Raw genomic sequence first — 72089 nt, 5'->3', positions numbered from 1 at the left:
TCATTTTTATGATTTTTCAGATCATCAATAACATGTCTCATGTTCATCATTCTTTCAAGAGCCAACATATTTAACAGTCTTAAACAACAAATTCAAAAGACATATGCACTGTTCAAGCATTCATTCAGAAGACAGAAAGCATTGCCACCACATTTAACTAATTAGAATTTCTCTTATTAAAACTCGAAATTTTATTGCCTCTTATTCAAAAGATCTACTACTTTATTCATGTTTAATGATGATGAGAAAAATAAACTATAGCTTAATTGGAGATAAAATCAAAATAGATACTAATTACTACTATATGACTTCTAAGGTACTTTTATAAGGACACTGTCACAGAGTTAAGGCAGAAATTGGAAATTAACAACCTTTATTCTGGGGGTATGGGGGTTCCTCTGATCCTTGGGAGGCTTGGTATTACAGAAGACTTTTGGCGCTTCAGTTCCCTTAAGTCACGTCCCTGCTCTTCTTGTTCTTTAAGTATATGAGTCAGCATTTGACTGTGTTCCTTCTGTTGTTTTATTATTTGCTCCATAGCTTCCTGTATCTTGGTGACAGACGTCTCAAGATATTTCCAATATTCCACTTGAGGAATCTCTGGGAGGAATTCCTGTGCTCTCTTCTTGATATGCTCCTCCTGTGCTTGTTGTCTCTCCATTGATGCTTTGGTGATTGACTTTTCAATTAGGATATATTCAGTTATTCCCATCTTGACTCCAGCGTCCTTGCAGAGCAGAGAAATCACGCTTGGATAAGCCAACCTGGCCTCTCTTGAATTTTTGTTAGCAATCTTATAGAGCTCTGTTGAAATCAGCTGATGAACCTCCACTTCCTTTCCCATCATGATGCAATGAATCATCACTGCTCTTTTAACTGTGACTTCAGAACGGTTGCTGGTGGGCAACAGAGAATGCCCAATGAAGTCCAGCCATCCTCTGGCAACTGGTTTGAGATCCTCCCTCTTGAGTTGATTTGGGACGCCCTTTGTGTTGGTGGTCCACCTGGCTCCAGGGATACATATGTCCTCTAGAATCTTATCCAGGCCAATGTCTGCTTTCATCATCCTCCTGTTGAAGGAGTATGGATCATCCTTTAGCTGAGGTAGCTTTAATATCTCTCTGATCTTGTCAGGGGTGGTATGAACAATTTTTCCCCTGACCATGGTCCGAAATTCGTAGCAGGCAGTTCCAGATAGTCTTTACTTGTCAGTCTGCCACATATTAGCATAGAACTCCTGGACCATGTTCCTTCCTACTTTCGTTTCAGGATTAGCTAAGACTTCCCAGTTCCTGGTTCGAATTTGCCCCTGGATCTCCGGATATTCATCTTCTTTCAGATCGAATCTCACTTCCGGGATCACTGATCTCAGACCCATTACTTTAAGATAATGGTCTGAATGTTCTTTAGATAAGAACTTCCCTTGATTCCAAAGTGATTTTGGAACGCTCTCTTTCTTGCCTCTTGGAGTGGATTGTTTTCCTTTGAGAGCCATAATCTTAGTAGTGATCTCGGATAAACACACCAAACTTAGAGGTTTGCTTGTCCTCAAGCAAAAGAAAAGAAAGGAGAGGGATAGAAGGAGATTGAGTAGCACTTGTTGATGAAGGAGGGGGGAGGCCGAACCCAATTTAAAGGGGTGGGGGGTGGGTTTTCGAAAAATTGGAAGAGATAAGATAAAAAGATTGAGTTGAAAAAGATAAGATAGAAGATAGAGTTTAATTTTGAAAAGATATGATAGATTTTTGAAAAAGATAACTCTGAATTTTGTAAAAGATAATATGGATATTTGAAAAAGATATGAATTAGTTGAAAAGATTTTTGAGTGAAAAAGATAGATTTGTTTTCAGGAAAGATTTTGAAAAGAGTTGGATTGAATTTGGAAAGATGGATTTTTAGAAATTAAGGATTTTAGAAATCAGGGTTCTTGATATGTTCATGTAAAAATCATGCATTGAAGCATAAAATTTGAAATTAAAATGGAAATACGTGTGGGATTACTGGATTTGGCTCCTCACTGTCCTCCTGGCGTTTGAACGCCCAAACACTGCCTGTTTTGGGCGTTCAGCGCCCAAATGCTGATCTCCTGGGCGTTCAGCGCCCAGTTGCTGCCATTCCTGGCGTTCAACGCCCAGTGGGTGGCCATTTCTGGCGTTGAACGCCCAATTGCTGCCATTACTGGCGTTCAGCGCCCAGTGGATGCCCATTTTGGGCGCTGAACGCCCAAAATGCCCCTTTACTGGCGTTTTCTTGCCATTGAGCTTCCAATCTCTGTTTTGTGTGCAAATTCCTTCTGTAACCCTGTAAACTTATGCAATTGATCTTTTACCTTAGTGTCAGTAAACTTTATATAAACAAATAAAAAAGAAAAATAGGGCAAAATGCTTAGAGGATTAGTGCCCCATGGCTGGGTTGCCTCCCAGAAAGCGCTTCTTTATTGTCTTTAGCTGGACCTTGCTGAGCTTTTAATCTAGCTTCAGCCTTGAGCATTCTTGCTCAATGTTGCCTTCAAGATAATGCTTGATTCTTTGTCCATTGACAATGAACTTCTTATCAGAATCAATATCTTGAAGCTCCACGTAACCATATGGTGACACACTTGTAATCACGTATGGTCCCCTCCACCGGGATTTCAGTTTCCCGGGGAATAGCCTGAGTCTAGAGTTAAACAACAGGACCTTCTGTCCTGGTTCAAAGATTCTAGATGACAGCTTTCTGTCATGCCATTTTTTTATTTTTCTTTATAAAGCTTGGCATTTTCGAAAGCTGTGGATCTGAATTCCTCTAGCTCATTTAGCTGGAGCAATCGTTTTTCTCCTGCTAATTTGGCATCAAAGTTTAGGAATCTGGTTGCCCAGTAGGCCTTATGTTCCAGTTCCACGGGCAAGTGGCATGCCTTACCATACACGAGTTGGTATGGAGAGGTCCCTATAGGGGTCTTGAATGCTGTTCTGTAAGCCCACAAAGCATCATCCAAGCTCCTTGCCCAATCCTTTCTACGGGTATTTACTGTCCATTCCAGGATTCTCTTTAATTCTCTGTTAGAGACTTCAGCTTGCCCATTGGTTTGTGGATGATATGGTGTGGCCACTTTGTGGCGAATTCCATACCTAACCATGGCAGAGTAAAGCTGTTTATTGCAGAAGTGAGTGCCCCCATCACTGATTAACACTCTAGGGACACCAAACCTGCTAAAGATATGTTTCTGGAGGAACTTCAGCACTGTTTTAGTATCATTAGTGGGCGTGGCAATAGCCTCAACCCATTTTGATACATAGTCAACTGCCACCAGAATATAAGTGTTTGAATATGATGGCGGAAAAGGTCCCATGAAGTCAATTCCCCATACGTCAAACAACTCAATTTCCAAGATTCCTTGTTGAGGCATGGCGTAACCATGAGGCAGATTACCAGCTCTTTGGCAACTGTCACAATTACGTACAAACTCTCGGGAATCTTTATAGAGTGTGGGCCAATAGAAGCCACATTGGAGGACCTTGGTGGCTGTTCGCTCACCTCCGAAATGGCCTCCATATTGAGATCCGTGGCAATGCCATAGGATCCTCTGTGCTTCCTCTCTGGGGACACACCTACGGATAATTCCGTCTGCACATCTCTTAAAGAGATAGGGTTCATCCCACAAGTAGTACTTTGCATCAGTGACTAATTTCTTCTTTTGTATTCTATTGTACTCCTTGGGTATGAACCGTGCAGCTTTATAGTTTGCAATATCGGCAAACCATGGTGCTTCCTGAATGGCAAATAGATGCTCATCAGGGAACGTCTCAGAGATCTCAAGAAAGGGGAGGGACGTCCCTTCCACTGGCTCTATCCGGGACAGATGATCAGCCACTTGGTTCTCTGTCCCTTTTCTGTCTCTTATTTCTATATCAAACTCTTGCAGAAGCAATACCCATCTGATGAGCCTGGGTTTTGAATCCTGCTTTGTGAGTAGATATTTAAGAGCAGCATGGTCAGTATACACAATCACTTTTGATCCTACTAAGTATGATCTGAACTTGTCAATGGCGTAAACCACTGCAAGTAGTTCTTTTTCTGTGGTTGTGTAATTTTTCTGGGCATCATTTAGAACGCGACTGGCATAATAAATGACATGCAGAAGCTTGTCATGCCTCTGTCCCAATACTGCACCAATGGCATGATCACTGGCATCACACATTAACTCAAATGGCAATGTCCAGTCTGGTGCAGAAATGACTGGTGCTGTGACCAGCTTAGCTTTCAGCATTTCAAACGCCTGCAGGCATGCTGTGTCAAACACAAATGGCGTGTCAGCAGCTAGCAGATTGCTTAGAGGTTTTGCGATTTTTGAAAAATCCTTTATAAACCTCCTATAGAATCCTGCATGCCCCAGAAAGCTTCTGATTGCCTTAACATTGGCAGGTGGTGGTAATTTTTCAATTACCTCTATTTTTGCTTGATCCACCTCTATTCCCTTGTTTGAGATTTTATGCCCAAGAACAATTCCTTCAATCACCATGAAGTGACACTTTTCCCAGTTTAAAACTAGGTTGGTTTCTTGGCATCTTTTCAGAACAAGTTTCAGGTGATCAAGACAGGAGCTGAATGAGTCTCCATATACTGAGAAGTCATCCATGAAGACTTCCAGAAAATTTTCCACCATGTCAGAGAAAATAGAGAGCATGCATCTCTGGAAGGTTGCAGGCGCATTACATAGCCCAAATGGCATCCTTCTATAAGCAAACACTCCAGATGGACATGTGAATGCTGTTTTCTCTTGATCCTGGGGATCCACTGCAATCTGGTTATAGCATGAATAGCCATCCAAAAAGCAGTAATAATCATGACCTGCTAGTCTCTCTAGCATCTGGTCTATGAATGGTAAAGGAAAATGATCCTTTCTGGTGGCTGTATTGAGCCTTCTGTAGTCAATACACATGCGCCACCCTGTAACTGTTCTTGTAGGAACCAGTTCATTTTTTTCATTATGAATCACTGTCATGCCTCCCTTTTTTGGGACGACTTGAACAGGGCTCACCCAGGGGCTATCAGAAATGGGATAAATAATCCCAGCCTCTAGTAATTTGGTGACCTCTTTCTGCACCACTTCCTTCATGGCTGGATTTAGCCGCCTCTGTGGTTGAACCACTGGTTTGGCATTATCCTCCAATAGGATTTTGTGCATGCATCTAGCTGGGCTTATGCCCTTAAGGTCACCTATGGACCACCCAAGAGCTGTCTTGTGTGTCCTTAGCACTTGAATAAGGGATTCCTCTTCCTGTGAATTTAAAGCAGAGCTTATGATCACTGGAAAAGTGTCACCTTCTCCCAGAAATGCATATTTCAAGGATGGTGGTAGTGGCTTGAGCTCGGGTTTAGGAGGTTTTTCCTCTTTCAGAAGAAAGTTCAGAGGCTCTTTCATGTCCTCTGAATCCTCCAAATCAGGCTGAACATCTTTAAAGATGTCTTCCAACTCTGATTCGAGACTCTCAGCCATGTTGATCTCTTCTACCAAAGAGTCAATGAGATCAACTTTCATGCAGTCTGTTGATGTGTCTGGATGCTGCATGGCTTTGACAGCGTTCAACTTGAACTCATCATCGTTGACTCTCAGGGTTATTTCCCCCTGTTGGACGTCAATGAGGGATCGTCCAGTTGCTAGGAAGGGTCTTCCTAGAATGAGAGTAGCACTCTTGTGCTCCTCCATTTCCAGCACAACAAAGTCAGTGGGAAAGGCAAATGGCCCAACTCTGACAATCATGTCCTCAATCACGCCTGATGGGTATTTAGTGGAACCATCAGCAAGTTGGAGACATATCCGGGTTGGTTTAACTTCTTCAGTTAAGCCAAGCTTCCTGATAGTGGATGCAGGTATCAGGTTGATGCTTGCCCCAAGATCGCATAAAGCTGTCTTGGTGCAATCACCTTCTAATATGCATGGTATCAGAAAACTCCTAGGGTCTTTAAGCTTTTCAGGAAAGCTTTTCAGAATGACTGCACTGCATTCTTCAGTGAGGAGAACTCTTTCTGTTTCTCTCCACTCCTTTTTATGACTCAAGATCTCTTTCATGAACTTGGCATAAGAAGGTATTTGCTCAAGTGCCTCTGCAAATGGAATCTTTATTTCAAGAGTCCTTAGATAATCTGCAAAGCGAGCAAATTGCTTATCCTGCTCCTCTTTCCGGAGTTTTTGAGAATAAGGTATCTTGGCTTTATATTCCTCAACCTTAGTGGTTAAAGAAGCCCTTTTAGAGGGGTTGTTGTCAGCACCTGTGTGTGTCTGATCCCTCACTGGCAATTGAATGCCAGAGTCAGAAGCTGGAGTGACGTTAGATGCCAGCTCACTATCTGTTCCTGGCGCCTGAACGCCAGAAATGTGCCCCTGTTGGGCGTTCAACGCTGGATTCTGCCCCATTTGGGCGTTCAACGCCAGATTCTTGCCCATTTCTGGCGTTGAACGCCAATCCTGCCTTGTTTCTGGCGCTGAACGCCAGTTTTGGGCATGGTCTGGGCGTTCAGCGCCAGCCTTCCACCCATTTTCTGGCGTTTTAGTGCCAGAATTATTTTTCCCTGGGCTCTTACTGTCCTCAGGTGAATCTTTAGTGGGTCGCTCATTTCTTGAATTTTTAATGCCTTGAGGTGGGGTATTTAATGTTTTCCCACTTCTTAATTGAACTGCTTGGTATTCTTCTGCTATTTGCCTTGATAGCTGCTGCTTTGTTTGCTTAAACTGTTCGTCCATATGTATATTAGCTATCCTTGTCTCCTGTAGCCTGTCCTTGAATTCAGCTAGCTGCTTTGTTAGAAAATCCAATTGCTGATTGAATTCAGCAGCTTGTTTTAGAGTACTGAATTCAGCAGTTACTGTTTTAACCTCTTCATTCATGGAAGGGTTGCTGCTTAGATACAGATGCTGATTCCTGGCAACTGTATCAATGAGCTCTTGAGCCTCTTCAATTGTCTTTCTCATATGGATAGATCCACCAGCTGAGTAATCTAAGGACATCTGAGCTCCTTCTGCAAGCCCATAGTAGAAGATGTCTAACTGAACCCACTCTGAAAACATTTCAGAGGGGCATTTTCGTAGCATCTCTCTGTATCTCTCCCAGGCATCATAAAGAGATTCATTATCTCCTTGTTTAAAGCCTTGGATGTCCAGCCTTAGCTGTGTCATCCTTTTTGGAGGAAAATACTGATTCAGAAATTTTTCTGTCAGCTGTTTCCATGTTCTTATGCTGGCCTTAGGTTGGTTATTTAACCACCTCTTAGCTTGATCTTTTACAGCAAATGGAAACAGTAATAGTCTGTAGACATCCTGATCTATTTCCTTATCATGTACTGTGTCAGCAATTTGTAAAAATTGTGCCAGAAACTCTGTAGGTTCTTCCTGTGGAAGACCGGAATACTGGCAACTTTGCTGCACCATGATAATGAGCTGAGGATTCAACTCAAAGCTACTAACTCCAATGGAGGGTATGCATATGCTACTCCCATATGAAGCAGTAGAGGGGTTAGAATATGACCCCAAAGTCCTCCTGGACTGTCCATCTCCACTTATGTCCATGATGGATATATGGATATAACTTGGACTGATTTATCTTTTTATTTATTTTATTTTATAAGAAGTAAATACTTAAATAAAATAAAATAACTAAAAAGAATTTGAATTTTGAAATAAAAAAAAATTTTATTTTTTTTTATTTTTTATTTTTTATTTTTTTTTTTCGTAAAAGAAAATAAAAATTAATTAGTTAAAAAAAATTTTTGAAAAAGAGGGGAGATATTTTCGAAAATTAGAGAGAGAGAGTTAGTTAGGTGGTTTTGAAAAAGTTAAGAAACAAACAAAAAGTTAGTTGGTTAGTTAAAACAAATTTTGAAAAGATAAGAAGTTAGGAAGTTAGAAGAGATATTTTGAAAAGATATTTTTGAATTTAGTGATGAGAGAGAAAAACAATAAGATAGTACAAGATTTAAAATTTTTAGATCTAATGCTCCTTATTTTTGAAAATCTTGGAGGGAGAACACCAAGGAACATCAAACTTAAAAATTTTAAGATCAAGACACAAGGAAACTCAAGAACACTTTGAAGACTCACAAGAACACAAGAACATGAAGAAAGAACACCCAACTTAAAAATTTTTAGAAAACCAAATCAAAATTTTCGAAAACCAAGGGGAAATCAACAAGAAAACACCAAACTTAAAGTTTGGCACAAGATTTAATAGAAAAATATTATTTATGAAAAAGAAGGTTCTGAAAAGAATATAAAAGACTCTAACCCAATTACCAAGAACACAGATTCACGCTCTAGCCAAATGAGTTATGAAAATTTTCGAAAATTTTAAGAAAGATTATTTTTGAAAACACCAAACTTAAAGTTTGGCACAGGATTTAGCAGAAAAATTATTTTTGAAAAAGGTTTTAAAAAATATGATAGCCAATTACCATGAACATAAACACCACGTTCTAATTAACTGAGCTATAAATTTAAAGTGTTTTAACAAGGGATAAATAATAAAAGACTCTAAACCAAAAAGAGAAAATTTTTCCTAATCTAAGCAACAAAATAAACCGTTAGTTGTCCAAACACGAACAATCCCCGGCAACGGCGCCAAAAACATGGTGCACGAATTGTGAATCACACTTTTCACAACTCGTACCACTAACCAGCAAGTGCACTGGGTCGTCCAAGTAATACCTTACGTGAGTAAGGGTCGAATCCCACGGAGATTGTTGGTTTGAAGCAATCTATGGTTATCTTGTAAATCTTAGTCAGGAAGTCAATTATGTTTATCAATTGAATTGTGAGTAACCAGTAGAGCATAAATTAAAAGTTACTTGTTGTGCAGTAATGGAGAATATGTTGGAGTTTTGGAGATGCTTTGTCTTCTGAATCTCTGCTTTCCTCTGTCTTCTTGTTCACGCACGCACGTCCCCCTATGGCAAGCTGTGTGTTGGTGGATCACCATTGTCAATGGCTACCTTCCATCCTTCCAGTGAAAACTACGCTCACGTGCTCTGTCACAGCACGGCTAATCACCGGTTGGTTCTCGATCCGGTTGGAATAGGATTTTCTATCCTTTTGCATCTGTCACTAACGCCCAGCCTTCAGGAGTTTGAAGCTCGTCACAGTCATTCAATCCTTGAATCCTACTCGGAATACCACAGACAAGGTTTAGACTTTCCGGATTCTCATGAATGCTGCCATCAGTTCTAGCTTATACCACGAAGATTCTGATTAAGGAATCTAAGAGATACTCATTCAATCGTATATAGAACGGAGGTGGTTGTCAGGCACGCGTTCATGGTTTGAGGAAGGTGATGAATGTCACGGATCATCACCTCCATCACAGTTAAGCGCGAATGAACATCTTAGATAGGAACAAGCGTGTTTGAATGGAAAACAGAAATACTTGCATTAATTCATCGAGACACAGCAGAGCTCCTCACCCCCAACAATGGGGTTTAGAGACTCATGCCGTCAGAGAATACAAAGTTTAGATCTGAAATGTCATGAGATACAAAATAAGTCTCTAAAAGTTGTTTAAATACTAAACTAGTAGCCTAGGGTTACAAAATATGAGTGGACTATGATGAATGATGCAGAGGTCCACTTCTGGGGCCCACTTGGTGTGTGCTGGGGCTGAGATTTAAGTGAGTCACGTGCAGAGGCCATTTGTGGAGTTGAACGCCAGTTTTTATGCCAGTTTGGGCGTTCAACTCCAGTTTTTGATCCTTTTCTGGCGCTGGACGCCAGAATTAGGCAGAGAACTGGCGTTGAATGCCAGTTTACGTCGTCTATCCTTGTTCAAAGTATGGACTATTATATATTGCTGGAAAGCCCTGGATGTCTACTTTCCAACGCAATTGGAAGCATGCCATTTCGAGTTCTGTAGCTCCAGAAAATCCAATTTGAGTGCAGGGAGGTCAGAATCCAACAGCATTAGCAGTCCTTTTTCAGCCTGAATCAGATTTTTGCTCAGCTCCTTCAATTTCAGCCAGAAAAATACCTGAAATTACAGAAAAACACACAACTCATAGTAAAGTCCAGAAATATGAATTTTTCCTAAAAACTACTAGAAATAGACTAAAAACTAACTAAAACATACTCTAAACTATATGAAATTATCCCCAAAAAGCGTATAAAATATCCGCTCATCAGCTAGCCACTGCTACTACCCAGGGAAACCCTCATCTCCGATGGTGGAAGTGCAAACATTCACAATTCAATCAACAGCATATATGCATTTATACTTAGCCATAAACATGGCTCCGCCATCACACGGTATAATCCAGCCATCCGGCTCACGGTTAAATCCATAACCAGCCAATTCATTAACAATTATGGCCCTTCGGCCCATGGCATAACAAGCACTTCCACCGCCATCCTCCGCATCTCACATAATCATCTTTGATCCTCAATGATCATTCATTTTTCCCCTTGCTTCACTCGCAAGTTACTACATTCACTAGCCCTTTTCCTCATGCTAGGCATATCATAATGATTCAAGACATAAGTGGTGAGATCGGAGGCTTAGAAGTATGAAATTTAGCTTTTAAAACTCAAAAATCAACTTTGGGATGAAAACAGGTCCACGCGTACGCGCACTCCACGCGCACGCGTGGATGGCCTTAAAACTCATCGACGCGCAAGCGTCATACGTGCGAACGCGTGGGTTGAAAATTAGCCAAACGGCGCGCACGCGTCAGCCACGCGTACGCGTGGGTACTCTTGCGCCCCAGGCACAAAACTGGCACAACTTTGGCACAACTCTCGAGAAAATGGCTGGGCATTGGGTGCAGCACATTCGACGTGCCCGCGCACATCACGCGCACGCGTGGATGGCGCTTTCTGGAAGAACGGCGCGTACGCGCCAAGTGCGCCTACGCGTGGAGGGTTATTCTGCTAAAAATTTGCTAAGTTAAAAACTGCAGAATTCACAGATTCAACCCCCAATCTTCCGACGGTCATAACTCTCTCATTTTAAATCATTTTTCACCCGTTCTTCAAACGGCATGGACATCCCGGATCCAATTTTATTTCTAAACAGATTTGGCACAAATCAGAGATTCGTAGTCCAAGTTATGTCCCGTCAAAGTATGCCCAAAAACCATGTTTTCATACAAAACCACAAAGCGCCATTTTCAAAATAAGCCATTTTCAACTCTTTTCAAAATCAATCAAAAATGCCAATTTCAACCCTTCTCTTTGAAATCAATCAAAATGTACCAAAATTAACAACAAGCCATCCTCAACTCACAATTGACATTTTACCAAAATTCCCAAAATCACATCCAACCATTTTAATACTTCTCCATCAAATGGCTAAAGGACAAACACAATATCATGTCATACATCCTTCCTCATCCCAATTTTCAATAATACCATTTCCAATCAACTATCATTATACATGATCAACATCATACTCACCATCAACATGGTACCACCCATCAATTCAACCTCAATCATCCATCAAGCATATATCACAACATGCACTTCTCATATATCACACAATCAAGGCATCAATATTCATAATCACATATATGAACACATCATATATCTCAACCATTCAACAACATCATCAATTCAATGCCTATCTTAGGGCCTCTAACCTAAGTATTTCCTACCACATTACATATTAGATACGGGAAACCGAAACCATACCTTAGCCGATTTCCCAAGCTCAATCGGAGCACTTCCAAACCACTTTTCCTCAAGCTCTCAAGGTCTCAACACCTCCAAGAATAGATTTTGTCACACAAAACCCTCTCCCAAGCTTTCCAAAATCACCAATCAAGCTCCAATATTCACATATACACAACCTAAGCCATAATCATCATATCCATACACAACATCTCAATACCCAAACATCATAGAATCAACAAATTACACTAGGGTTGAGAATCTTACCACACCCAAGGTCCAAGGAGACAAGATTAACCTTCTCCTTCAAGAGAGTTGGGTCCTATAACATCAAAGAACCCAAAATCTCAACATTTTTGCTCATGAAACTCGAAATCAAGGGCTGGAATTTCGAAAATTAGAACATGGCTTACCTCAAGATTAATTGTATGGCTTTTGTAGAGCTCTCCGCAGTGAACGCGTGGCCCCAAACGGAGTGGCAATCGGAGCTCTAGATCAAAAGTTATGGTGGTTTGAAGATCAACCAAGGGAGAGAACTTGAGAGAGTGTTCTTCCCCCCTCCATAGCAATTTCAGGGTGTTTGAGTGTGTTGTGAGGAGACAGAATGCTGAAAACTAGGGTTTTGGTTTAGTTTAGTTGGGCCAAGGGCCCACTTTGGGTCCAGTTGGTCCGGTTTGGCCCGTTCGGTCCAATCTTGGTCCGATTTCTATAAAATTGGTACCGAAATTCTCGTCTCAATCTCCTCTATCACATTTAGCCATAAAAATAACATTTTTGGCTTTCTAGAATAAATTCTCATTTATGGGTTAATTAGCCGTTAATTAACCGGGTCCTACATTCTACCCACCTAATTGGGAATTTTGCCCACAAAATTCAAATGCAATTACCTGAGAATAAGTGCGGATAATCCGTTCGCATCTCCGACTCATGTTCCCAAGTGTGTTCCTCAACACCGCCTCGACTCCAAGCCACTTTGACTAATGAAACCTCTTTTTCACGCAATCGTTTGATACTAGTATCATCAATTCTGACTGGAGCCACTGGAAGCGTCAAATCTTCCCTTAACTGAACCGATTCGGGTTCTAACACATGGCTAGCATCAGGAGTGTACTTCTGAAGCTGCGACACGTGAAATACGTCGTGCAGGTTCGAAAGATGAGGTGGTAGAGCCATCCGATACGCCACCGGTCCAATCCTCTCCAGGATCTGAAATGGACCAATGTATCGAGGATTCAACTTATTTGCTTTAATCGCCCTACCTACTCCCGTGGTCGGAGTAACCTTCAGGAAAACATGATCTCCTTCCTTAAATTCCAAGGGCTTCCGCCTCTGATCGGTGTAACTCTTTTGGCGACTCTGCGCCATAAGCATCCTATCTCGGATTTTCTTCACTTGTTCAGTGGTCTCAGCTATCATCTCCGGCCCCAACAAGCCTTTCTCTCCAGCTTCATACCAACATAGCAAAGATTGACATTTCCTCCCATACAACGCCTCATACGGAGCCATTCCGATGCTCGCATGGTAACTATTATTGTATGCAAACTCCACTAACGGTATATACCGATCCCAACTCGCCGGTTGGTCCAAAACACAAGCTCTCAACATATTCTCTAGTGTTTGGATCATCCTCTCGGATTGACCATCTGTTTGAGGATGGTAAGCTGTACTTAAGCTTAATCGGGTTCCAAAAGCTTTCTGAAATGCACCCCAGAACCTCGAAGTGAAACGAGGATCTCTATCAGAGATTATAGTAGCAGGTACACCATGAAGTCTCACAATCTCCTTTATGTATAACCGTGCTAGCTCCTTAAGGGTGTAAGTCATCCGAATGGGCAAAAAGTGAGCTGACTTCGTCAGTCGGTCCACGATCACCCAGATAGCATCAAAACCAGTCCTAGTCCTTGGCAATCCCGACACAAAGTCCATTGCAATACTTTCCCACTTCCATTGCGGAACCTCTAAGGGTTGCAACATCCCGGAAGGTCTTTGATGTTCAATCTTTACCTTTTGACAAGTTAAGCACTTTGAAACATATTTTGCCACATCTTTCTTCATACCCGGCCACCAAAACATCGCCTTTAAATCATGGTACATCTTAGTACTTCCCGGGTGAATGGAGAATCCGCTTTTGTGTGCCTCCTTTAAGATATCTTGCCTCAAAGTGCCAACATCCGGCACAATGATCCTACCCTTGAATCTCCATAACTCGTCTTTTTCTTCCGACACTCTCCACTGTTTTCCTTGCTCAATAGCCGGTAACACCTTCCATAACGCTTCATCGTTTTCATGAGCCTTTAGGAGTTCGGACTTAAAGTCACTTGAGATTTCTAATCGGCTCAAACACAAGGTTCTAGATACTTCTCGAGCACCAATTTTTAGACTCTCGAATCCCTTGAGCAACTTCTCCTCTTGAAGCATCATCCAAGCCGCATATAACGACTTCCGACTTAACGCATCCGCCACTATATTCGCCTTTCCCGGATTGTAATTCAACTCAAAGTCGTAGTCCTTCAATAATTCCACCCACCTCCTTTGCCTCATATTAAGCTCTTTCTGATCAAAGAGATATTTCAAGCTCTTGTGATCAGAGAAGACTTGGAACTTAATCCCATAGAGATAATGTCTCCACACCTTCAAGGCAAACACAACCGCAGCGAGTTCTAAATCGTGCGTAGGGTAACTAACTTCGTGAGGTCTCAACTGTCGTGAGGCATACGCCACCACATTATGATGCTGCATCAGCACGCATCCTAAACCCTTTAGTAAGGCATCACAGTACACCTCAAATGGTTCGATCGGCTCAGGTAACACCAACACAGGTGCAGTGGTCAACTTTTTCTTCAATGTCTGAAAGCTGTCCTCGCACTCAGGAGTCCAAACAAACGGAGTGTCCTTGCAGGTTAACTTTGTCAACGGCAAGGCTAATTGCGAAAAGCCTTTGATAAACCTTCGGTAATAGCCAGCTAAACCCAGAAAACTCCTTATCTCAGTTACTGTGGTTGGTTGCCTCCAATCCATCACAGCTTCCACCTTAGTTGGATCTACGGCTATTCCCTGCTTACTCACCACGTGACCCAAAAACTTCACCTCACTCTTCCAAAACTCACACTTAGACAGTTTCGCATAGAGTTTCTTCTCCTTTAGAATCTGCAACACGGTCCTCAGGTGTTCCGCATGCTCTTCTTCAGTCTTGGAGTAAATCAGTATGTCGTCAATGAAGACAACAACGAATTTATCGAAAAACGGACGGAACACTCTATTCATGTAATCCATGAATACTGCAGGAGCGTTCGTCAACCCAAAGGACATTACAGTATACTCGTAATGACCATAACGAGTCCTGAAAGCGGTCTTAGGGATATCCTCACCCCTCACCCTTATCTGGTGATAACCGGATCGCAAATCGATCTTAGAGAAAACCCCAGCTCCTTGTAACTGATCCATGAGATCATTAATCCTCGGCAATGGGTACTTATTCTTTATGGTGACCTTGTTCAGCTACCTGTAATCCACACAGAGCCGCATACTTCCATCTTTCTTCTTTACCAGTAACATTGGAGCACCCCACGGGGAAACACTTGGTCGGATAAAGTTCTTACCCAACAATTGCTCTAACTGAGACTTTAGCTCGGCCATCTCTAACGGTGACATCCTATAAGGAGCACTTGAGATTGGTCCCGCCCCAGGCACCAACTCAATAGCAAACTCGACCTCTCGGTTAGGTGGAAATTCTTCAATATCATCGAGAAACACTTCCGGAAACTCACACACTACCGGAATCTGATCCAACTTTTGATCATCACCCGAAACACCAGCGGTTAACAACAGGATACCTTGACATTCGATTCCAGAACAGTTCACCATCATCGAATTCAAGTAATAATTATTCACCACGACCGGCCCTTCTGTATCCTCCGGCATAAAGTACACCGACTTTGTAGAACAATCAAGCAGGACATGGTTCTCAGATAACCAGTCCAATCCCAAGATAAGATCAAGACCGATCATCGGTAAGCAGATTAAATTATGGACAAAATCACGCTGCTTGAACCTAAACAAAACTTTCGGGCATCCTAGCCTAGTTACCATGGCTTCATGGGTAGCATTATATACATTTAGGTCATAACCTAAGGTTACGATCTTCAATCCTAACTCATGGGCTTTCTCAAATGCAATGAATGAATGCGATGCTCACGAATCAAATAAAGCATTTAAAGTTTGACCAGCCATTTCACAGTTACCTCGAATGAGTGTCTCAGATCCTTCTGCACCCACAGCTGAGGTGGTGAACACCCGACTAGTCTGTTGTGCTTTCCCAGCACCTTGCTTTTGCTTCTCCGGACAACTTGCGGCTTTATGCCCCGTCTTTCCATAATTGTAGCACAAACCCCATCCGGCCTTGCATGGTACTCCCGGATGGTGACTCCCACACCTAGTACAAGCTTGATCATTCTGAGGCTGCTTCCCAAACCTTTTCCCTTGGGAGTAGTTGTTGTTGGGCCTCCTAAAAGAACCTCCCCTCTTAAAAGGTGGACCTTTAGGTGCAAAGCTCTTCCTTCGGTTCTGTGGAAATGATCCTTTGTGACTTCCTTTCTCAACGGCTGCCCTCTTCACGCACTCTTCAGCAACCCTACACTTGTTCACCAATTCGGAGAAAGTCCTAATCTCCATTGGTCCCATTGAATTGAAAATATCACTCTGGAGTCCTCCTTCGTACTTAACACACTTCCATTCCTCATATTCCACCGGAGTCCCTTGACACATATGAGAGAATCTGAACAGCTCCTCAAACTTGTCAGTATACTCAGATACGGACATTGTACCCTGCTTCAGCTGCAACAATTCAAGCTCCTTGGCCGTCCTAGCAGAAGTCGGAAAGTACTTCTTATAGAACTCCTCTTGGAAGACATCCTAGGTGATATAATCATCACCCTGCTGTAGAAGGCGTCGGATACCCTGCCACCAATGCGACGCTTCACCAGTGAGCAAATAGGTAGCGAACTCGACACGCTGTCCTTCAGGCACCACCTGCGCTTGCAGTGCTCGTTCCATAGCCTGAAACCACGTATTGGCTTCAGTCAGGCTAGTAGTTCCCTTGAACTTCGGTGGATTAACCTTCAAAAAGTTTGCCAGTGTCATCGGGCCCTGAACTCCACCTCCGTCATTATCATGGTTGTTCATCTGTTGACCAAGAGCCTCAGCAGTGGCTTGCATAGCAGCAGTCATGTTCTCCAACGCAGTCATAAAGTTCACCGGATCATTAGGGTTAGTCTCTGGTGCACGAGCATTATTACGACTCCTCCCACGACCTCTACCGCGTCCACGAGGCGCCATCTGGTTCCTATACGCACCAAACAATCGATATTAAGTTGATCAGTCTCAATATCGGAAGTCTAGTGCTTCAAAGTCCCAAATGCATGCTCATGAACGTTTATGCCAATTATATCAAGCAGATATACTAACAGCACATAACACACACAAAGAGAATGCACAGAAGCATAGTCAGTCCATTCCTCAGGCTCTACAGGAACGAACTGCTCTGATACCATAATGTAACACCCTACCATACAGAGTCTTATGCTTAAGTCATAATTCAGAGATGGCAAGGTATTACGACCTCTAAAACAAAAATTTAGTACGTATAGTAGTATGAATGATTGATTATAACTAGGAGCCTTATAGAAAAAGGGGTAAACAAAAACCGTAACTCGAAACGCAATACTCCGATCGATAACGTAACGAGCAAAGGATAAGCTAGTGCAAGATCATATATATAAAGAGTGTCAAAAACAGGAATATCAAGACTCAAAACCCGGTTACGAAGATAACCGGTCCGAGCATAGCAATATATACATATAATAAAATAAGGAAAACCCCAAAGAAAACCCAAAGGGACACAAATACAGAAATCCAATCTCCAAAATCCCCTCTAGAAGGAGTCATCACAGTTGTATTATTTAATAGAGATAAAAATATCTAAACAAGATATATAACCCAAAACAGAGTCCTGAGAACAAAGGATCTTCGCTAAATCCAGAAGTCTCCAGCATGCCTCAACGAGAAGCATCGCGTCCTGCATCTGAAAACCACAAAATCCGCATGGGTGAGAACCAGAGGTCCCCAGCATGGTAACAGCTTCCACATATATAATACATAATAATAGAGGAAAGCCGAAGGCAATCCTAGAACTTCCTCCAGATAATATCAAAGCTTATAAACAAGCTAAACCGTAAGTGGCAACTGACTAAAGATCCTTCAGTCTAACTAATACTTCCCTTTCCAATTCCTTCAGACCTCCCAACCACCAGCAGAAGTATAATATAGCAAACACAGTTATATCAGACAAGAGATTTACAAATAGGAACAGATAGGGCATTTAGACAATTAGCAGTCAAATAGGCAATCTCAAACAATTCATGTAGTATGCTTATGATGCATGCCTGTCCCTAGTGGCTGATGATATCATCTGTCGGTTATAGAGCCAACCCGACAAGTCCTGGTAGCTAACCATTGAACTGTCCCTCTGTCGTGCATCCCCAACTCGAGTTATACTCGTCATAAACTTGATCATAATCATGATCCATATCCATCACCCTCACTGGTGAATATTTATCCATCACCATCACAGGTGAATATTTACGGGGGCGAGCTCATCCGGGCCTTTCACAGTGCCCGGCCACACTTACGACATAGGATCAAAAGAGCTTCGAGTCTCAACCTGGAGCACGTGGTGGCTAGCCACTGCTACTACCCAGGGAAACCCTCATCTCCGATGGTGGAAGTGCAAACATTCACAATTCAATCAACAGCATATATGCATTTTTACTTAGCCATAAACATGGCTCCGCCATCACACGGTATAATCCAGCCATCCGGCTCACGGTTAAATCCATAACCAGCCAATTCATTAACAATTATGGCCCTTCGGCCCATGGCATAACAAGCACTTCCACCGCCATCCTCCGCATCTCACATAATCATCTTTGATCCTCAATGATCATTCATTTTTCCCCTTGCTTCACTCGCAAGTTACTACATTCACTAGCCCTTTTCCTCATGCTAGGCATATCATAATGATTCAAGACATAAGTGGTGAGATCGGAGGCTTAGAAGTATGAAATTTAGCTTTTAAAACTCAAAAATCAACTTTGGGATGAAAACAGGTCCACGCGTACGCGCACTCCACGCGCACGCGTGGATGGCCTTAAAACTCATCGACGCGCAAGCGTCATACGTGCGAACGCGTGGGTTGAAAATTAGCCAAACGGCGCGCACGCGTCAGCCACGCGTACGCGTGGGTACTCTTGCGCCCCAGGCACAAAACTGGCACAACTTTGGCACAACTCTCGAGAAAATGGCTGGGCATTGGGTGCAGCACATTCGACGCGCCCGCGCACATCACGCGCACGCGTGGATGGCGCTTTCTGGAAGAACGGCGCGTACGCGCCAAGAGCGCCTACGCGCGGGGGGTTATTCTGCTAAAAATTTTCTAAGTTAAAAATTGCAGAATTCACAGATTCAACCCCCAATCTTCTGACGGTCATAACTCTCTCATTTTAAATCATTTTTCACCCGTTCTTTAAACGGCATGGACATCCCGGATCCAATTTTATTTCTAAACAGATTTGGCACAAATCAGAGATCCGTAGTCCAAGTTATGTCCCGTCAAAGTATGCCCAAAAACCATGTTTTCATACAAAACCACAAAGCGCCATTTTCAAAATAAGCCACTTTCAACTCTTTTCAAAATCAATCAAAAATTCCAATTTCAACCCTTCTCTTTGAAATCAATCAAAATGTACCAAAATTAACAACAAGCCATCCTCAACTCACAATTGACATTTTACCAAAATTCCCAAAATCACATCCAACCATTTTAATACTTCTCCACCAAATGGCTAAAGGACAAACACAATATCATGTCATACATCCTTCCTCATCCCAATTTCCAATAATACCATTTCCAATCAACTATCATTATACATGATCAACATCATACTCACCATCAACATGGTACCACCCATCAATTCAACCTCAATCATCCATCAAGCATATATCACAACATGCACTTCTCATATATCACACAATCAAGGCATCAATATTCATAATCACATATATAAACACATCATATATCTCAACCATTCAACAACAACATCAATTCAATGCCTATCTTAGGGCCTCTAGCCTAAGTATTTCCTACGACATTACATATTAGATACTGGAAACCGAAACCATACCTTAGCCGATTTCCCAAGCTCAATCGGAGCACTTCCAAACCACTTTTCCTCAAGCTCTCAAGGTCTCAACACCTCCAAGAACAGATTTTGTCACACAAAACCCTCTCCCAAGCTTTCCAAAATCACCAATCAAGCTCCAATATTCACATATACACAACCTAAGCCACAATCATCATATCCATACACAACATCTCAATACCCAAACATCATAGAATCAACAAATTACACTAGGGTTGAGAATCTTACCACACCCAAGGTCCAAGGAGACAAGATTAACCTTCTCCTTCAAGAGAGTTGGGTCCTATAACATCAAAGAACCCAAAATCTCAACATTTTTGCTCATGAAACTCGAAATCAAGGGCTAGAATTTCGAACAGTAGAACATGGCTTACCTCAAGATTAATTGTATGGGTTTTTTAGAGCTCTCCGCGGTGAACGCGTGGCCGCAAACGGAGTGGCAATCGGAGCTCTAGATCAAAAGTTATGGTGGTTTGAAGATCAACCAAGGGAGAGAACTTGAGAGAGTGTTCTTCCCCCCCTCCATACCAATTTCAGCGTGTTTGAGTGTGTTGTGAGGAGAGAGAGTGCTGAAAACTAGGGTTTTGGTTTAGTTTAGTTGGGCCAAGGGCCCACTTTGGGTCCAGTTGGTCCGGTTTGGCCCGTTCGGTCCAATCTTGGTCCGATTTCTATAAAATTGGTACCGAAATTCTCGTCTCAATCTCCTCTATCACATTTAGCCATAAAAATAACATTTTTGGCTTTCTAGAATAAATTCTCATTTATGGGTTAATTAGCCGTTAATTAACCGGGTCCTACAAAAAGAGTGTGCTTAAGAGCTCTGGACACCTCTAATTGGGGACTCTAGCAAAGCTGAGTCACAATCTGAAAAGGTTCACCCAGTTATGTGTCTGTGGCATTTATGTATCCGGTGGTAATACTGAAAAACAAAATGCTTAGGGTCACGGCCAAGACTCATAAAGTAGCTGTGTTCAAGAATCAACATACTGAACTAGGAGAATCAATAACACTATCTGAATTCTGAGTTCCTATAGATGCTAATCATTCTGAACTTCAAAGGATAAAGTGAGATGCCAAAACTCTTCAGAAGCGAAAAGCTAATAGCCCCGGTCATCTAATTAAGAATGATCTTCATAGATGTTTTTGGAATTCATTGTATATTCTCTTCTTTTTATCCTACTTTGTTTTTAGTTGCTTGGGGACAAGCAACAATTTAAGTTTGGTGTTGTGATGAGAGGATAATTTATATGCTTTTTGGCATTATTTTTAGTATGTTTTTAGTATATTTTAGTTAGTTTTTATTATGTTTTTATTAGTTTTTATTCAAAAATCATATTTCTAGACTTTACTATGAGTTTGTGTGTTTTTCTATGATTTCAGGTATTTTCTGGCTGAAATTGAGGGACCTGAGCAAAAATCTGATTCAGAGGCTGAAAAAGGACTGCAGATGCTGTTGGATTCTGACCTCCCTGCACTCGAAATGGATTTTCTAGAGCTACAGAAGCCCAATTGGCGCACTCTTAATTGCGTTGAAAAGAAGACATCCTGGGCTTTCTAGCAATATATAATAGTTCATACTTTTCTCGAGATTTGATCGCCCAAACCAGTGTTTCAATTCGGCATAAAAATTCTGGCGTCAAAACGCCAGAACTGGCATAAAAGCTGGAGTTAAACGCCCAAACTGGCACAAAAGCTGGCTTTAACTCCAAGAAAAGTCTCTACACGTGAAAGCTTCAATGGTCAGCCCAAGCACACACCAAGTGGGCCCCGAAAATGGATTTTTACACTAACTATTCTAGCTTACTCATTTTTTGTAGCCCTAGGTCACTAGTTTATTATAAAAACTACTTTTAGTGATTCATCTTGGACCTCATGACACTTTTACACGTTTCATATTGTCTTTCTAATAGCATGAGTCTTTAAACCCCATGGTTTGGGGTGAGGAACTCTGCTGTGTTTTGATGAATTAATGCAATTACTACTGTTTTCCATTCAATCACACTTGCTTTTATTCTAAGATATTCATTCGCACTTCAACCTGATGAATGTGTTGATCCGTGACACTCATCATCATTCTCACCTATGAATGTGTGCCTGACAACCACCTCCGTTCTATATGCAATCAAGCTTGAATGTGTATCTCTTGGGTTTCTAATCTAAGATTGGAACCTTCGTGGTATAGGCTAGAATTATTGACGGCCATTCCTGAGATCCGGAAAGTCTAAACCTTGTCTGTGGTATTTCGAGTAGGATCGGGGAAGGGATGACTGTGACGAGCTTCAAACTCACGAGTGCTGGGCGTAGTGACAGACGCAAAAGGATCAATGGATCCTATTCCAACATGAGTGAGAATCGACAGATGATTAGCCGTGTGGTGACAGCGCATTTGAAACATTTTCACTGAGTGGATGGATGGTAGCCATTGACAACGGTGATCTACCAACCTACAGCTTGCCATGGAAGGAGCCTAGCGTGTGTGAAGAAGAAGATAGTAGGAAAGCAGAGATTCAGAGGACAGAGCATCTCTAAAACCTCAACCTATTCTCCATTACTGCATAACAAGTATTTATTTCATGTTCTTCTACTTTTTACAATTAAATCTGAGAATTATTGATATCCTTACTAAGAGTTACAAGATAACCATAGCTTGCTTCAAGCCGACAATCTCCGTGGGATCGACCCTTACTCACGTAAGGTATTACTTGGACAACCCAGTGCACTTGCTGGTTAGTTGTGCGGAGTTACAAAAGTGTGATTGTAATTTCGTGCACCAATTCGCAGGAGGAGGGATCTCTAAGTAATCTCGTAAAAGACACCTCAAAGAGGTGTACCATGTTGGAGGAGGGGATAGGTCACTGATGAGTGGATAATTTATATGCTTTTTGGCATTGTTTTTAGGTAGTTTTTAATATATTTTAGTTACTTTTTATTATATTTTTATTACTTTTTCAATAAAAATCATACTTCTGGACTTCACTATGAGTTTGTGTATTTTTTGTGATTTCAGGTATTTTCTGGCTGAAATTGAGGGACCTGAGCAAAAATCTGATTCAGAGGCTGAAAAAGGATTGTAGATGCTGTTGGATTCTGACCTCCCTGCACTCGAAATGGGTTTTCTGGAGCTACAGAAGCCCAATTGGCACACTCTCAATTGCGTTGGAAAGTAGACATCCTGGAATTTCGAACAATATATAATAGTTCATACTTTTTGTCGAGTTTTGATAATGCAAACTGGCATTTAAACGCCAGTTTTCTACCCTATTCTGGCATTAAATGCCAGAACTGGTATAAAAGCTGGAGTTAAACGCCCAAACTGGCACCAGAGCTGGCGTTTAACTCCAAGAAATGTCTCTATATGTGAAAGCTTCAATGCTCAGCCCAAGCACACACCAAGTGGGCCCGGAAGTGGATTTCTGCATCATTTACTTATTTCTGTAAACCCTTGGTCACTAGTTCATTATAAATAGGACCTCTTGCTATTGTATTTTCATCTTTAGATCATTTTTTAGACTATCTTTTATCACTTTTGATCTCTTGATCACGTTTAGGGGGCTGGCCATTCGGCCATGCCTGGACCTTGTTCTTATATATTTTCAATGGTAGAGTTTCTACACCCCTTAGATTAAGGTGTGGAGCTCTGCTGTTCTTCATGAATTAATGCAATTACTTCTGTTTTTCTATTCAATTCAAACTTATTCTTGTTCTAAGATATTCATTTTCACACTAGAACATGATGAATGTGATGATTATGTGACACTCATCACCATTCTCACCTATGAACGTGTGCCTGACAACCACTTCCGTTCTACATGAAAACGAGCTTGAATGCATATCTCTTAGCCTCGAGATCAGAGTCTTCGTAGTATAAGCTAGAATCAATTGGCAGTATTCTTGAGATCTGGAAAGTCTAAACCTTGTCTGTGGTATTCCGAGTAGGATCTAAGATGGGATGACTGTGACGAGCTTCAAACTCGTGAGTGTTGGGCATAGTGACAGATGCAAAAGGATCAATGGATCCTATTCCAACATGAGTGAGAATCGACAGATGATTAGCCGTGTGGTGACAGCGCATTTGGACCATTTTCACTGAGAGAACGGACGGTAGCCGTTGACAACGGTGATCCCCCAACATACAGCTTGCCATGGAAAGGAGAACGCATGATTGGATGAAGGCAATAGGAAAGCAGAGGTTCAGAAGCAACAAGCATCTCCATACACTTATCTGAAATCCTACCAATGAGTTACATAAGTAATTCTATCTTATTTTCTGTTTTTATTATATTTTAATTATCAAAATCCCATAACCATTTGAATCCGCCTGACTGAGATTCATAAGGATGACCATAGCTTGCTTCAAGCCGACAATCTCCGTGGGATCGACCCTTACTCACGTAAGGTATTTCTTGGACGACCCAGTGCACTTTCTAGTCAACTGCACGGAGTTGTGTGGAAAGTGTGTGATAAACCATTATTTTATGGTTCACATTGTGTTTAATTATGTGGTTTTATCAAATCTTTACCCACTTATTTATTAAATAAGCATGCATTTATAATTCCTTCCTAAAAATACTTTATGGTTTAAAACTTGCTTCCTAGAGACTTTTAATTTTGTATTTTAATTCTCCTTTATTCCATTCGATGCCGTGATCTGTGTGTTGAGTGTTTCAGGCTTTATAGGGCATGAATGACTTGGAGATTAGAAAGGAAGCTTGCAAAAATGGAAGGAACACAAGAAAGTAAAGAGATAACCAGCGAGAAGTGACGCGGACACATGGCTCACGCGACCGCGCGACATAGAGGAAATTGCAGTGACGCAGACACATGGCTCACACGACCGCACGGATTGGAAACTGCACAAGTGACGCGAAGGCGTGGACGACATGCACGCGTGGTAAGGCAAAACGCTGGATGACGCGAACGCCTGGATGATGCGATCGCGTGACATGCGCGATCTGCAGAATCTACAGAATTCGCTGGGGGCAATTTTGTGCCCTGTTTTGACCCAGTTTTTGGCCCAGAAAAGCAGATTAGAGACAGGGAACATGCAGAGACAGAACACAATATTCATTCTGCATAATTTTAGTTTTAGATCTGATTTTACCTCTCCTCTAAGTTTTCTCTCTACACATTGATAGTTCTTAGGATTTCATTTTTATTGCTTTTTGGATTGGGATATTAAGAAGAGTTATTACCTTCGTCAAGACTTCATTATTCTAGTTTGTTTTCCTTACTTGTCTCTTACTCTTCCATGTCTTCAATTTATTCAGAATTACTATTGGATTATTTTTAGAATTTATTAATACATGAACCACTTTTATTTTCAATTGATCTTTTTGATTATTATTTATCATGTCTTTCTTTATTTTCCTTTCTTATGTTATGAAGTTTACATTCATAATGAGCGAGTAGTTCCATAACTTGATTGGGAGTTGATTGAAAGGAGGACCTTGAGTTGGAATGCTCAAGAGAAAAATTGTAATTGGGTTTCTTGTTGGATTGTCCTCTAGTCACTGACACTAATCCTTTCCAAGGGAGAGGATTGGAACTTGTGAATAGAAATAGCTTTCCAACTTGCTTGACTTTCCTCTACCTAGTAAGGGATAACTAAGCAGAACAACCTTCAATTATCAATTAATCTCGAGAGTACTCCAACAAGAATAGGGCTTCCAACTAATCTACTCCCAGTCAAGGTTTTTATTAAATTACATACATTCTCTAATTTAATTTCCTGTTCACCAACTCAAACTATTTTTGAAAATATCTGATTAATAAAATAGCATATCTTTCTGCAACTCGTTGGGAGACGTCCTGGGATTCATACTCCCAGTATTTTAATTTTAATTTTGTGACAACCCTTCTAAATTGATAAGTGGATTTTTGGTTGGTTAAGAACTGTACTTGCAATGTATCTCTTATAACAATTTCTTAACTCGCCAATTTCTGTCACGTCAATTTTTGGCGCAGTTGCCGGGGAGTTGCAATAGAGTGCTAAGTTATTGATTGGAATTTATTTATTTGCATTTTATTTTATTTTGCTACTATGAGCTACATGTTTCTTTCGTTAAATGACGCGTTCACTTCCTGATCCAAGCTTGCCAGTATTTGATCCTGAGATTGAAAGAAGTATCTCACGAATAAGGCAAGCTCGGCATCGGTTAGTCCTCTCTGAGGGCGAATCTGAAACATCACTTGAGGAAGAAACAAGCTCCCTTTCTGCTGATTCAGTTGATTTACGTGTAGGTGACATGGCAGCACCTAGGAGAATTACTATCCAGGAGGCTGGAGCCCCTGATTTTACAATGCAACCGTTTCAAGCGCATCACCCAGCAGTGGCTACAGACTTTGAAATAAAGACTGCACTGCTCAATTTGATGCCTAAGTTTCATGGCTTACCTGCTCAAGAGCCTAACAAGAACCTGAGGGATTTCCAAGCAGCCTGTTCTATTGTCAGGCGTGATGGTGCAGATAAAACTTCTATTCTGTTGAAAGCTTTCCCGTTCTCTCTTGAGGGAAAAGCAAGAGAGTGGTACTACACTCAACTCGCAGCAACTGTTTCTGACTGGGATACGCTTAGAAGAGAATTTTTGGAAAAATTCTTTTCAGCTGAAGTTACTGATAAACTGAGGAAAGACATTTCCATGATTATTCAGGACGAATCCAAGACTCTCTATGAATATTGGGAATGCTTCAACAATCTTCTGGAAGCATGTCCCCACCATATGATTGACAAGATAGTGTTGCTCAGCTACGTCACACAAGGCATGAGGCCTCAATATAAGACCACATTGGAAAGTGCTAGCAATGGGTCTATGAAAAAGTACAAGACCACTGATTAGGCATGGCAATTGATCAGCGACTTAGCTGAATCTACTCAGAATCACAGGCAGAAACAAGGCCGTTCAAAAGCTATTGCAGAAGTATCCTCTAGCAGAGAGACTGCTGCTCTAACTCAGAGTATCTGTGAAATAACCAACTTACTAAAGCAGATGCAATTGAATCAACAACAAGTTCAGCAAGCTCAACCTTCTCCACCACAGCAAAGCCAATAGTTAGTTCCACAGAGAGTGTGCAGAATCTGTGCTGATTATAGCCATTATACTGATGAATGTCCGTAGCTCCAGCAGGAAGACAACACTGTGGCAGCCACTCATAACTTCTATGACCGTCCCAATCAAGGTGGTAACTACAACCATGGATGGCAGGACAATTCCAACCAAGGTTGGAGAGATAATTCTAATCAGAGCTGGAGGGACAACAATAACAGAGGAGGCAGAGACAATTAGGGAAATCAGAGGTGGAATAATAACAACAACAGGCAGCAGAACCAGAACCAACTTTACAGAGCACCTCACCTGAGGAAATTCCAAGGATCACAGCACAACCAAAAGCAGACCTCTCAGATCACTTGTCCTTCTTCATCTTTTAATGATGAGTTACTACAATCTATTGATCGGAGACAACAGGCCATGGAAAACAACCTTACTTCTACTCTAAATGGTCTGAACTCTACCTTGCAAGCTCTTGTCTCACAGATTGGATCACTGAATAAGTCCAATAACCAACCTTTGAGCTCTAGTGGAATCTCCTCTCAACTATTACCCAATCCAAAGGGTGGCATTAATGCCATCACCCTAAGGTCCGGAACCACATTGGAAGAGAGGAATCAGGAGGAGCCAAGCCCACCAGAACACGCCTCAGCTGAAGAGTAGGTGGAAATAGAAGATGTTGAAGAGGGAGAGGACATACAGGACATGGCTGAAGAAGAAGAAGCTCAATCACAGGAAGAAGCACCAAAGGGCGCAGACACTGTAGAAAACGCCATTCTTATTCCATTTTCACAACTTGCAAGGAAGCCCAGGAAGCAGTTGGAACCTATCCCAAAATGGTAGAAATATTCAAAAAGGTTGAGGTAACTGTTCCCCTTTTTGATGTTATTCTGAGGACAATGAAAGTACTTTACCATTGTCACCAACTCCAGACAATCCGGAGCCTGGCCATGAGCAGAAGCGAGAATTAAAACCCCTCCCTCCACACCTTAAATATGCTTACCTTGAGGACAAGCAAAAGTTTCCAGTTATCATTACACGGGAACTCACTTCTCAACAAGAAGAGCAGTTACTTAGTGTGCTGAGGAGGCACAAGAAGGCAATTGGATGGAGTTTGGCAGACATAGTAGGCATCAACCCTCAAGTTTGTGAGCACAGAATATTTTTAGAAGAGGGAGCTATGCCTGTTCGTCAACCCCAAAGAAGACTGAATCTCACTATCTTGGAGGTTGTCAAAAAGGAAGTGACCAGACTACTAGAGGCAGATATCATCTACCCCTTCTCAGACAGTGAATGGGTAAGCCCAGTACAAGTAGTGCCCAAGAAGTCTGGAGTCACCACAGTGAAGAATGAGCATGGAGAGCTCATAGCAACCAGAGTACAGAATGCCTGGAGGGTCTGCATTGATTACAGGCGCCTAAACCAGGCCACTCGTAAGGATCACTATCCTCTTCCATTCATTGATCAAATGCTGGATCGCCTGTCAGGTAAATCACATTATTGCTTTTTAGATGGTTACACAGGCTATTTCCAGATTCATATAGCTCCTGAAGAGTAAGAAAAGACTACTTTTACCCGTCTTTTTGAGACTTATGCTTATAAGAAAATACCCTTTGGCTTGTGCAATGCACCAGCTACTTTCCAAAGGTGCATGATGAGTCTTTTCTCTGACCTTATTGAGAACTGTATGGAGGTTTTTATGGATGATTTTAGCATTTATGGTGATTCCTTTAGCCTTTGCTTAGATAGTTTATCTCGAGTATTAGATAGATGTGTCATTACAAACATTGTATTGAATTTTGAAAAATGTCACTTTATGGTTAAACAAGGGATTGTACTCGGACATGTTGTGTCTAATACAGGCATTTCTGTAGATCCAGCAAAGGTGGATGTTATTTCTAGTTTGCCTTACCCTTCCTCTGTGAGGGAAGTCCGTTCGTTCCTTGGCCATGCAGGTTTTTACCGAAGATTCATTAAGGACTTCATTAATGTAGCACTTCCCTTATCTAGATTACTGCAGAAAGATATTGAGTTCGAGTTCAGTGAGGATTGCAAACAAGCGTTTGATAAGCTGAAGACTGCCCTGACTCAAGCCCCAATTGTGAGAGGACCAGACTGGAGCCAGCCATTTGAAATCATGTGCGATGCTTCCAACCATGCAGTAGGAGCAGCGCTGGCTCAGCGTGAAGGTAAGGACCCCTTTGTACTTGCTTATGCGTCTAAAACTTTAGACGCCGCTCAATCTAATTACACTACTACTGAGAAAGAGCTTCTTGCTATTATTTTTGCTCTGGTTAAATTTTGAGCCTATTTACTTGGTACTAAAGTAGTAGTGTATTCAGACCACGCAGCTCTAAAGTATTTATTAGCTAAAAAGGAATCCAAACCAAGGCTTATACGTTGGATACTGCTACTATAAGAATTTGACTTAGACATAAAGGATAGGAGTGGTAACCAGAACTTAGTGGCAGATCACTTGAGTCGCCTTGAGCACATTAAGGATAACTCCACTCCTATAGCTGATAATTTCCCATTTGATAACCTGCGAGCAGTATCTGAGGTAGTCCCTTGGTATGCACCTGTAGCTAATTATCTAGTTAGCCGCACTTTTCCTCCAAACTTTACTAAGCATCAAAGAGACAAGCTGAAAAATGAGTCTAAATATTATATATGGGATGACCCATATTTATGTAGATGTGGCGCTGACCAGGTAATTAGAAAGTGTGTGCCTCAATCAGAATTCCAGTCCATTTTAGAGGCCTGTCACTCATCTGAGAGTGGAGGACATTTTGGCCCTCAAAGAACAGCTAGAAAAATCTTAGACTGTGGATTCTAGTGGCCTACTCTTTTTAAAGACGCTGCTGAATTTTGTAAATCCTGTTTCCCATGCCAAAAATTTGGTAATATATCCAGGAGGGATGAGATGCCTCAACAAATTATGCTTTTCTATGAAATTTTTTATGTTTGGGGCATTGACTTCATGGGTCCATTTCCAAATTCTAATGGTTATTTTTATATATTGTTAGCTGTAGATTACGTTTCTAAATGGGTGGAAGCAATTCCTACCCACACTGATGATGCTAACACTGTTTTTTCCTTTGTTAGAAACCACATTATTTGTCGCTTTGGATCACCGCGAGCAATCGTGAGCGATAAAGGACCCATTTTTGTAACAGGAGACTAACAGGATTACTGAAGAAGCATGGGATAATTCATAAAGTAGCAACAACCTACCATCCTCAGACTAATGGGCAAGCTGAGGTGTCAAATAAAGAGATAAAGCGTATATTGCAGAAGATAGTCAAACCTCACAGAAGAGACTGGAGCAGCAGGCTACAAGATGCACTTTGGGCATACAGAACAGCATACAAGACACCCATTGGGATGAGTCCCTTCCGCTTAGTTTATGGAAAAGCCTGTCATCTCCCAGTTGAAGTAGAGCACAAAGCATTTTGGGCAGTAAAGGAGTGCAACATGAGATTTGAGAAAGCCGGAGCTGAAAGGAAGTTGCAACTACAAGAATTGGAAAGCCTTCGCCTGGAAGCTTATGAGAACTCAAGGCTGTACAAGGAAAAGATGAAGGTTGTACATGATTAGCACATCAAGAGGAAAGAGTTCCAACCTGGGGACTTAGTCCTCCTTTACAAATCCAGACTGAGGCTCATGCCAGGCAAGTTGAGATCCAGATGGGAAGGTCCATATAGAGTAGAGAAGGCTGAGCCGTACGGAGTTTTTCACCTAAGTCACCCTTCAAGCTCTGAACTCATCAAAGTTAATGGCCATCGTTTGAAGCTATATCATGGTGAGAAGGTAACGAAAAACAAGGAGTTATACATCTTCCTCTTGGAGGATCCACTCACAGCAGAAGACTGAGCTAGTGGAGCCTCCAACTTACGGACGTTAAAGCAAAGTGCTAGGTGGGAGACAACCCACCATGGTATGATCGTTCCTTTCTATATTCTTAGTTTTCTTTTCCAATAACTCTTCTCTTTATTAGCATATTTAGTTTGCATCTGCATTTTCATATTTTTATTTAAAAAAAAAAAACGGGGCATGCAACGCGACAGCGTCGTCGACGCGTCCGCGTCGCAGAAGAGTAAGAAAGCAGAGAAATCGAACAGAGAGTCATGCGGAAGCGTGGCTGGAGGCGTGCCTTTGGCACAATTCACCCCACGCGACCGCGTCGCTGACGCGTCCACGTCACATGGGAAACATGCCTCCCACGCGTCCGCGTTGCTCACGCGGACGTGTGACCTAAAATTCGACGTAGAGAAGGGTGCACGACCGAAAGTTGTGCTAGAGTGGTGCTGGACTGGTGCTGAATGCACAAGCCTTACCACGCGGACGCATGGCTCATGCGTCCGCGTCATATCCCAACGATGGCCACTCACGCGATCACGTCAACCACGCGACTGCGTCACCCTGGATTTTGGCAATAATAAGTTTTGAATAGAGAGTTGTGTGAGCGCGAGGCTGCCCTCGCGCCAGTAGCACAAAACGCGTCACGCGTCCGCATGACCGACGCGACCGCGTCGATTAATTTAAGCGCAAGTCACGCGAACGCGTCCCCACGCGTCCGCGTCGCTTGCGCCGCACAGCTTATCCTAATTTGCCAAATATCTTATCTTTCTCTTCCCCAAATCCTACTTTTTCTTTTCCCTCCTCATTATTTTCTTCCCCCTTCTTCTTCTTCCTTCTTTCTCACTTTCTACTTTCTCTCTCTCACCACCATTAACAAGGTTTTTCTTTTCTTCTTCCCTCTTTACTTTTCTATTCTTCTTCTCAATTTATGTTTTCTTCTTCTTTTCTTTTTCTTTTTATTTTCATTATTCATGTTTTCTTTTTCTTTCTTTTTCTTTTAATTGGTGTTGGATGTTTCTTATGGTCATTATTATTCTTTATGGTTTTCTTGTAGATTATTCAGGAACTGTTTAACAATTATATTTTACTTTTTAAAAGGGTTGCTTTCATGTTCCATTTAATACTTTCAATAGCTTCTTTACCATGCATGCTATGTGTTTGTGAAAACGCCCGTATGGCATTGTGCACTATTTTTGAATTCTTTTATTTTCCTACTCTAAATGCTTGCTTTTCACAAAACCCTTTTTCATATCATATTAATTTAATATAATTGTCATTACAAATAGATTGTTAGTATGAAAGACTTGGTAATCTAACTTGAACATTAAATGCTTGATCTATGCTACTCATGCCTTTGCATGCATGCCAATAAACACCTTGCATTTAATTGTTTCCATATGCACTCGTTATATTTCCATTGATGATTTTTCACATTTGTCATGACCATGTATTAACATCATTCATCTTTTACTGTGCATTGATTACCACTTTTTCCGCCCTCTTCCTTGCTCCAACCCTTGACATTTTAACATAATTTTTCCTTTCTTTCTTTTAAGATGGCCACCAAGAAAGGCAAGGAGAAAGCTGCTCCCAAATCAATAGCAAGGAGAGGAACAAAACGAGCATTAGTGGCAGAGCCATCTTCAACTGCAGTTAAACCCTCAACAAAAAGAATTAAGAGGATTATAAAGGTTGATGATAAAGAGAAAGCCTTCCCAGCAAAGGACACTGCGCGATTTCCCAATCGCTACTGTGAGCAGATGTTCCCCATCCTGGCAGAAAGGAGTTACAACAATGAATACCTTCTTATCCTCCCAAACCACATTGCTGATTTTGTTGAGCCGCAAATTGCACGAAGACGGTGGGGTTTCCTCCAGAGACAGCCACGACAGGTTAATCTTTCCTGGGTTGTTCAGTTCTACTCCAACATCCACCTGCCAACCCTGCAGTCTGTCTATGTCCGTCAGAAGCGAATCCTCATCACAGAAGAGGCCATTCAACGAGCTTTAGATCTTCCTCCTAATCCAGAAGGACTTGACGCATTTCAAGAAGCCGCACTCAAGCGCCAGATGTACCAATTTGACTGGGATGCTGTTCTCAGAGTTATCGCACTACCTGGCAGCAGATGGATCTACGGATACCATCATTCCCATCCTAAGGGAATATTGGCTTCCGCACTTACCTTGGAGGCTCGAGTATCAGCACAGATTATGTCCCATTACGTCTTTCTGAGCACCCACGAGTCCTCCTTCACTGCAGACATGGCCATTCTACTATGGTGCATCCTTATAGACCAGCCTCTGAACCTATCAAGACACATCCGGAATGCCATGGGACACGTACAAATTGTGGGCAACTTACCTTTTCCTACTTTGGTTTCAAATCTCGTCTCAGTCGCCGGAATCTCCTACAGAGCTGGAGACACCAAAGCCATGCTTCCACGGGATGATCAGTACGTCCCTAACGGGAAATATATCAGACCTCCAGCAGTAACTACAAGCCAGCCTTCTGAACCGGCTGAAGACATTCCTCCTTCAACACCACAAGCACCTACAACAAATCAACTGCTCCATCAGATACTTGAAAGGTTGGATCGGCAGGAACACAAAGCGAAGCTACGAGAGCGCCGTAACAAGCGCCAATTCACATACCTCAAGGAGCTACTTAAGAGAAAATATAGAGACTCAGACACCCTAGACTCCACTTCCTTCACCAGCACAGGGAGCCACGACGGTCCCGACTGTGGAGATACTGCTACCAGCCCACCTTTGTTCTTGACAGATGGCACTGAGGACGATGCAAAGCCTTAAGTGTGGGGAGGTCGGTCAGTACCTGACTTCCGGAGGTAATTTCTCTTCCCTAACACCAATAAAATAGGTTATTTAGTTAGTTTTTCTTTTGTAGAATAGGATAAATTGCATAGTAATAGATTAGTTGCATGCATGTTCTACTTGATTGAAAAGACAATAAGTTTCTTCTAAGACCCCATTTTTAGAACAGAATTTTACTAATTTTAATCAAAACTTTTATGTTAAATTTGCTTGAAGTTGTATTTGGAACATGGTTTTTGAGCTAAAGAACACACAACCTGTGAGACTTTGAGCCTTTATACATGGTTACATTATTTAACCATAATTATTTTATTCTTGTGTGTTTACTTCTCTATGATTGTAATTTATATTTTGTTTCATCCTATATGTCCAATGTTAATATATTTATATGTCTGCATATGATTGAGGCCATTATTTGTTTAGCTCACTTATCCCAAATAGGCCTACCCTTGCAATTACCTTTGTTAGCCACTTTGAGCCTTTAAATCCCATTTGTTCTTTATTTTACCACATTACTAGCCTTAAGCGAAAAAACAATTTTATATCCCAATTGAATCTTTGGTTAGCTTAAGATAGAATTGTGTGTTAATTAAGTATGGGAAAATTGTGGGAACAAAAGATAATAAGGGAATGTGTCATGATGATATAATAGGAATTTGGGTACCTACTCATGTGAAACTATAAGAATTAAAAATCTATGTGCATTGATAAGCTATGTTTATTTTTATGTTCAAAAAAAAAATCCAAAAATATTCTATAATTAAATAAGGGGACAAAATTACCCCAATGTCAAGTTAAGAATTCAAGGATCAATGCATGTATGATAAAATTAAAATGAAAAGTTGATACATGAGTATGGAATGTGAAAGAGAAATTTTGGGTAGCTAGGTATGAAATTTAAGTTATATAGAATTTATATATGTGTGTTAGGCGAAAGCTTGGGTCCATACATATACCTGTACCCTTACCTTGGCCCCATTACAACCTTGAAAAGACCTCATGATGTTTGCATTGGTATATTAAATTTTGTTGATTGGTTAGGTGAAAAACAAAAATTAGAAAGCATGATTAGAGAAGGATAGAGTGATTGCCCTAAACACTAGAGAGATTAGAGCATACATACATCATCAGTGAGGGTTCAATGCTTAAATTCTATGTTCCCTGCTTTCATGAGCTACCTTCTTGCATTTTTTATCTGTTCTTACTGAATAAGAATTGAATTAGTGGAATTTGATTTGTGATTGTCTTGAAGAGCTTATTTACTTTTGACCAAGTGGACAAGAATCATATAGTTGCATTCACATATATAGGTTGCATTGCACTGCATGAGTTTTACATGTTTCTACTCATTTATTTTATCTCCTTCAAATAAGCATGAGGACATGCTAATATCTAAGTGTGGGGAGGTTGATAAACCATTATTTTATGGTTCACATTGTGTTTAATTATGTGGTTTTATCAAATCTTTACCCACTTATTCATTAAATAAGCATGCATTTATAATTCCTTCCTAAAAATACTTTATGGTTGAAAACTTGCTTCCTAGAGATTTTTAATTTTGTATTTTAATTCTCCTTTATTCCATTCGATGACGTGATCTGTGTGTTGAGTGTTTCAGGCTTTATAGGGTATGAATGACTTGGAGATTAGAAAGGAAGCTTGCAAAAATGGAAGGAACACAAGAAATTAAGGAGATAACCAGCGAGAAGTGACGTGGACGCATGGCTCACGCGACCGCGCGGATTGGAAACTGCACAAGTGATGCGAAGGCGTGGACGACGCGCACGCGTGGCAAGGCAAAACCCTGGATGACGCGAACGCCTGGATGACGCGATCACGTGACATGCGCGATCTGCAGAATCTACAGAATTCGCTGGGGGCAATTTTGTGCCCTGTTTTGACCCAGTTTTCGGCCTAGAAAAGCAGATTAGAGCCAGGGAACATGCAGAGACAGAACACAACATTATTCTGCATAATTTTAGTTTTAGATCTGATTTTACCTCTCCTCTAAGTTTTCTCTCTACACATTGATAGTTCTTAGGATTTCGTTTTTATTGCTTTTTGGATTAGGATATTGAGAAGAGTTATTACCTCCGTCAAGGCTTCATTATTCTAGTTTGTTTTCCTTACTTGTCTCTTATTCTTCCATGTCTTCAATTTATTCAGAATTACTATTGGATTATTTTTAGAATTGATTAATACAAGAACCACTTTTATTTTCAATTGATCTTTTTGATTATTATTTATCATGTATTTCTTTATTTCCCTTTCTTATGTTATGAAGTTTACATTCATAATGAGCAAGTAGTTCCATAACTTGATTGGGAGTTGATTGAAAGGAGGACCTTGAGTTAGAATGCTCAAGAGAAAAATTGTAATTGGATTTATTGTTGGATTGTCCTCTAGTCACCGACACTAATCCTTTCCAAGGGAGAGGATTGGAACTTGTGAATAGAAATAGCTTTCCAACTTGCTTGACTTTCCTCTACCTAGTAAGGGATAACTAAGCAGAACAACCTTCAATTATCAATTAATCTCGAGAATACTCCAACAAGAATAGGGCTTCCAACTAGTCTACTCCCAGTCAAGGTTTTTATTAAATTACATACATTCTCTAATTTAATTTCCTGTTTACCAACTTAAACCATTTTTGAAAACATCTGATTAATAATATAGCACATCTTTCTGCAACTCATTGGGAGACGACCTGGGATTCATACTCCCAGTATTTTAATTTTAATTTTGTGACAACCCTTCTAAATTGATAAGTGGATTTTCGGTTGGTTAAGAACTGTACTTGCAACGTATCTCTTATAACAATTTCTTAACTCGCCAATTTCCGCCACGTCAGTGTGCGATCACGATTTTGTGTACCAAGTTTTTGGCATCGTTGTCGGGTATTGTTCGAGTTTGGACAACTGACGGTTCATCTTGTTGCTCAGATTAGGTAATTTTATTTTATTTTAAGCTTTTATTTTTTTATTTTATTTTCGAAAATTTTTTTTCAGAATTTTTAAGAATGAATTCTAGAGTTTCATGATGATCTGTTGAAGTCTGGCTGGCTGTGAAGCCATGTCTAATCTTTTGGACCGAGGTTTCAACTTATCATCACAAGAGCTTATTGATTTCTATCAATCTTGCTGTTGAATGTAATGATCTGCTAAAGCTTGGCTGGCCATTGGCCATGTCTAGTTTTTCGGACCGAAGCTTTCACTGAAAGCTTGGCTGGCTAGTAAGCCATGTCTAAATCCTGGACCGGAGTTTTAGACTAACATTGCATGATTCCTGGAATTCTCATTAAGAATTTTGAATTCCTTATTTTCTTTTTCCAAATAATTTTCGAAAAAAAAATACAAAAAAATTTATAAAATCATAAAAACAAAAAATTTTGTGTTTTGTTTGAGTCTAGTGTCTATTTTTAAGTTTGGTGTCTCGCATATTTTTAACTTTCTTGCATTTCTCGAATATATGCATTATTTTCTTCATCGATCTTCAAGTTGTTCTTGATGATTTTCTTGGGTCTGATCTTTAAATTCTCTTGTTTTGTGTCTTTTGTTGTTTCGCATGTGCATTCTCAATTTGTTAGTGTCTCTAATATGAAAATTTCTGGGTTTGGTGTCTTGCATGCATTGTTTATCTGATCTTAGTTTTCCATTATTAGTTTCATTTTGTTATTTTTCATCATTAAAAATTCAAAAAAATTTTCAAAATTATGTCTTTTCAAGTCAATAATACAGAGAATTGAAGATTCAGAACATACAGCAGAGGAATTACATGAGAAAAAGCTGGGCGTTCAAAACGCCCAGTGAGGAAGGAAAATTGGCGTCTAAACGCCAGCCAGGGAGGCAAGTTAATTTTTAATTCAAATCTTTTTCAAATCATATCTTTTTCAAAAATCAAATCTTTTTCAATTTTTTTTAATATTTTCGAAAATTCCAAATTGATTTTCAAAATCTTTTTCTTATTTTTATTTCATATTTTTCAAAATTAATGCTAATATTTAATGTGATTGATTCAAAAATCTCAAGTTGTTACTTGCCTATTAAGAAAGGTTCAATCTTTAAATTTTAAAATCATATCTTTTTGTTTCTTATTAGTCAAGTAATCAACTTTAATTTTTAAAATCAAATATTTTTAAATTGTTTTTCAATCATATCTTCTTAATCATATTTTCTCAACCACATCTTTTTCAAAATAATTTTCAATCATATCTTTTTGATTACTGATTTCAAAATCTTCTTCAAATCACCTCACCACTTTCTTACTTTTAATTTTTGAAAAACCATCAACCACTTTTTCAAAATTCTTTTTAATTATTTTAAAATTTTAGTTTTATTTAAAAATTTGTTTTCGAAAATTCTTCTCCTTCCTCACCTTTTTCTATTTAAGGAATAACATTTCTCCTCTATTAGCAATTCGGACTCTCTCCCTCTCTATAAGTTCAAATTTTCCTCTCTACCTCATCCTTCTATTCTTCTTTTTCTCTGACACCTCAAGAAATCTCTATACTGTGACATAGAGGATTCCATACTTTCTTGTTCTCTTCTCTTTCATTTAAGCAGGAACAAAGACAAAGGAATTCTTATTGAAGCTGATCCTGAACCTGAAAGGACCTTGAAGAGGAAGCTAAGAGAAGCTAAAGCACAACTCTTTAGAGAGGACCTAATAGAAATTTTTGAAAGAGAAGAAGAAATGGCAGCCGAAAATAACAACAATGCCAACAATACAAGGAAGATGCTTGGTGACTTCATTGCACCTTCTTCTGACTTATGTGGAAGGAGCATCTCAATTCCTGCAATTGGAGCAAACAACTTTGAGCTTAAGCCTCAATTAGTTTCTCTAATACAGCAGAATTGTAAGTATCATGGACTTCCATTGGAAGATCCTCATCAGTTTTTAGCTGAATTCTTGTAAATTTGTGACACTGTTAAGACCCATGGGGTAGACCCTGAGGTCTACAGACTTATGCTCTTCCCTTTTACTGTTAGAGACAGAGCTAGGACATGGTTGGACTCACAACCTAAAGAAATCTTGAACTCTTGAAAAAAGCTGGTCAATGCCTTCTTAGCAAAGTTCTTTTCACCTCAAAAATTAAGTAAGCTTAGAGTGGAAGTCCAAACCTTCAGACAGAAGGAAGGCGAATCCCTCTCTGAAGCTTGGAAAAGATACAAGCAATTGGTCAGAAGGTGTCCTTCTGGCATGCTTTCAGAATGGAGCATCATATGCATATTCTATGATAGTCTGTTTGAAATGTCCAAGATGTCATTGGACAACTCTGCTGGTGGATCTCTTCATCTGAAGAAGACGCCTGAAGAAGCCCAGGAACTCATTGAAATGGTTGCAAATAACCAATTCATATACACTTCTGAAAGGAATCCTGTGAATAATGGGACAACTTAAAAGAAAGGAGTTCTTGAGATTGATACTCTGAATGCCATATTGGCTCAGAATAAAATATTGACTCAGCAAATCAATATGATCTCTCAGAGTCTGTCTGGAATGCAAGCAGCAACAGGCAGTACTAAAGAAGCATCTTCTGAAGAAGAAGCTTATGATCCTGAGAACCCTGCAATGGAAGAGGTGAATTACATGGGAGAATCCCATGGAAACACCTATAATCCTTCATGGAGAAATCATCCAAATCTCTCATGGAAGGACCAACAGAAGTCTCAACAAGGCTTCAACAACAATAATGGTGGAAGAAATAGGTTTAGCAATAGCAAGCCTTTTCCATCATCTTCTCAGCAACAGACAGAGAATTCTGAGCAGAGTCTCTCTAGCTTAGTAGCCATAGTCTTTGATCTATCTAAAACCACACTAAGTTTCATGACTGAAACAAGGTCCTCCATTATAAATTTGGAGGCACAGGTGGGTCAGCTGAGTAAGAAAGTTATTGAATTCCCTCCTAGTGCTCTCCCAAGCAATACAGAAGAGAATCCCAAGAAAGAGGAGGAAAAGGCAGTGATTTCCACTTAGGAAGACTTCAATGGACGTCCACTGGCCCCCAAGGAGTTCCTTAATGGAGAACCAGAGGAATCTAAGGCTCAGATAGAGACCATAGAGATTCCACTGAACCTACTTCTGCCATTCATGAGCTCTGATGAGTATTTTCCCTCTGAAGAGGATGAAGATATTACTGAAGAGCAAGTTGCTAAGTATCTTGGAGCAATCATGAAGCTAAATGCCAAGTTATTTGGTAATGAGACTTGGGAGGATGAACCTCCATTGCTCTTCAATGAACTGAATACCTTGGATAGGCAGAAATTACCTCAGAAGAAACCGGACCCCAGAAAATTCTTAATATCCTGTACCATAGGCACCATGACTTTTGAGAAGGCTCTGTGTGACCTAGGGTCAAGTATAAACCTCATGCCCCTCTTTGTATGGAAGAAACTAGGTATCCTTGAGGTGCGAGCGGCAAGAATCTCACTAGAGATGGCAGACAATTCAAGGAAGCAGGCTTATAGACTTGTAGAGGATGTCTTGGTAAAAGTTGAAGGCCTTTACATCCCTGCTGAATTCATAATCTTGGACACTAGGAAGAACATGGATGAATTCATCATCCTTGGCAGACCCTTCCTCGCCACAGCAAAAGCCGTGATTGATGTTGACAGAGGAGAGTTGGTTCTTCAAGTGAATGAAGACCACTGATGAGCGGATAATTTATACGCTTTTTGACGTTGTTTTTAGTATGTTTTTAGTAGGATCTAGTTACTTTTAGGGATGTTTTCATTAGTTTTTATGTTAAATTCACATTTCTGGACTTTACTATGAGTTTGTGTGTTTTTCTGTGATTTCAGGTATTTTCTGGCTGAAATTGAGGGACTTGAGCAGAAATCAGATTCAGAGGTTGAAAAAGGACTGCTGATGCTGTTGGATTCTGACCTCCCTGCACTCAAAGTGGATTTTCTGGAGCTACAGAACTCGAAATGGCGCGCTTCCAATTGAGTTGGAAAGTAGACATCCAGGGCTTTCCAGCAATATATAATAGTCCATACTTTGGCCAAGAATTGACGACGTAAACTGGTGTTCAACGCCAGCCTTCTGCCCAAATCTGGCGTCCAGCGCCAGAAAAGGATCCAAAACCAGAGTTGAACGCCCAAACTGGCACAGAAACTGGCGTTCAACTCCACAAATGGCCTCTGCACGTGGAACACTTAAGCTCAGCCCAAACACACACCAAGTGGGCCCCGGAAGTGGATTTATGCATCAATTACTTACTCATGTAAACCCTAGTGACTAGTTTATTATAAATAGGACCTTTTACTACTGTATTAGGCATCTTTGGATGCCTGGTTCTTAGATCAGAGGGGCTGGCCATCTCGGCCATGCCTGGACCTTCACTTATGTATTTTCAAACGGTAGAGTTTCTACACTCCATAGATTAAGGTGTGGAGCTCTGCTGTTCCTCAAAGATTAATGCAAAGTACTACTGTTTTCTATTCAATTCTTCTTATTTCGCTTCTAAGATATCCATTCGCACCCAAGAACGTGATGAAGGTGATGATTATGTGTGACGCTCATCATCCTTCTCCCTTATGAACGCGTGCCTGACAAACACTTCCGTTCTACATGAATTAAGCTAGAATGAGTATCTCTTAGATCTCCTAACCAGAATCTTCGTGGCGTAAGCTAGAATGATGGCGGCATTCAAGGGAATCCGGAAAGTCTAAACCTTGTCCGTGGTATTCCGAGTAGGATTCAATGATTGAATGACTGTGACGAGCTCCTAACTCGCGATTGCAGGGCGTTAGTGACAGACGCAAAAGGATAGTAAATCCTATTCCAGCATGATCGAGAACCGACAGATGAATAGCCGTGCTGTGACAGGGTGCGTGAGCATATTATTCACTGAGAGGATAAGATGAAGCCATTGACAACGGTGATGCCTCCAGACGATTAGCCGTGCCGTGACAGGGCATTGGATCATTTTCCCGAGAGATGACCGAAAGTAGCCGTTGACAGTGGTGATGTATCACATAAAGCCAGCCATGGAAAGGAGTAAGACTGATTGGATGAAGATAGCAAGAAAGCAGAGGTTCAGAGGAACGAAAAGCATCTCCATTCGCTTATCTGAAATCCCTGCCAATGAATCTACATAAGTATCTCTATCCCTTTTATTGTTTATTTTAATCTAATAAAATATCATGTTTAAATCCGCCTGACTGAGATTTGCAAGGTGACCATAGCTTGCTTCAAGCCAACAATATCTGTGGGATCGACCCTTACTCACGTAAGGTTTATTACTTGGACGACCCAGTACACTTGCTGGTTAGTTGAACGGAGTTGTGTCCACACATAGTAGAGAGCCATAATAATGATTCCATACAATAACAAAGAGTACTACATTAATGTGATCACAATTTCGTCCACCAAGTTTTTGGCGCCGTTGCCGGGGATTGTTCGAGTTTGGACAACTGACGGTTCATCTTGTTGCTCAGATTAGGTAATTTTCTCTTTGTTTTCTTTTCAAAAATTTTTCAAAAATTATTTCAAAAATCTCTCATCTGTTTTCGAAAAAAAAAATAATAATAAAAATGTTTTCAAAAATTTTATTCAAGATTTTTAAGAATGAATTCTAGTGTTTCATGATGATTTGTTGAATCCTGGCTGGCTGTAAGCCATGTCCAATCTTTTGGACTGGGATTTCAACTTATCATCACAAGAGATTCTCACACACTTAGTTGTTCTATACATGAAAAAACTTACATGCTAAAGCTTGGCTGGCTATTAAGCCATGCCTGACCCTTTGATTGGAGCTTTAGAGCATAAGATTCCTGGAATTCATATTAAAAATTTTGAATCCTTATTTTTCTCTTTTCTAAATAATTTTCAAAAAATATAAAATAAAAAAAAAATCCAAAAAAAAAATTAGAAAATCATAAAAATCAAAAATATTTTTCTGTTTCTTGTTTGAGTCTTGAGTCATGTTATAAGTTTGGTGTCATTTGCATGTGCATCTTGCATTTTTTTCGAAAAAAAATCATGCATTCATAGTGGTCTTCATGATCTTCAAGTTGTTCTTGGTAAGTCTTCTTGTTTGATCTTGATGATTTTTTGTTTTGTGTCTTTTCATGTTTATCATATGCATTCTTGAATTCTTAGTGCGTAAGCATTAAAGAATTCTAAGTTTGGTGTCTTGCATGTTTTCTTTGCATGAAAATTTTTTCAAAATTGTGTCTATGATGTTCATCTTGACATTCAAAGTGTTCTTGGTGTTCATCTTGACATTCATAGCATTCTTGCATGCATCACATGTTTTGATTTAAAAATTTCATGCATTGCATCTTTTTAGTGTTTTTCTCTTGCATCATAAAAATTTCAAAAATCAAAAAAATATCTTTCCCTTTTTCTCTCATTAAATTCGAAAATTTGGATTGACTTTTTCAAAAATTTTTAAAAAATCAAAGTTGTTGCCAATGAGTCAAATCAAATTTTCAATTTGAAAATCTTATCTTTTTCAAAACAATTTTCAAAAATCAAATCTTTTTCAAAATTTTTAGCTATTTTCGAAAATTTCAAAAATATTTTTCAAAAAATCTTTTTCTTATTTTTATATAAAATTTTCGAAAATAACTAATCAATTAATGTTTTGATTCAAAAATTTGAAGTTTGTTACTTGCTTGTTAAGAAAGATTCAAACTTTAAATTCTAGAATCATATCTTGTGATTTCTTATGAACCAAGTCATTAATTGAGATTTTAAAAAAAAAATCAAATCTTTTTCAAAACTAATTTCAATCATATCTTTTCAAAAATAACTTCTTATCTTTTCAAAATTTGTTTCAACTAACTAACTAACTTTTTGTTTGTTTCTTAACTTTTTCAAAACTACCTAACTAACTCTCTCTCTCTCTAATTTTCGAAAATATCTCTCCCTTTTTCAAAAATTTCTTTTTAATTAACTAATTATTTTTATTTTTTATTTTTGAATTCAAAAATTTTCGAAAAATACTAACTAATTTTCAAAAACCAATTTTCAAAAATCACTAACTCTTTTTCAAAATAATTTTCGAAAAGTATTCCTCCCCCATCTCATTCTATTTATTCATTCATGTCCTAACATCTCATCTCACATTCCAATCCTTACAGTTGTGTTTCTTCCTTTACATCACATCCTTTATCTCCCCCTCTTCTTCTACTTACAAAGGGATCCCTATACTGTGGTATAAAGGATCTCTATCATTATTATCATTTTTCTGGCCATTCTTCCTTGTCATATGAGCAGGAGCAAGGATAAGAACATTCTTGTAGAAGCAGATCCAGAACCTGAAAGAACTCTGAAGAGAAAATTAAGAGAAGCTAAAATACAACAATCCAAAGATAACCTTTCAGAAATTTTCGAACAGGCAGAGGAGATGGCAGCCGAAAATAATAATAATGCAAGGAGGATGCTTGGTGACTTTACTGCACCTAATTCCAATTTACATGGAAGAAGCATCTCCATTCCTGCCATTGGAGCAAACAACTTTGAGCTGAAACCTCAATTAATTTCTCTGATGCAGCAGAACTGCAAGTTTCATGGACTTCCATCTGAAGATCCTTTTCAGTTCTTGACTGAATTCTTGCAGATATGTGATACTGTTAAGACTAATGGAATAGATCCTGAAGTCTACAGGCTCATGCTTTTTCCTTTTGCTGTAAGAGACAGAGCCAGAGTATGGTTGGATTCTCAACCTAAAGACAGCCTGAACTCTTGGGATAAGCTGGTCACGGCTTTCTTAGCCAAGTACTTTCCTCCTCAAAAGCTGAGCAAGCTTAGAGCTGATGTTCAAACCTTCAGACAGAAAGAAGGTGAATCCCTCTATGAAGCTTGGGAAAGATACAAACAATTGACCAAAAAGTATCCTTCTGACATGCTTTCAGAATGGACCATCCTGAATATATTCTATGATGGTTTATCTGAGCTATCAAAGATGTCACTGGACACTTCTGCAGGTGGATCCATTCACCTAAAGAAAACGCCTGCAGAAGCTCAAGAACTCATTGACATGGTTGCTAATAACCAGTTCATGTACACTTCTGAAAGGAATCCTGTGAGTAATGGGACGCCTATGAAGAAGGGAGTTCTTGAAGTTGATACTCTGAATGCCATATTGGCTCAGAACAAAATATTGACTCAGCAAGTCAATATGATTTCTCAGAGTCTGCATGGAATGCAAGCTGCATCCAACAGTACTCAAGAGGCATCTTCTGAAGAAGAAGCCTATGATCCTGAGAACCCTGCAATAGCAGAGGTTAATTACTTAGGTGAACCTTATGGAAACACCTATAACTCAACATGGAGAAATCATCCAAATTTCTCATGGAAGGATCAAAAGCCTCAACAAGGCTTTAATAATGGTGGAAGAAACAGGTTTAGCAATAGCAAGCCTTTTCCATCATCAACTCAGCAACAGACAGAGAACTCTGAACAAAATGCTTCTAATTTAGCAAATCTAGTCTCTGATCTATCTAAGGCCACTGTAAGTTTCATGAATGAAACAAGGTCTTCCATTAGAAATCTGGAAGCACAAGTGGGCCAGCTGAGTAAAAGGATCACTGAAATCCCTCCTAGTACTCTCCCAAGAAATACAGAAGAGAACCCAAAAGGAGAGTGCAAGGCCATTGACAAAAGCGCCATGGCCGAACCTGTGAGGAGAGGAGAGGACGTGAATCCCAAGGAGGAAGACCCCTTGGGACGTCCAATGGTCAATAAGGAGCTTCCCTCTGAGGAACCAAAGGACTCTGAGGCTCATCTAGAGACCATAGAGATTCCATTGAACCTCCTTATGCCCTTCATGAGCTCTGATGAGTATTCCTCTTCTGAAGAGAATGAGGATGTCACTGAAGAGCAAACTGCCAAGTTTCTTGGTGCAATCATGAAGCTGAATGCCAAATTGTTTGGCATTGATGCTTGGGAAGTTGAACCTCCCTTGTTCATCAATGAACTAAGTGATCTGGATCAACTGACATTGCCTCAGAAGAGACAGGATCCTGGAAAGTTCATAATACCCTGTACCATAGGCACCATGATCTTTAAGGCTCTGTGTGACCTTGGTTCAGGAATAAACCTCATGCCCCTCTCTGTAATAGAGAAACTGGGAATCTATGGGGTGCAAGCTACTAAAATCTCACTAGAGATGGCAGACAGCTCAAGAAGACAGGCTTATGGACACGTAGAAGATGTATTGGTAAAAGTTGAGGGCCTTTACATCCCTGCTGATTTCATAGTCCTGGATACTGGAAAGGAAGAGGATGAATCCATCATCCTAGGAAGACATTTCCTGGCCACAACAAGAGCTGTGATTGATGTTGACAGAGGTGAAATAGTCCTTCAATGGAATGAGAACTCCCTTGTATTCAAAACTCAAGGATCTCCCTCTGCAACCATGGAGAGGAAGCATGAAAAGCTTCTCTCAAAGCAGAGTCAACCAGAGCCCCCACAGTCAAACTCTAAGTTTGGTGTTAGGAGGCCACAACCAAACTCTAAGTTTGGTGTTGAACTCCCATATCCAAACTCTAAGTTTGGTGTTGGAAAGTCTCAACAAAGCTCTGCACATCTGTGAGGCTCCATGAGAGCCCACTGTCAAGCTATTGACATTAAAGAAGCGCTTGTTGTGAGGCAACCCAATGTTTATTTATCTAACTATATTTTTCTTAGTTATGTGTCTTTATAGGTTCATGATCATGAGGAGTCACAAAATAAATATAAAAATTGAAAACGGAATCAAAAACAGCAGAAGAAAAATCACACCCTGGAGGAGCATCTGTCTGGCGCCAGAACAGAGCATAGTTCTGGCGCTGAACGCCCAGAATGGGAGCATCCTGGCGCTGAATGCCCAGAACAAGCATGGTTCTGGCGTTCAACGCCAGAAATGGCAGCAAATGGGCGTTGAACGCCCAAAATGGGCACCAACCTGGCGCTGAACGCCCAGAGTTGTGTGCAAGGGCATTTTGCATGCCTAAATTGGTGCAGGGATGTAAATGCCTTGACACCTCAAGATATGTGGACCTCACAGGATCACCTCAGGATCTGTGGACCCCACAGGATCCCCACCTACCTCATCATCTCTCTTCCCATTCATGATCATCCCTTCTACTTTCCAATTACCACTCACATCCATACACCCACTACCTTCAAAATTCAACATCTCTCTTACAATTCAACATCTCTCTCCCACCCAACCCCACCCATATGGCCGAACACACACTCCCATCCATCTCCTCCATATCTTCTTCTTATTCTTCAGTCTTTCTTCTTTTGCTCGAGGGCGAGCAACATTCTAAGTTTGGTGTGGTAAAAAGCATAGCTTTTTTGTTTTTTTTCCATAACCATTAATGGCACCTAAGGCCAGAGAAGCCTCTAGAAAGAAGAAAAGGAAAGACAAAAGCTTCCATCAAGGGTCTATAGCTCAGTGGTAGAACATTTGACTGCAAATCAAGAGATCCCTGAGATACCTCAGGGGATACATCTTCTTCCACACAATTATTGGAAGCAACTAAGGGTGGAACATCAAGAGCACTCCATCATCCTTCATGAAATCAGAGAAGATCTAAAAGCAATGAAGGAGGAGCAGCAAAGACAAGGAAGAGACATAGAAGAGCTCAAGGACATCACCAAGGTGGACTCATTCCTTGTTCTTACTTTCTCTGTTTTTTTCGTTTTCTATGTGCTTATCTGTGTTTGTGTCTTCATTACATGATCATTAGTAGTTAGTAACTCTGTCTTAAAGATATGAATGTCCTATGAATCCATCACCTCTCTTAAATGAAAAATGTTTTAATTCAAAAGAACAAGAGGTACATGAGTTTCGAATTTATCTTTGAACTCAGTTTAATTATATTGATGTGGTGACAATGCTTTTTGTTTTCTGAATGTATGCTTGAACAGTGCATATGTCTTTTGAAGTTGTTGTTTAAGAATGTTAAATATGTTGGCTCTTGAAAGAATGATGACTAGGAGACATGTTATTTAATAATCTGAAAAATCATAAAAATGATTCTTGAAGCAAGAAAAAGCAGCAAAGAACAAAGCTTGCAGAAAAAAAAATAGGCGAAAAAAAAATGTAGAAGAAAAAAAAAATAAAAAATAGAAAGAAAAAGAAAAAGCAAGCAGAAAAAGCCAATAACCCTTAAAACCAAAAGGCAAGGGCAAATAAAAAGGATCCCAAGGCTTTGAGCATCAGTGGATAGGAGGGCCTAAAGGAATAAAATCCTGGTCTAAGCGGCTAAACCAAGCTGTCCCTAACCATGTGCTTGTGGCGTGTAGGTGTCAAGTGAAAACTTGAGACTGAGCGGTTAAAGTCAAGGTCCAAAGCAAAAGAAGAGTGTGCTTAAGAACCCTGGACACCTCTAATTGGGGACTTTAGCAAAGCTGAGTCACAATCTGAAAAGGTTCACCCAATTATGTGTCTGTGGCATTTATGTATCCGGTGGTAATACTGGAAAACAAAGTGCTTAGGGCCACGGCCAAGACTCATAAAGAAGCTGTGTTCAAGAATCATCATACTGAACTAGGAGAGACAATAACACTATTCGAAATCTGAAGTTCCTATAGATGCCAATCATTCTAAACTTCAATGGATAAAGTGAGATGCCAAAACTATTCAAGAGGCAAAAAGCTATAAGTCCCGCTCATATGATTGAAGCTCTGTTTCATTGATAGTTTGGAATTTGTAGTATATTCTCTTCTTTTTATCCTATTTGATTTTAAGTTGCTTGGGGACAAGCAACAATTTAAGTTTGGTGTTGTGATGAGCGGATAATTTATACGCTTTTTGACGTTGTTTTTAGTATGTTTTTAGTAGGATCTAGTTACTTTTAGGGATGTTTTTATTAGTTTTTATGTTAAATTAACATTTCTGGACTTTACTATGAGTTTGTGTGTTTTTCTGTGATTTCAGGTATTTTCTGGCTGAAATTGAGGGACTTGAGCAGAAATCAGATTCAGAGGTTGAAAAAGGACTGCTGATGCTGTTGGATTCTGACCTCCCTGAACTCAAAGTGGATTTTCTGGAGCTACAGAACTCGAAATGGCGCGCTTCCAATTGAGTTGGAAAGTAGACATCCAGGGCTTTCCAGCAATATATAATAGTCCATACTTTGGCCAAGAATTGACGACGTAAACTGGCGTTCAACGCCAGCCTTCTGCCCAAATCTGGCGTCCAGCGCCAGAAAAGGATCCAAAACCAGAGTTGAACGCCCAAACTGGCACAGAAACTGGCGTTCAACTCCACAAATGGCCTCTGCACGTGGAACACTTAAGCTCAGCCCAAACACACATCAAGTGGGCCCCGGAAGTGGATTTATGCATCAATTACTTACTCATGTAAACCCTAGTGACTAGTTTATTATAAATAGGACCTTTTACTACTGTATTAGGCATCTTTGTATTTTCAAACGGTAGAGTTTCTACACTCCATAGATTAAGGTGTGGAGCTTTGCTGTTCCTCAAAGATTAATGCAAAGTACTACTGTTTTCTATTCAATTCTTCTTATTTCGCTTCTAAGATATCCATTCGCACCCAAGAACATGATGAAGGTGATGATTATGTGTGACGCTCATCATCCTTCTCCCTTATGAACGCGTGCCTGACAAACACTTCCGTTCTACATGAATTAAGCTAGAATGAGTATCTCTTAGATCTCCTAACTAGAATCTTCGTGGCGTAAGCTAGAATGATGGCGGCATTCAAGAGAATCCGGAAAGTCTAAACCTTGTCCGTGGTATTCCGAGTAGGATTCAATGATTGAATGACTGTGACGAGCTCCTAACTCGCGATTGCAGGGCGTTAGTGACAGACGCAAAAGGATAGTAAATCCTATTCCAGCATGATCGAGAACCGACAGATGAATAGCCGTGCCGTGACAGGGTGCGTGAGCATATTATTCACTGAGAGGATAAGATGAAGCCATTGACAACGGTGATGCCTCCAGACGATTAGCCGTGCCGTGACAGGGCATTGGATCATTTTCCCGAGAGATGACCGAAAGTAGCCGTTGACAGTGGTGATGTATCACATAAAGCCAGCCATGGAAAGGAGTAAGACTGATTGGATGAAGATAGCAAGAAAGCAGAGGTTCAGAGGAACGAAAAGCATCTCCATTCGCTTATCTGAAATCTCTGCCAATGAATCTACATAAGTATCTCTATCCCTTTTATTGTTTATTTTAATCTAATAAAATATCATGTTTAAATCCGCCTGACTGAGATTTGCAAGGTGACCATAGCTTGCTTCAAGCCAACAATCTCTGTGGGATCGACCCTTACTCACGTAAGGTTTATTACTTGGACAACCTAGTACACTTGCTGGTTAGTTGAACGGAGTTGTGTCCACACATAGTAGAGAGCCATAATAATGATTCCATACAATAACAAAGAGTACTACATTAATGTGATCACAATTTCGTCCACCAACCACCTTGTGTTTAAGGCTCAAGGATCTCCCTCTTTAACCATGGAGAGAAAGCATGAAAAGCTTCTCTCAATGCAGAGTCAAATAGAGCCCCCACATTCAAAATCTAAGTTTGGTGTGGGGAGGCCATCATGATGCTCTGCATATCTGTGAGGCTCCATGAGAGCCCACTGTCAAGCTATTGACATTAAAGAAGCGCTTGTTGGGAGGCAACCCAATTTTTATTTATCTATGTTAAATTTCTATTTCTATTGTTATTTTATGTTTTCTTTAGGTTAATGATCATGTGAAGTCACAAAAATAATTGAAAAAGCAAAAACAGAATGAAAACATCATTGAAAATGGCACACCCTGGAAGACGATCTTACTGGCGTTTAAACGCCAGTAAACGCCAGTAAGGTAGCAGAATGGGCGTTAAACGCCCAGTCTGGCACCATTCTGGGCATTTAATGCCAGAAAAGGGCACCAGACTGGCGTTTAACGCCAGAAAAGGGCACCAGACTGGCGTTTAACGCCAGAAAAGGGCACAAAGCTGGCGTTTACATGCCAGAAAAGGAAGAAAAGTTGGTGTTTAATGCCAGAAAGGGAAGAAAAGCTGGCGTTAAACGCCAGAAATGGGCAGCAACCTGGCGTTTAACGCCAGGATTGGCACTCCAAAGGGCGTTTACATGCCAACATGGTGCAGGAATGAGAAATCCTTGACACCTCAGGATCTGTGGACCCCACAGGATCCCCACCTACCTCAACTCTCTCTCTCTCTTCTTCACACCTTTTCATAACACCCTTTTCCAAATACTCCTCACCAATCACCTCCATTTCTCTTCCCCATAACACGCCCCTCATAATTCAAATTCAAAATCCTTTCCCTCCCAAACCCAATGACATGGCAGAAATTGGCGAGTTAAGAAATTATTATAAGAGATATGTTGCAAGTATAGTTCTTAACCAGCCAAAATTCCACTTATCAATTTAGAAGGGGTTGTCACAAAATTATAATTAAAATACTGGGAGTATGAATCCCAGGTCGTCACCCAACGAGTTGCAGAAAGGTGTGCTATTTTATTAATCAGATGTTTTCTAAAATGGTTTGAGTTGATAAACAGGAAATTAAATCAGAGAAATTATGTAATTTAAGTAAAAACCTTGACTGGGAGTAGATTAGTTGGAAGCCCTATCCTTGATGGAGTTCTCCCAAGATTAAAATGATAATTGAAGGTTGTTCTGCTTAGTTATCCTTTACTAGGTAGAGGAAAGTCAAGCAAGTTGGAAGGCAATTTCTATTCACAAGTTCTAATCCTCTCCCTTGGGAAGGACTAGTGTCAGTGACTAGAGGGCGATCCAACAATAAACCCAATTACAATTTTTCTCTTGAGTAATCCAACTCAAGGTTTCCTTTCAATCATCTCCCAATCAAGTTATGGAACTACTCGCTCATTATGAATGTAAATTTCACAAAATAAGGAAGAGAAATACTGAAAGACATAATAAATAAAAATCAAAAGTATCAATTAAAAATAAAAATAGTTCTTGTATAAATAAATTCTAGAAATAATCCAAGAGTAACTCTGAGTAAATAAAGGACATGAAAGAGTAGGTGACAAGTAAGGAAACAAACTAGAATGACGAAGACTTGATGGAGGTAATAACTCTTCTCAATATCCCAATCCAAAATGCAATAAAATCAAAATCCTAAGAACTATGAATGTGTAGAGAGAAAACCTAGAGGAGGAATAAATTCAGATCTAAAAAAAACTAAAACTATGCGGAATGAATGTTGTCTTTGGTCTCTGCATGTTCCCCGGCTCTAATCTGCTTTTCTGGGCCAAAAACTGGGTCAAAACAGAGCCCAAAATCGCCCCCAGCAAATTCTGCAGATTCTACAGATCGCACGTGTCACGCGATCGCGTCATCCAGGCGTTCGCGTCATCCAGCATTTTGCCTTGCCACGCGTGCGCGTCGTTCACGCCTACGCGTCACTCGTTCAGTTTCCAATCCGCGCGGTCGCGTGAGCCATGCGTCCGCGTCACTGCAATTTCCTCTACGTCGCGCGGTTGCGTGAGACATGCGTCCGCGTCACTTCTCCCTGATCATCTCCTCAATTTCTTGTGTTCCTTCCATTTTTGCAAGCTTCCGTTCTAATCTCCAAGTCATTCATGCCCTATAAAGCCTGAAACACTTAACACACAGATCACGGCATCGAATGGAATAAAGGAGGATTAAAAATACAAAGTTAAAAGTCTCTAGGAAGCAAGTTTTCAACCATGAAGTATTTTTAGGAAGGAATTATAAATGCATGCTAATCATATGAATAAGTGGGTAAAGATTTGATAAAACTACACAATTAAGCACAATATAAACCATAAAATAGTGGTTTATCAACCTCCCCACACTTAGTCATTAGCATGTCCTCATGCTTAATTGAAGGAGATAAAATAAATGAGTAGGAACATGTAAAACTCATGCAATGCAATGCAACCTATATATGTCAATGCAACTATATGATTCTTGTCCACTTGGTCAAAAGTAAATAAGCTCTTCAAGACAATCACAAATCAAATTCCACTAATTCAATTCTTATACAGTAACAACAGATAAAAATGCAAGAAGGTAGCTCATGAAAGCAGAGAACATAGAATTTAAGCATTGAACCCTTACTGATGATGTATGTACGCTCTGATTTCTCTAGTGTATAGGGTAATCACTCTATCCTTCTCTAATCATGCTTTCTAATTTTTGTTCTTCACCTAACCAATCAACAATAATTAATATACCAATGCAAACATCATGAGGTCTTTCAAGGTTGTAATGGGGCCAAGGTATGGGTAAGGGTACATATATGGCTAAGTAAGCTTATAAATTGAATCTTTAATTAACCCAAGCTTTCACCTAACACATATATTCTTTATAGGTTAAAGTTGACACTTAGCTACCCAAAATTTTCTTTTCACATTCATTACTCATGTATCAACTTTTATTTTAATTTTATCATACAAGTATTGATCTTTGAATTCTTAACTTAATATTGGGGTAATTTTGTCCCCTTATTTAATTATTGAATTTTTTTGGATTTTTTTTTCGTAGTTTATTAATGCACATAGATTTTTAATTTTCTATAGTTTCACATGAGTAGGTACCCAAATTCCCATTATATCATCATGACACATTCCCTTATTATCTTTTGTTCCCACAATTTCCCCATACTTAATTAACACCTAATTCTATCTTAAGCTAACCAAAGATTCAATTGGGATATATAATTGTTTTTCCGCTTAAGACTAGTAATGTGGTAAAATAAAGAACAAATGGGATTTAAAGGCTCAAAGTGGCTAACAAAGATAATTGAAAGGGTAGGCTTATTTGGGATAAGTGAGCTAAACAAATGATGGCCTCAATCATATGCAAGCATATAAATATATTAAACATTGGATATATAGAATGAAACAAAATATAGATTACAATCATAGAGAAGTAAACACACAAGAATAAAATAATTATGGTTAAATAATGTAACCATGTATAAAGGCTCAAATCTCACAGGTTGTGTGTTCTTTAGCTCAAAAACCATGTTCCAAATATAACTTCAAGCAAATTTAACACAAAAGTTTTAATTAAAATTAGTGAAATTTTGTTCTAAAAATAGGGTCTTAGAAAAAACTTATTGTCTTTTCAATCAAGTAGAACATGCATGCAACTAATCTATTACTATGCAATCTATCCTATTCTACAAAATAAAAACTAACTAAATATCCTATTTTATTGGTGTTAGGGAAGAGAAATTACCTCCGGAAGTCAGGTACTGATCGACCTCCCCACACTTAAGGCTTTGTACCGTCCTCGGTGCCATCTGTCAGGAACAAAGGCGGGCTGGTAGCAGTATCTCCACAGTCGGGACCGTCATGACTCCCTGTGCTGGTAAACGAAGTAGAGTCCAGGGTGTCTGAGTCTCTGTATTTTCCCTTAAGTAGCTCCTTGAGGTATGTGAATCGGCGCTTGTTACGGTGCTCTCTTAGCTTTGCTTTGTGTTCCTGCCGATCCAACCTTTGAAGTATCTGATGGAGCAGTTGATTGGTTGCAGGTGCTTGTGGTATTGAAGGAGGAATGTCTTCAGCTGGTTCAGTAGGCTGGCTTGTAATGGCTGCTGAAGGTCTGATATATTTCCCATTAGGGACATACTGATCATCCCGTGGCAGCATGGCTTTGGTGTCCCTAGCTCTGTAGGAGACTCTGGCTGCTGAGACAAGATCTGAGACCAAGGCGGGAAAAGGTAAGTTGCCAACAATTTGTACGTGTCCCATAGCATTCTGGATGTGTCTTGGTAGGTTTAGAGGTTGATTTGTAAGGATGCACCATAGTAGAACGGTCATGTCTGCAGTGAAGGAGGACTCGTGAGTGCTCGGAAAGACGTAATAGGACATAATTTGTGCCCATACGGGAGCCTCCAAGGTAAGTGCAGAAGCCAATATTCCCTTAAGACGGGAATGATGGTATCCGTAGATCCATCTGCTGCCAGGTAGGGCGATAACTTTGAGAACAGCATCCCAGTCAAATTGGTACATCTGGCGCTTGAGTGCGGCCTGTTGAAATGCGTCCAGTCCTTCTAGAGTAGGGGAAAGATCTAAAGCTCGTTGAATGGCCTCTTCTGTAATGGGGATTTGCTTCTGACGGAGATAGACAGACTGCAGGGTTCGCAGGTGGAAATTGGAGTAGAACTCGACTACCCAGGAAAGATTAACCTGCCGTGGCTGTCTCTGTAGAAAACCCCATTGTCTTCGTGCAATTTGCGGCTCAACAAATTCATCAATATGGTTTGGGAGGATAAGAAGGTATTTATGGTTAAACAAGGGATTGAATTAGGACATGTTGTAACCCCATTGTCTTCGTGCGATCGCGTGAGTGGCCATTATAGGGATATGACACGAACGCGTGAGCCGTGCGTCCGCGTGGTAAGTGACGCGGACGCGTGGGAGGCATGTTTCCCATGTGATGCGGACGCGTCAGCGACGCAGTCACGTGGGGTAATTTGTGCCAAAGGCACGCCTCCAGCCACGCTCCCGCGTGACTTTCTGTTCGATTTCATATTCTTTCTGAGCCACCTGCGACGCGGACGCGTCGGCGACGCTGTCGCGTTGCGTGCTCTCCCTCTCTCTCTTTTTTTGTTTTTTTTAATTTTTAATTTTTTTATTTTTTAAAATAAAAATATGCAAATACAGATGCAAACAAAATGTGCTAATAAGGAGAAGAGGTATTTAAAAAGAAAACTAAGAATAAAAAAAGGAACTATCATACAATGGTGGGTTGTCTCCCACGTAACACTTTGCTTTAACGTCCGTAAGTTGGACGCTCCACTAGCTCAGTCTTCTGCTGTGAGTGGATCTTCCAAGAGGAAGATTTCTAACTCCTTGTTTTTCGTCACCTTCTCACCATGATATAGCTTCAAACGATGTCCATTAACTTTGATGAATTCAGATCTGGAAGGATGACTCAGGTGGAAAACTCTGTATGGCTCAGCCTTCCCTACTCTATATGGACCTTCCCATTTTGATCTCAACTTGCCTGGCATGAGCCTCAGTCTAGAGTTGTAAAGGAGGACTAAGTCCCCAGGTTGGAACTCTCTCCTCTTGATGTGCTTATCATGTACAGCCTTCATCTTTTCCTTGTACAGCCTTGAGTTTTCATAAGCTTCTAGGCGAAGGCTTTCTAATTCTTGCAGTTGCAACTTTCTTTCAGCTCTGGCTTCCTCAAATCCCATGTTGCACTCCTTTACTGCCCAAAAGGCTTTGTGCTCTACCTCAACTGGGAGGTGACAGGCCTTTCCATAAACTAAGCGGAAGGGGCTCATCCCAATGGGCGTCTTGTATGCAGTTCGGTATGCCCAGAGTGCATCTTGTAGCCTGGTGCTCCAGTCTCTTCTATGAGGTTTAACTATCTTCTGCAACATACACTTTATCTCTCTGTTAGACACCTCAGCTTGCCCATTAGTCTGGGGATGGTAGGCTGTTGCCACTTTATGAATTATCCCATGCTTCTTCAGTAATCCTGTTAGTCTTCTGTTACAGAAATGGGTGCCTTGATCGCTCACGATTGCTCGTGGTGATCCAAAGCGACAAATAATGTGATTTCTAACAAAGGAAACAACAGCGTTAGCATCATCAGTGCGGGTAGGAATTGCTTCCACCCATTTAGAAACGTAATTTATAGCTAACAATATATAAAAATAACCATTAAAATTTGGATATGGACCTATGAAGTCGATGCCCCAAACATAAAAAATTTCACAGAAAAGCATAGTCTGTTGAGGCATCTCATCCCTCTTGGATATATTACCAAACCTTTGGCATGGGGAACAAGATTTACAAAATTCAGCAGCGTCTTTAAAAAGGGTAGGCCACCAGAATCCACAATCTAAGATTTTTCTAGCTATTCTTTGAGGGCCAAAATGTCCTCCACTCTTAGATGAGTCACAAGCCTCTAAAATGGACTGGAATTCTGATTGAGGCACACACCTTCTAATTACCTGGTCAGCGCCACATCTCCATAAATATGGGTCATCCCATTTATAATATTTAGACTCTCTTTTCAGCTTGTCTCTTTGATGCTTAGTAAAGTTTGGAGGAAAAGTGTGGCTAACTAGATAATTAGCTACAGGCGCATACCAAGGGGCTACTTCAGATACTGCTTGCAGGTTATCAAATGGGAAATTATCATTTATAGGAGTGGAGGTATCCTTAATGTGCTCAAGGCGACTCAAGTGGTCTGCCACTAGATTTTGGTTACCACTCCTTTCTTTAATTTCTAAATCAAATTCTTGTAGTAGCAATATCCAACGTATAATCCTTGGTTTGGACTCCTTTTTAGTTAATAAATACTTTAGAGCTGCGTGGTCTGAGTACACTACTACTTTAGTACCAAGTAAATAGGCTCGGAATTTATCCAGAGCAAAAACAATAGCAAGAAGCTCTTTCTCAGTAGTAGTGTAATTAGATTGAGCTGTGTCTAAAGTCTTAGACGCATAAGCAATGACAAAAGGATCCTTACCTTCACGCTGAGCCAACGCTGCTCCTACTGCATGGTTGGAAGCATCGCACATGATTTTGAATGGCTGGCTCCAGTCAGGTCCTCTCACAATTAGAGCTTGAGTCAGGGCGGTCTTTAGCTTATCAAACTCTTGTTTGCAATTCTCACTGAACTCGAACTCAATATCTTTCTGCAGTAATCTGGATAAGGAAAGTGCTACCTTACTGAAGTCCTTAATGAATCTCCGGTAAAAACTTGCATGGCCAAGGAACGAATGGACTTCCCTCACAGAGGAGGGGTAAGGTAAACTAGAAATAGCATCCACCTTTGCTGGATCTACAGAAATGCCAGTATTAGACACAACATGTCCTAATACAATCCCTTGTTTAACCATAAAATGACATTTTTCAAAATTCAATACAAGGTTTGTACTAACACATCTATCTAATACTCTAGATAAACTATCTAAGCAAAGGCTAAAGGAATCACCATAAACGCTAAAAAATCATCCATAAAAACCTCCATACAGTCCTTAATAAGGTCAGAGAAATGACTCATCATGCATCTTTGGAAAGTAGCTGGTGCATTGCACAAGTCAAAGGGCATTCTCTTATAAGCATAAGTCCCAAAAGGACATGTAAAAGTAGTCTTTTCCTAGTCTTCAGGAGCTATATGAATCTGGAAATAGCCTGTGTAACCATCTAAAAAGCAATAATGTGATTTACCTGACAGGCGATCCAGCATTTGATCAATAAATGGAAGGGGGTAGTGATCCTTACGAGTGGCCTGGTTGAGGCGCCTGTAATCAATGCAAACTCTCCAGGCATTCTGTACTCTGGTTGCTATGAGCTCTCCATGCTCATTCTTCACTGTAGTGACTCCAGACTTCTTAGTTACCACTTGTACTGGGCTTACCCATTCATTGTCTGAGATGGGGTAGATGATATCCGCCTCAAGTAGTCTAGTCACTTCCTTTTTGACAACCTCCAAGATAGTGGGATTCAGTCTTCTCTGGGGTTGACGAACAGGCCTAGCTCCCTCTTCTAAAAGTATTCTGTGCTTATAAACTTGATGGTTGATACCTTCCATGTCTGCCAAGCTCCATCCAATTGCTTTTTTGTGTTTTCTTAGCACACTGAGTAGCTGTTCTTCTTGTTGGGAAGTGAGTTCCCTTACAATAATAACTGGAAACTTTTGCTTGTCCTCTAGGTAAGCATACTTGAGGTGTGGAGGGAGGGGCTTTAATTCTAATTTCTGCTCGTGGTCAGGCTCTGGATTATCTGGGGCTGGTGATAATGGCAAAGTGCCCTCATTGTCCTCCAAGAGTGTCCTCACACTTGGACCTTCTCCTGTGTACTTCTCTTCTAACTCTTCCTGGTGAACTTCAGCCACGGTTTCATCTATGATGTCACACTAGGAGATAGAATAATCATCCGGAGGGTGCTCCATAGCTCCATTTAAACTGAACTTCACTATTCTGCCATCTATTTCAAAAGAATAAGTTCCAAAAAATGCGTCCAGCTTGAATTTTAAAGTCTTTAGGAATGGTCTTCCAAGCAGGATTGATGATGGCCTTCCTAAGTCATTAGGGGGCATTTCCAGAATGTAAGTCAATGGAAAATGTGAGCCCCTTAATGCTCATTAATACATCTTTAGCAACTCCAACCACTGTAATAATGCTTTTATCTGCTAACACAAAATGAGCTGCCGACCTTTTTAAGGGAGGGAGCCTCAAAGTATCATATATAGACAAAGGCATTATACTAACACATGCTCCTAGATCACACATGCAGTCAGAAAATATTACACCATCAATAGTACAATGAACCATACATGGACCTGGATCACTACACTTCTCAGGTATACCTCCCATTAAAGCAGTTATAGAACTACCTAAAGGAATACTTTCTAATTCATTAATTTTGTCTTTATGTATACATAAATCTTTTAGAAACTTTGCATATTTAGGTACCTGCTGAATAACATCAAAAAGGGGAACAGTTACCTTAACCTTTTTGAACATCTCTACCATTTTGGGATCAAGTTCCATCTGCTTCCTGGGTTTCCTTGCAATTTGTGGAAATGGAATAGGGAGGTCATTTTCTGCAGGGTCTGCCTCCTTGGGTGCTTCTTTCTGTGGTTGAGCCTCTACTTCTTCACCCATGTCTTGTATCACCTCTTCCTCTTTAGCATCCTCTACTTCTACCACCTCTTTAGCTGAGGTGTGTTCTGATGGGATTGGCTCCTCCTGATTCCTTTCTTGCAGTGTGGTTCCGGACCTTAGCGTGATGGCATTGATGCCACCCTTTGGATTGGGTATGGGTTGAGAAAGAATTCCACTGGAGCTTGCATGTTGAGTGTTTGAAGTGTTGGGTGGTGCCAGCTGAGAGATGAGAGCTTGTATAGCGGATGCTAGGCCATTAAGTGAACTTTCCATGTTCCTTTGTCCATGTTCAATGGATTGAAGAGCCTCGCCACTCGAAGAGAAATTAGATTGAGTGATCTGCGGAACTTGTTGTTGGTTGTGCTATGGTCCTTGGGACTGCCTCAGGTGAGGTGCTCTGTAAGGCTGGTTCTGATTCTGCTGCCTGTTGTTGTTATTATTCCACCTCTGATATCCTTGATTGTCTCTGCCTCCTCTGTAATTGTTGTCCCTCCAATTCTGGTTAGAATTATCTCTCCAACCTTGGTTAGAACTGTCCTGCCATCCATGGTTGTAACTGCCACCTTGATTGTACCCTTGGTTGGGGCGGTCATAGAAGTTATGAGTGGCTGCCACAGTGTTATCTTCCTACTGGAGCTGCGAACATTCATCAGTATAACGGCTGTAATCAGCACAGATCCCACACACTCTCTGTGGAAATAGCTGTTGGCTTTACTGTGCTTGTTGTTGACTCAACTGCATCTACTTCAGTAAGTTGGTCATTTCACATATACTCTGAGCTAGAGCAGTAGTTTCTTTGCTAGAAGATACCTCTGCAACAGCCTTTGACCGGCCTTGTTTCTGCCTATGATTCCTTGTAGACTCAGCCAAGCCGCTGATCAATTGCCATGCCTCATCAGTGGTCTTGTACTTTTTCATAGACCCATTGCTAGCACTTTCCAATGTGGTCTTATCTTGGGGCCTCATGCCCTGTGTGACGTAGCCGAGCAACACTATCTTGTCAATCATATGGTGGGGACATGCTTCCAGAAGGTTGTTGAAGCGCTCCCAATATTCTTAGAGAGTCTCAGATTCCTCCTGAACAATCATGGAAATGTCCTTCCTCAGTTTATCAGTAACTTCAGCTGGGAAGAATTTTTCCAAAAATTCTCTTCTAAGCGTATCCCAGTCAGAAACACTTGCTACGGGTTGAATGTAGTACCACTCTCTCGCCTTTCCCTCAAGAGAGAATGGGAAAGCTTTTAACAGAATAGAAGTTTCATCTGCACCATCGCGTCTGACAGTAGAACAGGCTGCTTGGAAATCCCTCAGGTGCTTGATAGGCTCTTGAGCAGGTAAGCCATGAAACTTAGGCATCAAGTTGAGTAGTGCAGTCTTTATTTCAAAGTCTGTAGCCACCGCTGGGTGATGCGCTTAAAACGATTGCATTGTAAAATTAGGGGCTCCAGCCTCCTGGATAGTAATTCTCCTAGGTGCTGCCATGTCACCTACACGTAAATCAACCGAATCAGCAGAAATGGAGCTTGTTTCTTCCTCAAGTGACGTTTCAGATTCACCCTCAGAGAGGACTAACCGACGCCGAGCTTGCCTTATTCGTGAGATAGTTCTTTCAATCTCAGGATCAAATACTGGCAAGCTTGGATCAGGGAGTGAATGCGTCATTAAACCAAAGAAACATGTAGCTCATAGTAGCAAAAAAAATAAAATAAAATGCAAATGAATAAATTCCAATCAATAACTTAGCACTCTATTGCAACTCCCCGGCAACGGCGCCAAAAATTGACATGGCGAAAATTGGCGAGTTAAGAAATTATTATAAGAGATACGTTGCAAGTACAGTTCTTAACCAGCCGAAAATCCACTTATCAATTTAGAAGGGGTTGTCACAAAATTAAAATTAAAATACTGGGAGTATGAATCCCAGGTCGTCTCCCAACGAGTTGCAGAAAGGTGTGCTATTTTATTAATCAGATATTTTCTAAAATGGTTTGAGTTGATAAACAGGAAATTAAATCAGAGAAATTATGTAATTTAAATAAAAACCTTGACTGGGAGTAGATTAGTTGGAAGCCCTATCCTTGATGGAGTTCTCCCAAGATTAAATTGATAATTGAAGGTTGTTCTGCTTAGTTATCCTTTACTAGGTAGAGGAAAGTCAAGCAAGTTGGAAGGCAATTTCTATTCACAAGTTCTAATCCTCTCCCTTGGGAAGGACTAGTGTCAGTGACTAAAGGGAGATCCAACAATAAACCCAATTACAATTTTTCTCTTGAGTAATCCAACTCAAGGTTTCCTTTGAATCATCTCCCAATCAAGTTATGGAACTACTCGCTCATTATGAATGTAAATTTCACAAAATAAGGAAGAGAAATACTGAAAGACATAATAAATAATAATAATCAAAAGGATCAATTAAAAATAAAAATAGTTCTTGTATAAATAAATTCTAGAAATAATCCAAGAGTAACTCTGAGTAAATAAAGGACATGAAAGAGTAGGTGACAAGTAAGGAAACAAACTAGAATGACGAAGTCTTGACGGAGGTAATAACTCTTCTCAATATCCCAATCCAAAAAGCAATAAAATCAAAATCCTAAGAACTATGAATGTGTAGAGAGAAAACCTAGAGGAGGAGTAAATTCAGATCTAAAAAAAACTAAAGCTATACAGAATGAATGTTGTCTTTGGTCTCTGCATGTTCCCCGGGTCTAATCTGCTTTTCTAAGCTGAAAACTGGGTCAAAACAGGGCCCAAAATCGCCTCCAGCAAATTCTGCAGATTCTGCAGATCGCGCGTGTCACGCGATCGCGTCATCCAGGCGTTTGCGTCATCCAGCGTTTTGCCTTGCCACGCGTGCGCGTCGTCCACGCCTTCGCGTCACTCGTGCAGTTTCCAATCTGCGCGGTCGCGTGAGCCCTGCGTCTGCGTCACTGCAATTTCCTCTACGTCGCGCGGTCGCGTGAGCCATGCGTCCGCGTCACTTCTCGCTGATCATCTCCTCAATTTCTTATGTTCCTTCCATTTTTGTAAGCTTCCTTTCTAATCTCCAAGTCATTCATGCCCTATAAAGCCTAAAATACTTAACACACAGATCACGGCATCGAATGGAATAAAGGAGGATTAAGATTACAAAATTAAAAGTCTCTATGAAGCAAGTTTTCAACAATGAAGTATTTTTAGGAAGGAATCATAAATGCATGCTAATCATATGTATAAGTGGGTAAAGATTTGATAAAACTACACAATTAAGCACAATATAAACCATAAAATAGTGGTTTATCAACCTCCCCACACTTAGTCATTAGCATGTCCTCATGCTTAGTTGAAGAAGATAAAATAAATGAGTAGGAACATGTAAAACTCATGCAATGCAATGCAACCTATATATGTCAATGCAACTATATGATTCTTGTCCACTTGGTCAAAAGTAAATAAGCTCTTCAAGACAATCACAAATCAAATTCCACTAATTCAATTCTTATACAGTAACAACAGATAAAAATGCAAGAAGGTAGCTCATGAAAGCAGGGAACATAGAATTTAAACATTGAACCCTTACTGATGATGTATGTACGCTCTGATTTCTCTAGTGTATAGGGTAATCACTCTATCCTTCTCTAATACACGAACCCTAACCTCCCTTTCCACTCCTATATAAACCCCTCTTCACTCCTTCATTTCCACATACCACAAACACTACTTCTCCCCCTTGGCCGAACCGCTAAACCCCCTCCATCTCCTCTATTTCTTCTTCTTCTACTCTCTTATTTCTTCTTTTGCTCGACGACGAGCAAACCTTCTAAATTTGGTGTGGTAAAAGTGTTGCTTTTTGTTTTTCCATAACCATTTATGGCACCTAAGACCAGAGAAACCTTTCGAAAGAGGAAAGGGAAGGCAAAAGCTTCAACCTCTGAGTCATGGGAGATGGAGAGATTCATCTCAAAGGTCCATCAAGACAACTTCTATGAAGTTGTGGCCAAGAAGAAGGTGATCCCTGAGGTCTCTTTCAAGCTAAAAAAGAGTGAATATCCGGAGATCCGACATGTGATTCAAAGAAGAGGTTGGGAAATTCTCACCAACCCCATTCAACAAGTTGGGATATTAATGGTTCAAGAGTTCTATGATTTACTTTCTCAGTTGAATATGGTTTGATTGAAAATGATGGTCAACTTAGAGCTCTTTGTGGAGTTAAGAGTAGGAAAGAGTTGTGTAGTGGTTGGAAACGTCATTCTAAGTTCATGATGGTTGCAAGCTCAAAATTCAAGAGCAATGGTTGGTGTAGAACTAAATTGCATGGGTCTAGGAAGTTGTTTGGAAGCTTCTTTGAGAATTCTAAGGTCATGCCACCCGGATGGAATAATGATGACCAATCTGGGGACGGGTGTCAAAACAAAGTGTGGGATCCCGGATCGCACGAGGAAAATCAAATTTGGGAGCCCATGGTTTGTGAAGAACTCCATCCAAGCTTGAAGATATTAAAATTGAAGAATGGAGCTTATTGGAGATTCAAGCATTGGTGGATGTTCAAGGATAGTTTCAAGCACAAGCCACCTTGAGAGGAGCTCCCCATAAGTCCAATGTAAGACCCAGAACCTTTGAAAAGTCTTTTTATGCGTAAGTCTCAAATCATATAGTTATTTATAGCCTTAATTTCAGAAATTATTTTATTAAAGATAATTAAGGCAAGTTTTGATTTATTGAATTTGAGATAAGTTATGATTATTATCCAATTTTATAATTATTGGATTATTTTCTATATTTGGATTATAAAGTTGATAGTTATGAAATAATAAGGATTTTATATGATTTGGATTAGATAAGTAATATTTTAAATATTATTACTGCTATTTTGGAAAATGAAGAAATTAAGTATATTATTTCTAATTTTTAGATTTGGGCATTTTATTGAAAATAATTTGTGAAATTGATGAGCAAATAGTATTTTCTATATATCTCTAGTGTTGGATTTAGTTTGGGTTTCAATTACCATATTATTCCCAACTTTATTTGAAATTACTAAAATGCCCCTAACCCTAAGTTTCAAAAGTGAAACCCTAACCCTGAAACCCTAACCCATGACCCGGTTCCCCCTTTCACCCTCAGCAAACTCAGATTTGAAAACCTGTAGCTGCTACCCCATTTCTTTTCCCATCAGCAACTCACACAAAGTTTCCTTTTTCTGGAAAGAAAGAAACAGTGAGCAAGCGGGAGGGGGAGAGAAGGAGGCGCGTCTCGTCGCCGTCGAGCTGGAGGGGGAGCTGTCCGCAGCGCCATGGCACTGCCGCCACCATGCCATGCCTCGCCGCGAGCTACCCAATCGCGCCATCGCTGTCCCGTGGAGCCATCGCCAGGCCGCCGCGCGTGAGGATGCTGGGCCGTCGCTGCCTTCTCGTCGCAAAAGAGAGAGAGAGCTCGCGAACCAGGAAGATCGACCCATGCCTCACCGTCGCCAAGCTCGCGCCGCTGCTGTCCCGTTGAGCTTTTGCCGATGATTGTGCCGCTATTGTCAGAGAAACCTGAGGAGAGAGAGAGAGATGACCCGATGGGAGAGAGGGGGAAGACCACCCGCGACGCTGCCGGAGCTCCCATGGCCGTCAGAGACTGCCACCTACCTCCGCCACTGCTAAGGTTCGCCGCCGGTGCGCCGTTGAAAGGAAGGCCGTTCAGTCACGCCGAGCAGGAGAGACAGAGAGATCTGAAGGTGTGCTAGGAACCCAACCACCGTGCCTGGCCACCGATCGCGTCACCGGCACCGCCTCAGTCGGAACTGCCGCCATCAGAAAAGGGTTCTGGTCGCCAGGAGTGGTTCTGCGACTCCCGGGACCACCGCCGGAGCTTCTGGCTACTGCTGCCGTCGCCGGAAAAGGTTGTCGGTAAGGGTTTTAATTGTGGTTTCTGTCCTTTTTGAATTCCGGGAATATTATAGTCACTGCGTGTTGGTTTCAGTTGGCGCGATCGGAAATTGTCGTCGCTGCCGCTTGAGGTGGCTGCCGGGCTGCCGTTGAACCGGTTCGGAGACCGCTGCCATTTCGGTTCAGCCATTTCTCCTTTGGTTTGGTAAGCGTTTCGATTCGAAAAGCCTTTTGTTACTGTTCTGTCATCATGCACTGAGGTTTGTGGCATTAATCGCTATACGATTGAGTTTCGGTTGTTGTATGTTGCGATTAGAGTTGTTGAGACTGTTGCGGAAGTGGCTTGGAACCGAGGTTTTGGCTGCTGGGATTTTGATTGTTGATCTCGGGTTGAGGCGGAAAGGACTCTATGAGACTTTTGGGTTATGGATTTGCGTTGAGGTAGGGGCGCTTTCCAAACACTATAGTTTATTATTGGAATTATTACATATGGGTACTGATGTGAGATATTGTGTATTTGGTGATTGTATCTGCCTTATGTATTATTTGATTGACTCGAATGACTATGGATATTGGTTTGGCCGAATTGTTGTGTGGCTTGTGAAATGTAATGTTTGAAGTTGATTCTTTAAAGATTTGAAATGAGTTTAATCCGTTGAGGATTGGTTTGAATTGAGTTAATTATTTTGATGATGTGAAAGATAGAATACTCTTGAAATTCAGCCTGGGTTGCTTTAATTGATTTGGTTTTGATAAATGATTTATTGCTGAACCGATTCTTTAAAGCTTTAGAAATGAGTTAAATCGGTTGATATTGAGTTGATTTTTGAAATGGCTTCCTTGAGATATGCCACTGAGGCGACTGTTGGAGTTAGCTTGCTTTTGAATTGATTTCTGGTTTTGAGCTGTTGAAAAGGAATGAGAAACGGTTTAGTTGGGACCCGAACCGGGTGGCAAAAGTCCAAGTTTTAGGGGAGGTGCTGCCGAAATTTCTATAGAATCCGAGTCCTTATTTGAAATGTTAATTGGGGATTTTTGAGTTTAATGCCTTTCCTATCTATTTTGAAGATTGTGAAATTATGGCTTCTTTATTACCTTTACTTAGAACAATTAAGAAAGCAATGAAGTTATGCTTTGAAAGAATTATTGAAAAGAGAATCATGATTTATCCTTATTTTCCAAGAAGAACAGTATGTCTTTGGATACAAGTCATTTGAAAGAGAATTTTGCTTTGAGGCTGTTTTAAAAGGTAAAACGGGTTTATGTTTTTCTCTACTAAACACAAAGATTGTCCCTTGGGAGAGTTTTCGTGATTTTAAAAGGAATTGGATTTCGATTGATGAGCCTCATTATTTTGACGTTTTAAATAAGATTCAAAGTATCTTTTGAACTCTAGTTTAACACAACAAAAATGATTCTCTTATCAGTTTGAAACGCTTCAGATTTAATTATGGAATTGAAGCCGATTTTGTTTAAGTAAAGGAAATGGTTTTGAAAGAAGTAAAGATTACGTGACTCGGTTTGGCTTAGATCCTATTTTCTTACTCAAATCAGAAAGCCAATGTTTTAATGATTTTAAATGAATTTGGCGAAATGAGATATGTTATTCTCCCCTAAAGACTTGGGACTCTGCCGAGAAACTTTGTTATAAAATCCCATTGTTGAATGGATGATTTTGAATGTTTCAAAATAAATCTTTAACTTGCCATGGTTATGGAAGTTTGAAAAGAGGATGCCGAGAGTGGCATTGTTTTCAAAGGGGAATTTACCTTGAGTAAAAGTGGCTTATGAGCCTAAGATGATTTGAGAAATGAAATCTTTAAAGCCAAGGCTGAAAAGAGTTGAAACTCGATTTCAAAGTGAAATGAATTGAGAAAATGATTTATGGCTTAAATGCCGACTTTATGAATTTAATGATGTTGAATGGTGGAAGTGCTGTTTTGTTGTGAGCCGGAATGGCTGTGTATGATTATACATATTGGTTGGTTTTGGATTGAACCGTGAGCCGGAATGGCTGTGTATGATATGAATATTGGCTGGTTCTGGACTGAACCGTGAGCCGGATGGCTGAGATGGATGTTGATCCATGGATGAGATTCAATGCATGTTTATGCTGAATCATTGATAAATGTGAATGTTGCACTTCCACTATCTGAGATACGAGTTTTCCTGGGTAGTAGCAGTGGCTAGCCACCACGTGCTCCAGGTCGAGACTTGATACTCTGTTGACCCTATGTCGTAAGTGTGGCCAGGCACTGTGAAAGGCCCGGATGAGCTCGCCCCCATAAATATTTGATGCGCATAAACGTGTTATGCTACGATTTAGGAAATTGCACGATCGGCAAAATTCCTTCCGGCAAGTGCACCGGTTATCGTCGTCAAGTAAAAACTCACAATAGAGTGAGGTCGAATCCCACAAGGATTGGTTGAGTGAGCAATTCGGATTAGAAGTGTGTTCTAGTTGAGCGGAATCAAGATTTGAGATGAGAATTGCGGAATGTAAAATTGGCGGGAAAAGTAAATGACAAGAAAATTAAATGGCTGAATCTTAAATTGCATGAATTAAAGAGCAGAATGTAAATTGCTGAAATTAAAAGGGAATGGGGATGATTGCAAGAATTGAATTGCAGAATGTAAAGAGAAAGTGGAAATCAGAAATGGGGAATTCATTGGGTTTAAGAGATATTGAAATCTCCGAATCAAAACATGTAAATCTCTTCCTCAACCAATGCATTCATTGAATTTTGCTTGGCAATCTTATATGATTGGATCCCAATTCCTTGGCTCACCAATGCTCTCTAAAAACAAACAAATTCCCAATCCCTTGGTTTAAATGTTCATAAGAAGAGATGATGCTTGATCACTGATTATACCACACAATTTCATGAACCACAATTTGGTAGGATTACATGTCACAATATCCATCCAAACCCCAATCCAATCCACTGTGAGAAAGCTTCTCTAACATGAATCCTCCATTCCTTTCCCAAGGCTCCGAAGGATTCCAAGTATGAGTAGTCTCTTTCCCAAGACAACTACTCAATGGAATTAGATCGAGAAGCTTTCTAACAAAATTCAAGAGAAAAGATTGAAGAAGAAGATAAACTATTATTGATTCATTGAATTACAATAGAGCTCCCTAACCCAATGAAAGGGGGTTTAGTGAATCATAGCTCTGAATTCAATTTCAAAGAAAAAGAAACTAGCTAAAAGTGAAAGTAAAAGTCCTCTTTCTAACTTAACTTCTATCCTATTTATACACTTTCTATATTGAGCTTCAGTTGTGCTTCTTGGGCTTTGAGGCCTCTCCTTGCTTTCCTTTTGTCTTGGGTTTATGATCCATAATCTTGATGAGGTTGTTGATCCAAATCCTGTAACATTTATTGAGCCAACTTAGTGATAATCAAATAATGGCACATGACTCAATAAATGAGATTTCAAACTCATCAATCCCTCAGGCCCAATCCCATAAACCATGATATTCAATTGGGTTTCATACCAAAGTAAGTTTAAGTTAATAATTGTGCTCAAAGACTAACTTAAATCACAATATTTTTGGCCCAGAAACCTTTTTTCAAGAGTGGCGTTTAAGTTGTAGTTTAAGCTTAAACTGCAACTTAAACGCCAGACACTTCCAGTGATGCCATTTGTAGAAGCACGTTTAAGCTTCAGTTAAGGTTAAACTGAAGCTTAAACGTGGAAATGGAAGAAGGTAGCCCGGAGAGTCATGTAGTCGAACACGTTTAAGCTTCAGTTTGAGGTCAAACTGGAGGTTAAACGTGGAAAAGGGTGGAGGCATACTGGAGGTCGAACACGTTTAACCTCCAGTTTGAGGTCAAACTGGAGGTTAAACGTGGAAGCTTGGAATGGTGGCCCTGGAGGTGTCGAACACGTTTAACCTCCAGTTTGGGGTCAAACTGGAGGTTAAACGTGGAGATGGAGAGAGCAACCCTGGAGTGAAAAAACTATCGAACACGTTTAAGCTCCAGTTTGAGTCAAACTGGAGCTTAAACGTGGAATGGCCCCTGGTACTCTTCCTGGTTCTGGCGTTTAACCTCCAGTTTGAGGTCAAACTGGAGGTTAAACGTGGAACTCCTCCCTGGGTGGCATACTCATTCTGGCGTTTAACCTCCAGTTTGAGGTCAAACTGGAGGTTAAACGTGGAATGCTCCTTAAGTGAGGCTTTTCATTCTGGCGTTTAACCTCCAGTTTGAGGTCAAACTGGAGGTTAAACTTCAATCCCAGCATTTCTTATCCTTCATGATTTTGGCGTTTAAGCTCCAGTTTAGGCTTAAACTGGAACTTAAACTCCACATGTGATATTCAAGCTTCCTTTATTGATTTGTTGCTTCCTTGCTTAGCCTCTTCTTCCCTGAAATCATCCAAACAATTGCATCAAAGTCTTGCAAAATTTCATGAGAAATCTTTCATTCATAGCATTTAAGTAATATAACTAAAACTCATGGAATTTGCATCAAAATCATATTGTTTGGATGGTTCATTACTTTGTTCTTCATTTAACCATTTTTGGTTACTTTAAGCTCAAGAAAATGCATAAAATAACTAAAACTAACAGAAAAATGCCAGTGAAACTAGCCTATGATGCCTTGGCATCACAACACCAAACTTAATACTTGCTTGTCCCTAAGCAAGTCCTGAGTTATTTGAGAAGAAAGTATGAACAGAAAGTAATTACATTGGCTATATTAGCAAGCATTTGAAGTTCATCAGAAGGGTTCTATGCAGAAAGTTGCAGCATCACTTTTTCATACTTATCAGGTAGGATTATCACTTTTTCATTGCATCCGTCAAAAATTGCTATGGCCTCCTGTTATTCTTATGTCTTTGGCACTTCTCTTTTGTTTTTCTTTTCTTTTTCTTAGAGCTTCTTTTGCTCCTTGTTTGCTTAGTGTCATGTGTTGCACAAGCCTTTGGCATTTTCTTTTTCTTATCAGTGCACTACACATATCCACTTTAGGCATTTTAGTTCACATTTCTTCTTGAGACATTGGTGCCCAGCACCTCTTTGTGTGACTAAATGTTTTGTATTGAGGTTGCTCTTGATAATGGACTTTTGGTTGATAATCCCGGGTTAGTTAACCCAAGTTACCAAGTGTTGAAACACTCCTCAGAACCTATTCATCCAAGCATATCCTTAATACATAAACACCACAGGCATTTGTCTCAGAAGTTCAAACCATTGGTGCCTAGCTTATTTTCTCAATTTTTTTGCTTTTTGGTTGCCATTTTCCGTGGCTTTTTCTTTTCCTTTTTCTTTCTTTTTCATGGCCAAAGACATTTATTCATCAAGATCCATAGACAATTTTTACTTCTACATAAAAAATGATAATTCTACACTCTAATTTTAGTGATGTGACTAAACAATCAAGCATGCATACCACCACTTAATTCTACTTGATTTGTCACTAATTTAGCCAAGTTACTTTTGTTCAAGCTTTTCTTTTATTTTTGGAAACAGAACAAGCATGGCAGGCACTTGTTTAAGAAGGTGAAGTTATATCCAAACATCTAAGCATTCACTTTATTCAAAGCAATTAACAAAAAAAACTACACATTCCAGAAAGATTCAACATTTACAGTTTAAACCAGAACACGCATGCTTTTGTTTAACCTTTTTAAAGAATTATCAAGGAATAATACCACCTTGTGAAATTCCTTGTTTTCTCTTTGTTGTCAGGAAACACTTTGATTTATCCTTCTTCTTCCTAAATGTTGCTTCATGCTTTAAGGTTCTTGTTTCCTTTCCTGCAAAGAGTAATGAAGTTGCTTGCTCCTCAAGCACTTAAGTGGTTAGCTCAACTATGTGTGGGTAAGTATCGGATTCTTAAGTTGGTGTGTGAACACCAAACTTAGTCTCCCACTTACTTCTCTGTGTTCTTTGAATCCTTGAGTTATCTTGGAATGATGTTGCTACTAAGGGTTTTAAGCATTTCTGTGACTGCTTAGAATAGTTGTTCCTTTCACATAATTCAAAGGTTGTTGTGTTCAGTTGATCTTTATGGTGGAACACCAAACTTAGAGTCACACATTCCCCTTTGACTTATGGATCCATGAATTCATTGTTTGTTGTGAAACACCAAACTTAATTCTTTGCAATGCACAGAAACTACTTTACCCCTTTTATTGAAACAAATAAAAGAAACAGCAAAAAGGTATTACCTCAGGTTGGGTTGCCTCCCAACAAGCGCTTGTTTAACGTCATTAGCTTGACGGTCAGCTTCCTCAGTTGAGGTGATATTTAACTTTGTCCTTCTCCTCCACATCTCCCAAGTAATGTTTGAGTCTTTGACCGTTAACAATGAAGGTTCGTTGCGACTTTTCTTCCATGATTTCTACTTGTCCATAGTTGGAGACCTTGGTGACAAGGAATGGTCCAGACCACCTTGATTTTAACTTCCCTGGAAATAGCTTTAGCCTAGAATTGTAGAGCAATACTTTTTGCCCTTCTTTAAATTTCCTTGGGGCTATGTTGCTGTCATGCTTCTTCTTTGCTCTTTCTTTGTAAATTTTGGCATTCTCATAAGCTTCCGCTCTGAATTCTTCCAATTCTTGAATTTGCAACATCCTTCTTTCTCCAGCGGCTTTGTTGTCCAAGTTCAGAAGTTTCAAGGCCCAGTATGCCTTGTGCTCCAACTCCAGTGGCAGATGGCAAGCTTTTCCATATACTAGTTGGTAAGGAGACATTCCAATTGGTGTTTTGAAAGCTGTCCTATATGCCCAAAGAGCATCATCTAGCTTAATCGACCAGTCCTTTCTTGAAGTTCCCACAGTTTTTTCCAGGATTCTTTTGAGTTCTCTGTTAGATATTTCGGCTTGCCCACTTGTCTGTGGATGGTATGGTGTGGCTACCCTGTGTTTGACTCCATATTTTAGGAGCAATGCCTCTAATGGTTTGTTGCAAAAGTGGCTTCCTCCATCACTGATGATTGCTCTTGGAACCCCAAAACGGCAAAAAATGTGTTTTCTGAGGAAGTTCATGACTACCTTATTATCATTGGTTGGAGTTGCTATTGCTTCAACCCA

The 72089-nt window shown here is 40.3% G+C and overlaps 1 protein-coding gene and 1 non-coding gene across 2 annotated transcripts; one reads left to right on the top strand and one right to left on the bottom strand.

Annotated features, from left to right (window-relative positions):
- The first annotated feature begins 32344 nt into the window (after nucleotides 1-32344).
- Nucleotides 32345-64685, top strand: LOC148576524 (uncharacterized). The gene is made up of 2 exons (XM_088502737.1): nucleotides 32345-33521; nucleotides 64381-64685. The coding sequence occupies exons 1-2, from the start codon at nucleotides 32345-32347 to the stop codon at nucleotides 64683-64685; spliced, it is 1482 nt and encodes a 493-aa protein (XP_088358863.1).
- LOC148576525 (small nucleolar RNA R71) lies at nucleotides 44373-44480 on the bottom strand. Its single transcript, XR_015903967.1, has one exon. It is a non-coding gene; the product is annotated as a small nucleolar RNA R71 (small nucleolar RNA).
- Nucleotides 64686-72089: the final 7404 nt, after the last annotated feature.

The sequence above is a fragment of the Arachis ipaensis genome, chromosome B1, assembly GCF_059453495.1.
Source record: "Arachis ipaensis isolate K30076 ecotype BB chromosome B1, ASM5945349v1, whole genome shotgun sequence".
Lineage (NCBI taxonomy): Eukaryota > Viridiplantae > Streptophyta > Magnoliopsida > Fabales > Fabaceae > Arachis > Arachis ipaensis.
The sequence above is the reverse complement of the archived record's forward strand: the minus strand, read 5'-3'. Positions and strand labels throughout refer to the sequence as shown.

Bases quoted from the DNA above. Each gene is read 5' to 3' on its own strand.
- LOC148576524 (XM_088502737.1), top strand. From the start codon at position 32,345: ATGGCCACCAAGAAAGGCAAGGAGAAAGCTGCTCCCAAATCAATAGCA. The intron at 33,522-64,380 runs GTCCCGACTGTG...TTTTCTGGAAAG, and splicing joins CAGCACAGGGAGCCACGACG to AAAGAAACAGTGAGCAAGCG.